This window comes from Artemia franciscana, chromosome 4 (assembly GCF_032884065.1).
Source record: "Artemia franciscana chromosome 4, ASM3288406v1, whole genome shotgun sequence".
Classification (NCBI taxonomy): domain Eukaryota; kingdom Metazoa; phylum Arthropoda; class Branchiopoda; order Anostraca; family Artemiidae; genus Artemia; species Artemia franciscana.
In genome coordinates this window covers 58,013,643-58,079,602 of record NC_088866.1, presented here as the reverse complement: position 1 = coordinate 58,079,602, position 65,960 = coordinate 58,013,643, and the positions used below count along the sequence as shown (strand labels likewise).

Genomic DNA, 65,960 nt, shown 5'->3' with positions numbered 1-65,960 from the left:
TAACGCATGTCTTAAATACCATTAAAGACGTCACCGTCATAGCAAAAATGACGACAACTAACTTCATGACATCAGCCGACACAGAAACATGACGTCTCCTGATCCACAGACAGACAGACAGACAACTTATTTTTATATATATAGATATATATATGTATATAGGGGCTTCGCCCCCCCCCCCCCCCCCGAGTAAGTAAATCGTTACGCGCTATTGTAGTTGTGTCCCTGTGTCTCACAGATTTTCCTTTTTCAGTTTTTTCCTTTTCAGTTTTTTTTTTTAGTTTTTACCTTTTTTAGTTTTTTTTTCTTTTTTAGTTCTTTACCTCTTTTTAGTTTCTTAGCTTTTTTAGGTTTTTTAGTATTTTCTTTTTAGTTTTTTTTTGTAGTTTTTGCCTTTTTTAGTTTTTTTTTCTTCTTTTGTATTAATGCTAAAGCCAAGGTTCGAGCCTGGAACCTCTCGGACCTGGAACCTGGAACATAACGATTTACCAACTCAGCTACTTAAAAAGTCAGCTACTCAGCTACTAAAATCCACCTGGACAGCGAGAGTCAAAACATATCAAAACTGAAAATTATAGCGATGATGATTGGGTTTGGGATTTTGACTTGGATAAGGTCATCAATGCCTACCAGATTTAAGTTAAAAAAACAAAGGTTTGGTGATATGTACTTCATAGTGACGCTGGAAAATAAAGAAGAAAAAGAAAACTGAAAAAAGAAAAAAGGTAAAAACTAAAAAGAAAAAACACTCAAAAGAGAAATTACAGACCGGGCCACAAATGACAACCGACACAGTGGGTGTCGGTTATATATATATATATATATATATATATATATATATATATATATATATATATATATATATATATATATATATATATATATATATATATATATATATATATATATATATATATATATATATATATATATATATATATATATATATATATATATATATATATATATATATATATATATATATATATATATATATATATATATATATATATATATATATATATATATATATATATATATATATATATATATATATATATATATATATATATATATATATATATAATATATATATATATATATATATATATATATATATATATATATATATATATATATATATATATATATATATATATATATATATATATATATATATATATATATATATATATATATATATATATATATATATATATATATATATATATATATATATATATATATATATATATATATATATATATATATATATATATATATATATATATATATATATATATATATATATTATATATATATATATATATATATATATATATATATATATATATATATATATATATATATATATATATATATATATATATATATATATATATATATATATATATATATATATATATATATATATATATATATATATATATATATATATATATATATATATATATATATATATATATATATATATATATATATATATATATATATATATATATATATATATATATATATATATATATATATATATATATATATATATATATATATATATATATATATATATATATATATATATATATATATATATATATATATATATATATATATATATATATATATATATATATATATATATATATATATATATATATATATATATATATATATATATATATATATATATATATATATATATATATATATATATATATATATATATATATATATATATATATATATATATATATATATATATATATATATATATATATATATATATATATATATATATATATATATATATATATATATATATATATATATATATATATATATATATATATATATATATATATATATATATATATATATATATATATATATATATATATATATATATATATATATATATATATATATATATATATATATATATATATATATATATATATATATATATATATATATATATATATATATATATATATATATATATATATATATATATATATATATATATATATATATATATATATATATATATATATATATATATATATATATGGTTGGCTACTTGTCTGTTATACTTCTATGTTATTCTTCATCTAAGTAAAATCTGTTTCTCGTACTAATTCTAATGAAATGTCACAAAATATACTGAAAATATAATACTTAAGACACAAATTTGGGCTACAGATTTTTTTAAGTTTTTTTTAAAGTACCTTCAAAAGAGCTATTTATTCTAATTAAACGGTCTTTGTGGCTCAGGGGTCATTCTGAAAGAATTAAAACATAATTCGAACTCTAGCGTAAAGAGTAAGGTATTGACGAGGGGGTGACCCCTCTCATTTACATAATATTTTCTGTTTGTTTTAAATTTTAATGTTTCTCCTTACCTTCAGTTTAATTTTTTTTTTAATTTAATATCAAAACTATATGATGACTAATTTCATCCCTAAAATCTTATTCATCCTATTTTAGTCCATCAGATGTAGTCAAACAGTTCGTGGTAATAAACTGTAGTAGGGAGCGACCCAGCTCATTAGTAAACGAAAGACTGAAAAACGGAATTATGATACTACTACATATATCAAAAGAATTCGATTTTTATCCTGATTTTAAATATAAAAGTTTCATCCAATTTATTCTTACCCATCAAAAGATGCGATCCTGAGAAAATTTGCCCTATTTTGGAAAGTAGAGAAAAACACCCCATCATAGAATCTTCACGAAAATCACACCATCGGATTCAGCGTATCAGAGAACCCCACAGTAGAAGTTTCAATCTCCTATCTACAAAAAAGGGAAAATCGCATTTTTGCCCGAAGACCGATCACGGGTGCGTGTTTATTTGTTGTTTTTATGGCACTTGGTATTAACCAAGTGACATATAGCAATCGCAAATTCTGTCGGTCTGTCTGTCGGTCCCGGTTTTGTTACTTTAGGCACTTCCTGGTAAGCTAGGACGATGAAATTTGGCAGGCATGTCAAGAACCGGGCCAGATTAAATTAGAAATAGTCGTTTTTCCGATTTGACCATCTGGGGGGGGCAATTAATTCGGAAAAAGTAGGAAAAATGAAGTATTTTTAACTTACGAACGCTTGATCAGATCTGAATGAAATTTTATGTTTGGAAAGATATCGTGTCTCAGAGCTCTTATTTTAAATCCTGACGGGATCTGGTGACATTGGAAGGGGAGTTGGTAGGGGGAAACCTAAAATCTTGGAAAACACTTAGAGGGATCAGGATGAAACTTGGTGGGAAAAATAAGCTTAAGTCCTAGATACATGATTGACATAACCGGAACGGATCTGCTCTCTTTGGGGTAGTTGGGAGGGGGGTTAATTCTGAAAAATTAGAAAAAAATGAGGTATTTTAACTTACGAACGGGTGATCGGATCTCAATGAAATTTGATATTTAGAAGGATATTGTGTCTCAACGCTCTTATTTTAAATCCCGACCAGATCTGGTGACATTGGGGGGGGTCTAAAATCATGAAAAACGCTTAGAGAGGAGGGATCGGGATGAAACTTGGTGGGGAAAATAAGCAGAAGTCTTAAGTATGTGATTGGTATAATTAGAACGGATCCGCTCCATTGGGGGAGGGGGGGGGGGTTCATTCTGAAAAGTTAGAAAAAATGACGTATTTTTAACTTACGAAGGAGTGATCGGATCTTCATGAAACTTCAGTTTTAGAAGGACCTCGTAACTCTGATCTCTTATTTTAAATCTCAACCGGATCCAGCGTCATTGAGGGGGGGGGGACCAGAAATCTTAGAAAATATTTAAAGCGGAGAGATCAGGATGAAACTGGATGGGAAGAATAAAAACAAGTCTAAGATACGTGACTGACATAACCAGACCGGATCCGCTCTCTTTGGTGGAGTTGGGGGGGGGGGTGACCAGATCTTAATGAAATTTGATATTTAGAAGGATCCTGTGCTTTAAAGCTCTTATTTAAAATTCCGACCAGATCCTGTGACTTTGGGGGGAGTTAGAGGGGGAAACCGGAATTCTTGGAAAACGTGAAAATTGGGGTATTTTATCTTACGAATAGGTGATCAGATCTTAATGAAACGCGATATATAGAAGGATCTTATGTCTAAGATGCTCCATTTTCGACTCGAATTGGATCTGGGGACATAGGGGGTTGGAGGAGGGAAACAGAAATCTTGGAAAATGCTTAGAGTGGAGAGATCGGGATGAAACTTGATGGGAGGAATAAGCACAAGTTCTATATACGTGATTGACATAATTGGAACGATCCGTTCTCTCTGGAGGAGCTGGGGGTCTTAATTTGGAAAAATGAGAAAAATCGAGGTATTCTTAACTTAAGAACGGGTGACCGGATCTTAATGAAGTTTGATATTTAGAAGGAATTCATGTCCCAGATCTCTTATTTCAAATCCCGACCAGATCTGTTGACATTGGGGGAGTTCGAGGGGGAAATCGAAAATCTCGGAAAACGCTTAGAGTGGTGGAATCGGGACGAAGCTTGGTGGATAGAATAAGCAAATGTCCTAGATACGGGACGTATCTTAAGTTACGTATATTTTTTACTAATAAAATCGTTCGTTAAAAATTAAAAGTTCTAGTTGTCTCTTTAAGTAACCAAAGAATTAGAGGGCAACTATGCCTCCTTCCCCACCACCCCTTATTTCTCAAAATCGTCTGATCAAAACTAAGAGAAAGCCATTTAGCCAAAAAAAGAATTAATATGCAAAAATATATTCTTATATTTTTATTATGTATATGAGGGGGTGTATCCCCTCGTTAATACCTCGCTCTTTACTCTAAATCCTAAATTTTGTCCCAATTCTTTAAGAATGACCCCTGAATCAGAAAGGCCGTAGAATAAATAGTTGAAATTACTAAAAATGCTTTAGCATAAAGAGCGAGGTATTTATCTCCTCCTAAATATCTCGCTCTTTATGCTAAAGTATTTTTAGAACCCCTCATATGCTTAATAATCACTGTTCGTTTTAAGTTTTAATGCTACTTCTTATTTTCAATTGAAGAAACCTTTTCATGTTTATTTTTTCATTGTTTTTCTATAGTATTGCTAGAAAATCCTGCACCCTTTTCATTAAATTTCTCTTCCCCCATGACGTATTCCTCCAAGGAAAGATCCTCCCACATTGCCCCCTCCCCTCAACCCCACCCCAAACCCAAAAATCCCCCTGAAAACGTCTGTACACTTCCCAATAACCATTACTGTATGTAAACACTGGTCAAAGTTTGTAACTTGCAGCTCCTCACCAAGGGACTGTGGGGGAGTAATTCATCCCCACAGACATAGTTATTATGGTTTTCGACTATGCGGAACAAAATGGCTATCTCAAAATTTTGATCCGTTGACTTCGGGAAAAAAATGAGCGTGGGAGGGGGCCTAGGTGCCCTCCAATTTTTTTGGTCACTTAAAAAGGGCACTAGAACTTTTCATTTCCGTTAGAATGAGCCCTCTTGCGACATTCTAGGACCACTCGGTTGATACGATGACCCCTGGAAAAAAAAAACGAAAAAAAAAAAAAACAAACAAATAAACACGCACCCGTGTTTTTTTCTTCTGGCAAAAAATACGAAATTCCACATTTTTGTAGATAAGAACTTGAAATTTTCGCTATATGGTTCTCTGATACTTTGAATGCGATGGTGTGATTTTTGTTAAGATTCTATGACTTTTAGGGGGTTTTTACCCCTATTTTCCAAAATAAGGTAAATTTTCTCAGGCTCGTAAATTTTGATAGGTAAGACTAAACTTGATGAAACTTATATATTTAAAATCAGCATGAAAATCCAATTCTTTTGATGTATCTTGTAGCATCAAAATTCCGATTTTAGAGTTTTGTTTACTATTGAGCCGGGTTGCTCCTTACTATAGTTCCTTACCACGAACTATTTGGTTTGCTGACTCATTTGTTACTATCTTCAAATTCAGGAAGTATGAATTTCCACTTAATATCTTAATATATTTTACTAGGAAATGAGCCGATAGACAATTTTCGACTCAAAATTAATTATCGCTTTTGTGTTTCTTTTATCTGAGTGATTGATAAATAGCATTCGAAATTACTGGTTTTATATACGTTGTAATTTTAATTTTGTCTAATTACAGATTTGTTGGAAACAAGACATGGCAGACACATATTTCCAATCTAATCGCTAGAAACACAGCGCATGCTTAGATTTTCCAGAAACTCAATCATAGCAAAGAAATTTAGTTTGCTGAATGAGGGTCATATTGTTTTTGGTTTTGAGGATTAATCGTTTTGTCTGGTGGAGACATCAATGCAAAGTGACCTGAGGAATTAGTTTGAAGTTTTTTAATATGATAAACTGAAATCACCCAGTTTCGACAAGGTCTGCAGTTGTTTCGAACGAGTGAAAATGTGCTGTGCTGATCGCTAGTCTTAAAAAATGTGAAGTTACACTCTATTGCAACACAGACAATACATCAAGAATTGTCAAATAATCATTTTCTTCAGTGCAGCATTATCACCAAACAACAAAGAATGTGCCAACAGAAAATTCTGATTTGTAATCAACAAAGCATAAGTGATTCACTCTCTAGCTTTTATTCTCCTAAAGGGTTGTCCTCGACCAGTGTTGGGAAAAATGATGCTCAGGATTGTCATCGATGCTGGCCGTAACATATAGTAACATCCAGACATACCCAAGTAATACTTCATCTTGGCATTCCGTCCTACTTGCTATAAATACTAGCAAATAACACCAAACCTCAGTTAACAACATAGTGATATCTCCCAGCAAGTACTTGCTTGTAGTATCTGTACTCAGAATGTTATACCCAACCAAGGACAACAACAGCCTATACAGTCTATAACTTCTCAACCTGCGTAGTTAGTACAAACTCAACTAGAGCCTCAGAGGATTGTAATGCAATAACCACGATAACCTTGGTTATCTCAGATCATTTCTTTGGGCTAATGGTAAGCTTTGCTACATTCTTTTTATTGATTTGAGGAGGAAGTAAACATGAATTTATTGATTGTCGCGGTCCTAAGGAAATTCCGAAACATTTTATAAATGACTTCAAAATATCAATATCGGTAAATGTTTACTTTCGTTCCAAGTGCTCTAAAGTGCGTATTACTGCATATATCAAGAATCTGATGATCGCATATTGTTTCTTTGTCATTATTAGAGTAGTGCGTCCATTTCTGGTTGACCCTCCTCTAAAAAAAAAAAAAAAAAAAAAAAAAAAAAAAAAAAAAAAAAAAAAAAACACCTCAAACGATGTTTATTAAATAAATATAGAAAAGAAGCGGACCCAGTATCGAACCCTGGGGTAGTCCGCAAGTTTCCGTACTAGTCACAGAAGTAAACACCTATTCACCACAATTTGCTTTCGGTCACTTAAATAAGATTCAAATCAAGACAACCTCTTCCCGGTCACACCGATTTTTTCCGACCCAAGTAATAACTGTTTATGGTCAATCGTGTCAAAAACCTTCCTCAAATCCAGGAATAAAGCAGCTGGAATCAGACCCGCTTCAAACGACGTATTTACCCAGTCAATAAGTTTAATAGTTGCCATTTCTGTGGAATTATTTTTTTCTGAAACCAAATTGAGTATTTATAAGAATTTTATTATTTTCAATGTAATCAGTTAGCCTTTATCCAATCACCTTTCATATATTTTTGAAAAGAAAGGGAGGATAGAAATGGGTCTTTTGTTTGAAGGTTCGTCTCTCTTACCTCCTTTATGCAATGCTATTATTTTAGCAACCTTCAAACCTTCTGGGAAATTCCTTTTTCCATAGATTTATTAATCAAATTACATAAAACTGGTGTTATAACTGATTTAACTTATTTAGCAATCTTAAAAGAAATCCCGTCTACACCACTTGAATTTGATTGCATTTCACTCACTTCATTTATAGTACAAGCATTAAAAACCAACTGATTTTCTACTGGAACTTCCGACTGAACTATTTTGGGAGGCCGCTTAATTCTTTTTCGAGCATCATCGCAAAGTTTTGCTCCCTCACTAGAAAAATATTCACATAAATAATTCGCAGCATCCTTTGGGGTAGTCAATGTCCCCCCCCTCTAATTGTAATTTATTAATAACTTCTGTTTGACCCAGAAGTGAATTTACCGTTTTCCATGTTTCTTTTCACATCACATTTATGGTTCATAAATCCATATTGTAAATACATTTTTTCAACTTTACGTTTCAACCCGTTTAAAAGATTCCGGTAATTTTTAAATTGCTGAAAATTAATGACCGATGGTTCATCTAGGTATATTTTATACAATTAAATTTTTGAACTTAAAGAAATTAGAATACCCTGTGTAATCAATGGTTTCTTTGGGAATTTCATTCTACCCCGTTTAAGTCTTCTAAGAGGACACGTATCATTCAATATCTTTGTAAATATTTTAACAAAAATATCATACGCAACCGACGGGTTATCTTCTTCAAAACTGGAGTAAAATCTGCATCGCCCATTTCTTTCTCAATTTTTTTTAGTTAATTTTTCTTAATTCACAAAAAACGTTTTATTTATTTAACCAATCTTATTTATAATCCTATAAGATTTTTTTTTTATTTTACTAAGAAGAAAAGATGGTTGGATCAATCCGTAAGTAAAAGATTAGCATATGAGCTTTCAAGTACCCTTCCATCCACAAATATATTATTGATCACCGTCGCAGACTTATCAGTTACTCGTTTAGGAATAGTTAACAAGGGGTACTGAATGATGAAATCATCGAATTTAGAAAATCTAGACGGCTTGTACTTTCAAGAAGGTCAATATTGAAATCACCCACTACTACTTAATATTTATGATCATTATTAAATTCCTCCATTAAATTCTCTATCTCCTCAATAAAACATCCTCATTAAATGATAAAACAAGTTTTACCAAAAGCATGACCTACCTAGAACGTTTTTTCGTACCCAAAAATGGCAGTATGCCGTAATGGCCCCTAGAGATAATATGCACAATCAGAGTTCATTAATTTGACAGTTTCGTTACCGGTAAATCAAATACAGGTAGGATTAAGAGCGAAAATAGTATTTGCTGTAGTAATAACTCTCGGTAATCAAAATCAGTGTTACAGGTTTGCCCCCAGGCACATTACTGTATTTCATTCAGAAAGAATTTGTCTTGTCAGCAATTCTGACAAAAAAAGATTAAAATATAGTTCATTCATTGAATGTTTACTGACTGAAAAAATCTCAAGCACGTTTCAAAAGGCTAGAAGCTGTTAAAATATATAAAAAAACAACAATATTTTGCATGCAGACCAATTAAGTTCGATGTATCTACAGGTGTCGACATCCTGACACTCTCAATATAGCCAGTAATATATATGTCACCATAGTTTTAACTTTGCCTTGTACCCAAAAAAATCGCGTAGTTAGGCCTTAGGACCTAACTAGATGATCTTGGTTTTACTACGAGATGGTTAGCATTTCATATCAAATCACTTAATTAGACTAATTCTTTATATACTAAAGATCTATACATAAGTTCCATGACAATATAGTTAACCTTAGCAATCTAAGTTAATTTTCAAAACAACTTATTGAGTAAAATAATCAAATTTTATTAGGACATAATTTTCTGCAGCAGCAATGAAGGAGGTAAGTATTAACGGTAAAAATTTAATAATGTAAGAATCCAGAGTGAACCTTTCCTCATTTGAGATACCCTGTAAATGGTACGTTTTGCATTTGTAATTGAAGTTCTAACAAATCTGTTCCATGTCCCCCCAAACGGATGTCAAAGCACTGATTTAAGTAAAATATGACTGTAAAAATTGTTTAGTGATTTATTTACGTATTTGTTTAGAAGCAAAGTGAAACTCACAAACAAGGGAAAAACTAAAGAGATTACGGAAATAACTACTAAACAAAAATAATGTGTTTAATAAAAGAGAGGAAAACTATATGGACCTTCTACAGTTATGAGAAAAAGGTGATTAGAAAACAATACATCTTTGTATTTTTTTCATTAACTAATATGATTAAACCACAAACATCTGCATCAAAGATATCTCTGCTAAATTTTAATCTAGAAACTTTCTGTTTGTGAAACTTGAATTTAAGAAGATCAACACCTATTCTGCTGCACAAAAAAAATCTTGTATCACAAAACAAGACATAAATAAAGGAAATTACCCTTTTACACCAATTGAATGTAAGATAGACATGGTCGAAGCTTCAATTATGGATCTGTGTTCATTATACAGACAAGAGGATTAAGCCTCCAAGCCTTGACAAGTTCAATCTTACTTTTGGAACAGGGATCCAAGATAGGTCAAAAACTTGTAAATGAACATCAATCATGAATAAGTCATTTCAAAATGTATATCAATCAAAAAATTATCAGTTCTCAGAGGTATATAAATTTTACTCCCATTGCTTTTCTTAATTTTGCATTATTATTTTCACTGTACATTAACAAAACAAGCATTCCAAAAAGCAACAAATTTTGGTATTGTATGAATAGACACCTGCTTGAGTGACCGATTTGGCAGCCTGGTCCATGGAAATGAACACACTTGAAGTTGACACAACTTATTCTTACCAGACTGTTCTCTACTTAGTAGGCGTACAGCAACGAACATATTTAAGCTAGAATAATAATCAGAAATAGAGCTTAGTCTGTTTCAAATAAAAGTTAATACCTTCTCTACCTCAGAAGAGTTAGTGGATTCCTTATTAATCAATGAGTCCTATTCTCTGCAAATGTACCCCATGCTTCCTGCCAAAATACATAAATTATATGCCAAGTAATTTCAAGTTTCCTACCCAAGGGATATGAGATTCTGAAATTCCTAATAGGTCCAGTTTGAAACCTCTGTATTCATTACTTAAGATGTTAACACAATATTATTTTTTAATGTTGCAAAATTCCGAGTTAAAATTTTTATATTCTTTTAGTCATTGAAAATATAATGGTGTAAGGAAAAGCAATGAAAATCCCATGATCAGATTCAGTGTACTATAGATCCCTACTCCAAGCTCCAATCTTCTATGTGCAAAAATTTTACATTTTTTCAGAAAAAAGATCATGGTTTGATGTTTATTTGTTGTTGTTTTTTCCCCATGGGTGATGGTATCAAACCAATTTCCTTAGAACATCAGAAGAGAGCTCATTTGAATGGAAATTGTAAGTTTTATTACCCTTTTTAAATTACCAACATATTACATGGCAACTATCCTTCCTCCCCTCAAAATTGTCCCATCAAAACTTTAAGATAACCATTTTGCTCAGAAGGTTGAAAGCCCCAAACCTATGCATTTGGAGATAAAATGACCCCCCCCCCTTCAAGTTTCTGGGGATAAGTCTAAGTTTAAAAAATTGCACATTTCGATGTAATTTTTATTGGAAAGCTTAATATTTTTTTGTGTGTGAGAGGGGATTTTGTGCTTGAGCTGTTTTCTTGGGGACAGTTTTTGTGCATAGGTGAACATTTCAGTGATAATTCTAGACTGGGGGGGGGGATTTGATAGAACTCCTGATCGAAATTATTTTTATTTGTCTTATTTCTGATTACCTACTTAGTTTTGCATATGTTCCTGGGAATTGTCCAGGGAAATGTTTTGCGTGTTTGGATTTCTGGGAAATAATATCCATGGAAGGAAGGATTTCCGGAGTGATTGAAAAACGATTAGAGCTTAGTCTGTTTCAAATATAAGTATGCTTAAGAGAATTTTTTCTGGCTGAATCTTCTGCAAGAAATTTTACAGGGGGGAGGGGTTTTTTCGCAAGAGTGGAAATGTCCAGAAGGAATACAATGGGGAAGAGATCTACATTACATGAGAAAAAAACTTTCCCATCATTTGAGCGTTTTTTCTTAGAGGGTGAGCCAGACTTACCAGTATTATTTGAAAAACAATTAAAATTTAACAAAAAAGAAGTTTTTTCAGCAGAGAGTTAGGAGAAGCATTAAAGCTCAAAACGTTTTTGAAGGGGTTGTAACCCTCCTTAATACCTTGCTCTTTACATGAACGTTTGATGGATTGTCCCATTTTTTTAAGAACGACTCTTCAAATGCAGGGGTCATTTAATTAGAATATGAAGCTTTTTTTAGAAGTAGAAAAACTTATGCAGAATAATTTTCGGTTTGTTTTGGGTTTTAGTTTTACTCCTTACTTTCAGTTGAAAAACTTATTTAATGCATTAATCAGAAACCAGTGTAAATGCTTTGTTATTTACTTGGCTAAAAATTTATGTAGTATTTTCAACTTGTCTATGTTACTTTTGAAGAATTATATATATTCTTCTCTATATTCTATATATATTTTCTAAGTTGGAGCCAATTTTCCCAAATCCAGTGAAAATGACAGTGAAAACTGAAGAATGAGTCATAAATTACTACAAAGGTAAAGATACACTAAAGAAAACTCACATGTTTCTCTAAATACTAAAATTATGGAGGTTTATCTTAATTTTGATAAGATTTTTTTTTTTGCAGAAACTAAATTTCAGTTGGGGGGAGTGTGTGCCACAATAAGGGCAAACTTGGGTCTGGAGAGTGCAGTTAACCCCATGTCACATAGCAAATTACATCCCTGTAAACTACGCCAAAAGAAATACCCAACAATTTGATCTTTAATGATTGCTCCTGGTAGATATACATTGGCTACTAACATCACATTTTAATTTTCACTCAGTCATGAGGCAATATATAGACTAGCTAAAAAATTTTTTAAAACATTTCTCATCAACAAGTAGCCTACTCGAAACTGAGGCCCAAAATACAAAACTGGAAATAACAATATTCAATATTCAAAACTGTTAAGTCTTTAGCCTAGTTGTCTAACTTTCTATCCAGCATGGTAATTACTAGAAAACCAAATTTTTTCAGCAAAAAATTGATTCAAGTAAAACTTGTGGTCCCATATCCAAATATATAGCTAAAAATTAATTAAAGCAAATTCTTGCATGTCTAAAGTACCTTAAAAACCAATTTAAATATTTTTTATTCATATTTATAGATTAAAACACCAACAATTTTTTTTATCTCGATAAGGCTAATTGTGGCTTACTGAGTTTGAAGCACAATAAGTAAATAATTGCAGTAGCTTTTAATATGTGCTATTGATCATAATACCAATACTTACAATAAGCCGAATTTGATGCAGGGCATGCCAAGATTGCTGCCTTATATAGCAGAAGTATATCCCTAATAGGTCCCAAAAGAGTGCCTATTATACCTTCAAGTTATATAAGACAAGACAATGGTCTGATGAAGCTTACCTTAGATTCTTTTCAGAAACAAACTACGGAGACCCATATAACTATTTTGAATAACAGTTAGCCAGCAGTAAATTTTTTATGTGGAGAGAGAAAGAGAAACAGTTAAATTATAGCAGAGTTTTTTGCAACCCTGGAAAGGTGTAGAATTAGGCAAATAAAACTTACAGAATTGAATACAAAGCCAAAATGTACCATAGGAAGCAGGTCCATTGGAAGGGGGGCAGCTTCCTTGGTGCTTTGGCTGGGGGAGGGGGGGGAAACACCACGACTTGAAAGTTACTCACCTAGATCAATTTTTTTCACTTTGATTTGTTTTTTTGCTTATATTTGAGTTGAAAGGGGGGGGGGGCTGTTATTAATTTTACTCTGGGTACTTCAAATCCTAAGAATAGCTTTCATGGGAATATGCCTCCAAGCTACCCCTTTCTTGGTCTTTGGGCTTAGAAGATTACATATATGAGAGTTATAAGATAACCTATCTCAGTAGAGTTTTAAGCATTATCAAAAAGCTTTATCTGAAAACTAGATGTAGAGGTACAGATCCAAAGAGTTTTATTCACATAACTCAACTATAGTACTTTCCAAGATGGCAGCAAGCCCACAACTAGAATTTTACCAAAGATCTGGCTTTTTAGATCTAGTAAAATTAAAAACAATAAAATCATTATGCCTAGGCTACATATCAAGATTGGATGATTTTGAGGGTCTTTTATTCAAATTAGTTTTTTTTTTAGTATTAAAATGATTGTTGGGATAACCTCCAGAAGTAAAAACAAACCTGTTCTATCAGTCAACTTTAGTATATAGGGTAGCATAGAACTAAATGTTTTGGGAGAAATAAATATGTTTTTCTTACTTTTTTGTTAAATTTTTCTTTGTTCATATTGTTGACTTACAAATAAAGTGAACATAACAATTGATGCCTTTTTTTAAGCTCTTTACAAATATAATAATTGCTTTTATTGCAAATTTTGTTTGTTTTAATGGTTAGGTTCTTTGTTTTAAGGATGAAACCAATGTTTAAAGCCTTTTTTATACTCAATAACTAAAAAATAATTTGGTCATTTTCAAGAGCTTAAAAAGGACTTAAATTTGAATTTGTGATAGAAGCAATTATCATATTCATAAAGAGCTTAATAAAAGGTATCAAGGGGCCCATTATTCTAAGTCAATAATATGAATAATGAAAAATTTTAACACTTTTTTTTTTTTACTTTGAACAGTTGGGTAGGCTAGCCTAGTTTTTCTACTTAATAGTGCAGAAGCCTAGTTTTTTTTAAGGCTATTGCATAGTTACCAGCTGCACTAAATGGATCACATGTAGATTAGGTTTGCTGGTTTTGAGGGAAAACCCTTATTCTTTGCTTATTTTCAACCCACAATTGACTCATGATCCTAAAGAAAGGTAAACCTATGAATAAATTAAAGTATTAGCTATTAAAGGGAAGGGAACAAGGTGTAATTGCTATTGGATCAACCACTAAGCCTACTAGCCTAGTCTATTCCCCATTATGAACCAATTGAAGATAAAACTGAATGTGCTGTTCTTCTAATTAGGCAATAGTGTTTAAGGCCCATACATAAGCCTTACAAAACTCAAGCCTACCAATGATTTTTCTATTTATTGTCCTAGGCTATCTCAGATGTCAAAAATATGTCTTTGCTATCATCAGCAAAATGACTGCTATCATCTGCAAAATGACTTGAATAATCTCTCCTTATGGGCTTCCACCTGGATGATGGAGTTCAACCCATCAAAATGCAAAGTCCTTTATATGGGTCCCTACAAAAATCAGATTTCATATTTTATACTGGATAAATCTGGCACAAGTTGAGGCTGTTGAGAGTGAACAAGACTTAGGGGTGATTGTTGAGAGGAAGTTTAAGTTCCATGAGCACACTATGCAACAAGTTGCTAAGGCCAACAGAGCCCTGGGACTAATTAAACAAATCATATCAGCACATCATCCTCTGATAATAAGAAAGTTATATACTGCTCTTGTGAGACCACATTTGAAGTTTGGCTGCTCCATTACAAATCCTCAATAGGCTATAAGGGAGATGTGGCAGCCCTAGAGAGCATATAGAGAAGAGCAACTAAGCTTTGTGCCCCACACCAACAGCTTCCCTACCATGAGCATCTGTGTTGCCTAAAGATATTCACATTGGTTTACCGGCAGCACAGAGGAGATGTCATTTTTGTCAAGAAAATGTACTAAAACAACGTGGCTAATTCCATTTTTACTCTCTCCCTTGCCACTATGACAAGAGGCCACTCAATGAAGCTACAACAGGAGCATTCCAGGTGCAGAAAGAGGACAAACTTTTTCTCAGTAAGTGCTGTCTCAACTTGGAACAGTCTTTCCAATGAGACTGTCACTGGTGAATCAATTAATTCTTTCAAAAATGCAGTTGATTTGGAGTGGAGTAATGCAGAACGGAAGTAGCCTACCAGTGGGAGGCCAACCTCATCACACCCACTAATTGTGTCACATCATCAATTCAACAGCAAGATGTTCTACAGGAGGATGCAGTCCACCTTATCTTGCTGTAAATGCAATTTAAGGTATCAGCCCAGTGCTGAAGCAGTCTCAACAGTTACTGAAACACTCAGAACCATGCCTTTGTCCTGGAAACCTAGCTTTGCAAGAATTACCAAGCATATATTTCAGATCTATAACAGAAGATAATTCTTTAAAACTTTTGAACTCCACAGAATTTTAAACATCAAATAGTAGTACTAGCCTAGGACCAGTTTTAATGCACAAAATAATCTAATGTTGCATAATATAATCATTACACCATGATTGAACGTCATAGCCTGTCTCTGTTACCTTCTCAGCTTTGTAAATAAGGTAGATTTAATGATTTGTTTGAACACTAAGAACCAATGTCATTCTGCTAAAATTTAAATAATTTTGCTTTCCGACAATCTTTCATAATTTAATGCACTGCTGTTAGCTTTTTTCAACATATAGAAATTTATTTTTATTTATAGTTAAATAATCAAAATTGTTTTCAATGTTCCAATTTATTATTTGATTTAATTGAAAAAAATCAATTGTGTATTTCATTTTTTTGCATTTTAAGAAGAAGGTCTGAGAATTCGTTTTATATTTATAGTGACGTGGTCCGTATGTTTCAAAAATTAGTTTAAATTGTGTTTTGAGTTTTAGTTAATTTTAGTGTAAGAGCATAAAATTGTGATATCTCGCGCTTTATTTTCTGGGAAATTATGCATAAAATTCCAGTTTAGTGACTTCTTGCTATCTCGGAAAGGGGTTAGGTTAGAAAAATGAAACTTTCAGGGATGGGTCTACAGGCTAAAGTGTATCCCGGGGAGGTATTTTGAAGTTCCCACCTCCACTCCTTCTCCCTCTATAGGGCCCTGAAATTCGCCTGCATGACATGTCTATTACCTGTTGAAGTTTTGACAAAACATTTTACCTTAATTTTGAATTTACAGTTGCTTTTTCTCTGCCTTTAGTTATTAAAATGCAATTCCTGTTAGGCTATTTGAGTTGAGTTTTTTTTTCAAAATTTAGGAAATGTATTTGTATATCTTTAAAACCTTATAAATTGGGACTGAGCAAAGTTGTGAAGCTGAAAACAATTTTGTTGTATTTCATCCATGCAGAAGATCTATTTTACTAGGTTTCACTTTTATAACACATTTGGTAAACAATTGTAGTTAATTGACTTCTTGCTATCTCAGAAAGGGTTTAGGTTAGGAAAACTGAAACTTTCAGGGATGGGTCTACAGGCTACAGTATGTCCTGGGAATGTATTTTGAAGTACCTACCTCTACTCCTTCTCCCTCTAGAGGGCTCTGACCTTTGATGACCTTTAATAATAGGCAAAATAGATCTTCTACTTAAATAAAGTAGAATACAACAAAATCATTTTCAGCTGCACAACTTTGCTCAATCCCAATTTATATGGTTTTAAAGATATGCAAACATATTTCCTAAATTTTGAAGAAAAAACCCATTGAAATGGCTCAGAATTCTGCAAAAATAACAGGAATTGCAATTTCAGAACTAAAGGCAGAGGAAAAGCAACTAGTAACTGAAAATTAAGGTAAAATGTTTTTTTTTCTCAAAATTTCAACAGGTATAGACCTGTCACATAGACCTAGCCTATACCAATTCAGGGTATATATTTGCACGTTAGTGAGTATATGTGTATGTATGTGTGTGTGTATATGTGTATGTATGTATATGTATGTGTATATGTATATGTATATATATGTATATATGTAAGCCCTATAGATAGGTAGAGTAGCTCCATAGGAGGCTTAGGCCAAGTAGGACCTTGTCCCAGTGGGGCCCATAATAGAAACTGGGAAACCCTCCCCTGGGGGTCATAATTTCAGGTGGAGGAGGAAGAAGGCCCCTCAAATGTACACTCAGCAGGGCCAACTGCCGTGTTCACGCGTCAGATGAGTTACAAACCTTCTCCCAGTAATGGGTTAAATTGCATGGTGAAGCAGAACACCATCGTGGGAGGATCCTCTATAGGAGGACAACTGCGGCAGGGCGTAAGATCCAGATTTATGGACAACGGCCTCTGTAAAGGGCTGCCTCGACCCTTTCGGGGTACCTGCAAGACTGGGAAACTTGCGGTCAATTTTTCCCACTTGAGGAGTGGCGCCCCTCGAGGAAATTATAGCCTAGTAAACAACACAGCACTCGTACGGGATTCTGATTATTGGATAATTTTCTGGGCTTGGTTTGTTTTGATGGGCGTTTTCGGCTGAAAAACCTCTTCCTAGCTAGTTTATCTACTATGGGCTGCCTCCCCGTAGTAGCATAATATTTGTAGGCATGAATATATAATGAGTCGGAGGTAATAGGCTTGGGACTGTCTGTGCAGGATTTCGACTCTTGTTGATAGAAGAGCATCGCCAAGTGCTGAAAACCATGTTGTGACCAAGATGGGCCCAGGATTGCACAAAGCCTCCAACTTACTGGAGGTCCCAGGGACTTCTTGCTGTCCGGTTCTAAGCCGGCTTAAGCGCTTCGGTGTAGACTTGAGAAGATATGTTGGTCCCCATCCTGCACTGGTATCCGGGATCACTGCTTTTCTTGAGGCCAAAATAATTTCAAAGATTTAAAGAACATGAAAATTGGAACTTGGAATGTTACGACGTTAAAAAATGACTATCGCATCGACATTTTGACTGACGAATTCAGACGGTTTGAACTGGATTTATTAGGAGTTTCAGAAACTCATATCCCAGGGGTAGGAAGCATGAAATTAGGTGACATAGAATTTGTTTACTCAGGAAGGAAGGATGGGGTACATAGACAGGGAGTAGGGCTCATGATGAATAAGGAAGCTGCTAAGTCTTGTTTAGGCTGGGAAGGTATTAATAATAGAATACTAATTGCTCATTTTATGACTAAAAAGTTTAGGGTATCAGTTATAGTAGTATATGCCCCCATTGAACCAACTGATGGAGATACTAGTGACTCAGATGAATTTTACTTACAGTTACAGGAGCAAATAGACAGGGTACCAGGTAGAAATATGGTGTTTTTGCTAGGAGATTTTAATGCCCAGGTTGGTAGAAATAGGGATAGATGGTATCCTAGCCTAGGTAATTTTGGTGTAGGAAAAGAAAACAGTAATGGCTATAGGCTTTTGCAATTTTGTAGGTATAACAACCTAGTTATAACCAATACGGTGTTTGGTCACAAAATGGCCCATAAGTTGACATGGTATTCACGTGATGGTAAGACAGCAAACCTTATTGATTATGTTATTGTAAACAGAAGACTAGCAGGATCAATACAAGATACTAGGGTGTATAGGAGTGCCGTTATTGATGTTAAAAGTAAAGATCACCATCTAGTAGTGTCTAAGGTTAATTTAAAGCTGAAATTTCGGAAGAGTAACTCCCTCCCGGAAAGTTATGATGTTGGTAGACTTCAGGATGAAAATTTGAGAAAAAAATTCCAGGAACAGTTGAGTACTAAACTTGAGGGTTTAAAATTTGACAATGTGGAAGATGGATGGAATAATTTCAGAAAAACAATTTGTGAAGTTGCTGATGGTGTCCTAGGGAAGAGTGCTAAGACAGCAACTAGGAATATTAGTGAAAAAGCTTTAGGTTTAATAGAGAGTAGAAGGGGTTTGTATAAGAATTATCTGAGCGATAGGTCGTATGAAAACAAAAGGAATGTAAAGAAAGTGGAGAAAGCATTAAAATATGAACTAAGGAGATGTGAAATGGAGGCGATGGATAAAATTGCTGAGGATCTGGAAGATGCGGCTAGACGGCATAATAGTAAAATATTATACTGGCATGTTAATAAATTGAAAGGGAGTAGCCGATCTGGACTAGTCCCAGTTAAAGATAGAAATGGGGTCACAATTAGTGATAAGGAAAAAGTTAAAGAAAGATGGGTGGAACATTTTGAGAATGTGCTAAACCGAGATACAGTTGCAGGAAAAGATATAGATGAAAATGAAAAAGTTTGTGATACCTTGGATGTGAAGGAAGATTTGTTTAGTGAGGAAGAATTAGCGACAGTACTAGAAGGATTAAAAAATAATAAGGCCCCAGGTGCTGATAGTATGATTAATGAGTTCCTTAAATATGGTGGCTCTGAGGTTAGGAATAAGCTACTGAAGATTATGAACATGATTTTTGAAAAAGGGGAAGTACCCAATGATTTTAGGAAAACCTTAATTAAACCACTGTATAAGAAAGGTGACAAGAGTGAATGTCGGAATTATCGAGGCATTAGTCTGGTCTCTGTAGGTAGCAAATTACTGAGTAATATGATACTTTTTAGACTGAGACATGCTGTAGACAAAGTTTTAAGGGAAGAACAATGCGGTTTTAGAAAAGGTAGAGGATGTGTCGACCATGTTTTCACTCTCAGGTTAATAATTGAGAAGTCCCTTCGTTGTCAAACACCTTTGGTCCATAGTTTTATCGATTATGAGCAAGCTTTCGATTCTGTTGATAGAACAGCGTTAACAAAGGTCTTATCGTTATATGGTATACCAGAAAAATACATTAAAGTGATTTGCGCTATGTACGAGAATAATACTGCTGCGGTTAAGGTAGGAAATGAGGTTAGCAACTGGTTTTGTATTAAATCAGGAGTTAAGCAGGGTTGTGTTCTATCCCCCTTTATATGGATCATTTTGATGGACTTCGTCTTAAGGAGCACAGGAAAGGCAGTAGGAGACCATGGAATCAAATGGGGAGGAAGAACGCTCCTGGACTTAGATTATGCTGATGATTTAAGCATATTAGATGAAAGTGTGAGCAAAATGAATGAATTTTTAGAGGTTTTACGAGTTCAGGATGCTAAAATAGGCTTGAAAATTAATGTTAAGAAGACTAAGTCACTAAGGTTAGGAATAAGTGAAGATGAACAGGTGACCTTAGGTAACGAAAAGATTGATCAGGTTGGGAGCTTCAGTTACCTTGGTAGTTTTATTAGTAAAGATGGTGGGAGCAGTGAAGATGTTAAAAGTAGAATAGCTAAAGCTCAGGGTGTTTTTTCACAGTTAAAAAAAGTTTGGAAGAATAGAAAGATAAGCCTACAAACCAAGATTAGAATATTGGAAGCTACAGTGATGACAGTGGTCAAATATGGCTCTGAAGCATGGACACTCCGAAAAGCAGATGAAAATTTACTAGATGTTTTCCAGAGAAATTGCCTACGGATTGTTCTGGGTACCCGGCTGACTGACCGTATTTCAAACAGTAGGTTGTACGAAAAGTGTGGTTCAATCCCGCTTTCTGGGGCTATAATGAAAGAAAGGTTGAGATGGCTAGGCCACGTTCTACGGATGAAGGATGACAGATTACCGAAGATTGTCCTTTTTGGCCAACCGTCTGGGGCTACACGGAAAGCAGGTCGTCCTTGTCTGGGTTGGGAGGATGTCATAAATAAGGATTTAAAGGAAATGGGAACTTCTTGGGAGGGTGTAAAGAGGGAGGCTTTAAATAGATTAGGTTGGAGGAGGAGCGTGCGTAGCTGTGTTGGCCTCAGGCGGCTTGGTGCTGCAGTGAGTTATTAGTAGTAGTAGTAGTAGTAAGAAGTCACTTAATTAGAATTTTACCCAAAATCGTTTTCAGCTTCACAACTTTACTCAATCCCAATTTATAATGTTTAATCTAGATGTAAATACATTTCTTAAGTTTTGAAAAAAAAAACATTGATATGGCTCAAAATTCTACTAAAATAACAGGAATTGCATTTTCAGAACTATAGGCAGAGAAAGAGCAACTAGTAACTGAAAATTAAGGTAAAATGCTGTTTTGACAAAATTTCAATAGGTTCTATTTTCCTAACCTAAGCCCTTTCCAAGATAGCAAGAAGTAAATTAACTAGATTTTTACCCCTATTTGGGCTTGAGATGAAATTCTGATTCTAAGTATGTGATTTTTTGATAAAATTCTAGTTAATTGACTTCTTGCTATATCAGAAAGGGGTTAGGTTAGGAAAATGAAACTTCCAGGGATGAGTCTACAAACTAAAGTATGTCCCGGGAAGGTGTTTTGAAGCAACTACCTCCACTGCTTCTCCCTCTAGAGGGCCCTGACCTTTGATGACCTTTAAAAATATGTTTCTTTATACAGGGAAAAACTCTTGATGGGGACTATTAGATGGGACTTGATGAGGCCTATTAAGGGACTTTTTGATAGATTGGTTACAAAACTTTATCCAGCAGCTAGGCAATAGTGTTTTGGCTGTTCTGACTTAACTGATATGTTCATCAATTCGTTTGCTGCCCTGAGGATCTTTTAAACCCACAAATAATCCCTAAGACTTTCAAATCTCATTTCCGAGCTTGTGTTTTTGAGTGTCCTGCCTTATAATTATAATGTTATAATGTTAGCTAACAAGTGGATAGTAGAAGATAGCCTATCTATATATTCCTTCAGTTTTATATATGGTTACGTTTTGTTTGTTAGTGCTTGTTTGCTTTTAAATTAACATAAGGTATACTTTAGCCTTTAACAATTTTGACTTATAAAAATTTGACCATTAAAATGAGAAGAAAGAAAATGTCCAGTTAATTGTAGTAGAGTCCTAGATGAGGGAAATTTGCTACCTTGGAAAGCTGTCTAATTGTATGTGTTAAACACAAGAACATTTAAAGAAACACACACACAAAAAACACACTCCAGAATGATGACTTGAGTTGTATACTAAGTTCATTAGTGACAAGGTGCTGTTCCATTTTTGGCTGCATCCCAATTGAGTTTACACTCTCTTGAGGACCACTCAGTATCTAGCCTTTGTTTAAAAACATTTATGGATTCAGCTTTAACTGTTTCATTAGATAGTTTGTTCCAACTGTTGACAATGCATGTTGAAAAGAATTGAGTGCATACTCTTGATATTGTAGACTGCTGGACTGGTTTCAGGTGATGACCTCTAGTTCTTGAGTTGGTACCAACAGTAGGGAATAGTGCTGGGAGAGTATTAGCTCTCAATAACTTGTAGGCTAAAATAAAATCCACTCTATTTCTAATGTAAACAAGCTTACTGTTGTAACGACAAGCTTACTGTTGTAACTTGCACCTAAAGGACAAGATATTTACATCATTGGATTCATTAGTTTAGGTTTTATCCATTCGCCAAGCTTGAATTTTAATATTGTTTAAAGCACGTTTCCATTGTGCGAATGCGCAATGCTATGCTTAATGCTGTTTACCGGTTCCATATTGGTAGTTTGCAGAAGATATGAGACGGTATTACGGGAAAACCGATTACCAAGATCATTTTATCGACATAGTCGGTGAAGTAACTTTTATCCCTTCCATTTACTATCAAGGTGACTAAGAGCTATTAAGTTTCGTATTTGCACTTTATGCCAAAGATTAAAAACATCTAAAAGATTTGAGATGACATAAGGCAAAGTTTGTTTTTGGATTTAAGTGATAAATTGAATTACCTTTGGATTTTCAATCAGTGACTAAGAGATATTGACTTTTATATTTGCACTTTACATGAAAGATTATAAATATTTTCAAATATATGAGATGACATCCTGGAAAAGCCCTGTATGAAGATTATTTTATGAAAATAGTTGATATCATTATTTTTTCGGTTAGCATTGGTATTTCCTATCAAGAACCATTGTTGTTTTAATCCAATTTTCATGATTTTAAGAATAACATTTCATATAGTGATTAAATATAATTGATTAACTGTTTTTGTACTGTGTCATTTTTAGCTAAACATATAATTTAAATTATTGCTTTCGTCAAAAAGAAAAATTTGAAGCCTTGACATATCCAAAAAATGGTACGGTTATTGTGCTGAAGGTTTTTTTCAGTTGCTTCTTGGATATAGTTTTTAAAATATGTAATGTTTAATATTACTGTAACATTGATGGCTTAATTACTGGTACTACTACTAAAGAATCACTGTACCATCAAGCGTCCTGAGGCACAGTTACAGTCGCTCCTCCATCCGAATCTATTCAAAGCCTCCCTTTTTACACCTTCGCAGGAAATTCATATTTCCCTAAAGTATTTTCTTACTACAGCCTCCCACCCCATTCGGGGACGACCCATGTTTTGTTTGGCCCTAGACGGTTGGCCGACAAGGAAAAACTCTGGCAAGCTGTCATTCTTCATCCGCAAAACGTGTCCTAACCATCACAACCCTATTCTCATTATAGCCCTAGAAAGCAGTATTGAACCACATTTTTTGTACAACTTACTATTTCAGATACGGTCAATCAGCCGGGTACCTAAAACAATCTGTGAGCTATTTTTCTTGAAAATATCAAACAACTCCTTTTTTGTGTTTTGGAGCGCCCGTGCTTCAGAAACATACTTGACCATTGTCGCCACTGTTGCTTCAAATATTTTAATCGTGGTTCGCAGATTTGTCTTCTATTATTCCAAACTTTTTTCAACTGTGAAAAAAACAGTGAGTCTTTTTTATTCTACTTTTTACATCTTCTCTGCACCCACCGTCTTTACTGATAACACTACCTAGGTAAATCAATCATCGATCAATTTATTTATTAAAAAAAAACAAACTCAGTTACTTAGCTTCGACTCAAAAGCATAGCTTCTGCGAGTCGAACAACAAAACAAAGAGGAGAAAAAAAAATTAAAAAGAAAACAAACAAGCAGACAGAGCAAGTAAATACCTAAAAAGGTGAAAATAAAGACGGTAATGTAAAAAATGAAAGTGAACGAACACAATTAATAAATCATAGAGACACTAAATCAAAATAAATTTGAAAATTAATATGGGAGGGGAAGTTCAATGTGTTGTAAGGATTTATATTTTAAGGGATGAGAAGCTCTCGGGAAACTGTATTAAATTTAATTCCATTCAATATTTCATTCAAAAAAATAGAAATGAAGATGATAGTGTAAAAACTAAACAAGACAAACCCAGTGAATAAATCATAGAGACGCTAAATCAAAATAATTTTGAAAATTAAAATGGGAGGACAATTTCAAAATGTTTTCAGTTTTCATTTTAAGGGACGAGAAGCTCTCGAGATTTTTTTAAGTTTCGGGAAGGGAATTCCAAAGCATGATAAAAGTGAAATTGGGGATTAGCGAGCAAAGCTTGTGTTCCAGCAGGGCTGGAGAAATATGTTTGAGTGTGAGTGGAGGGGACATCCAGGATTCACAGAGGAGCAAGGAGTTTAAAAGTGCGAGAGGTTATCAGGTAAAACTCTGTGATTGGCAGTGAGTGTATGTCTTAGGTTAGGAAGCTTATTCAGATTTGCAACTTCAGTCAATCCAGTGGTTGTATATAGATCAGAGGTAGGAGACCTTCGAGGAAGCCCGGAAGTAGCTTTTACGGTTCTATTCTGTGCTATTTTTATGATTCTAGATTAGAGATGCTTTTATTTTCGCAAACATTGCTTCAGTAATATACGGTAGGATACATCATTAGCAGAGGCGAGAGAGAAAAGAAGTGAGAAAACTGACGTGTTGCTTAGTTTTCGCATTAGTTAGTGTTGCATTAGCATCAGGCGAGAGAGGAAAGAAGTGAGAAAACTGACGTGTTGCTTGAACGTGAGGCCAGAGTTCAGTAAACGCCAAGGAGTTTCATCATATCTGTCTTGGGAAGTTTTATATTGTCTTGCGATTATTCTGGAAGAGAACGAACGAACTTTTATGGGCGTTCGGTACCCTGCAATTGACGTTGCACCAGTTTTGCACATTTCTTAGCACCTCGTTTGTTTTAGTTTCCAATGTAGAGGTGGATTCAGTAGCTATAAAAATATTAGTATCGTCAGCGAAGATTGCAAAGTGTATTAGAGGGTTACTATCGTGTACAAGATCATTAATGAAACGCAGGAGCAGAAGAGGACTAAAGAAAGGCCCTTGGGGCGCACCAGATAGGACCGGTGATTGGGTTGAATGTGTATTCTCAGGAACAACGCACTATTTCCTTTACGATAGATAAAACACAAACCAATTATGAGGAAGCCCAAAGATATTGAAATTATATTAGCACAGACGATTGTGGACTAAGTGCTCAAGAACTTATGAAATGATTGGTAGGATAGAGATAGTTCGGTAGCTAATTAGACTCTTTTCTCCTTTTTTATGCAGGGGCATTACCTTAGCAGTTTTAAAGACGGATTGAAATACGTCACTTGACAAGGAGATATCAAGGAGGCACACTCGTGCCTCTTTAAAGAGGCGAACCACGACAATGTTAAGCGATCTTCGGTTCCAGTGGTCGCAGGATGGGATGGGGAGGGATGCATTTCGTAGCCCGAGCTCCAACTAAGAAACCTGCCAAATTTCATCCCCCTCCGACTTTTCCTTCATGGGGAAAATCTGGCCGAAAGTTTCGACCCGTCAACCCCAGCCCCCTTTTAACGTTGTCCGATCGGGCTGAAATTCACAAGTTAAGGTTCCCTAGGGCCCAGGAAATTTCAGCGAAATTTATCCGCGAAATTATCCGCGAAATTTCAGCTCGATCCGATAACTCCTTCCCTGTTTTCCAGAAACCAAGCATAGCCACTTAATGTTCATTTTCTTTTTTTCTCGACGCCTACAGGTCACAGCCGACATCGGATCTGGGTGTACGAAGACTCATTCGACGCGGAATTCTCCGAGTAAGTGCCCATGAAAGTTTCGTCGGAAAATCTTAACCCCCCGATTTTCTAGCTTAGAAAAACCCATTTCCCCATAAGAGCCCATGTTAATTTTTGAAATTCTCAAAAGTTATTTAAAAGTTATATTTATACACAAGCAGGTATTTAGCTCAGTCGGTAGAGGATGGGACTTTAAATCCTAAAGTCAAGGGTTCAAGTCCCTTATCGGGCGGTTTTTTTTCACAAGATCAAAATAAAAGTGTATAATTTTGATAACACCTGGACTGCTTATCATTTGAGAGATAACAGAATATTAGCTTCTTATGAGCAAAAGAAACATTTCGGTCATTCTATCTATTTTTTTTTCTATTTTATACAATGATTTAAAAGCGAGGGGGTTGGGGGGCGGCAGCCATCCAACTTCCTCTCCTAATTCCTGTACGAGGAGTACAGGAATTATTAAATTACATCCACCATGGATTGTAGAAAAACGTACAGAAATAATATGAAAAAACTTCGTTTTCTTAAAGAGTTAAAGAGGCTGCGTCCCAAAGTCGAACCTTAAAACGTACAGGAATTAGGAGAGGCAGTTGGGGGGCTGCCGCCCCCCAAACCCCCCGCTTTTAAAGACTCTTTTGTACAGGTTTTTTGTTGTGGGGGGCTGCCGCCCCCCTAACCCCCCGCTCTTGGCTTCGGAAAGGCCCTCTTTTAATTAACAAAAAATTGAAATGAATGAATAATGGAATAACTTCGAAAAATGTTAAGCACAAGAGGACAGGAGAACCATTGCGCCGAAACTAGTAATTAGTAACAATGAAGTCCCCCCACAACAAAAAACCTGTACAAAAGAGTCTTTAAAAGCGGGGGGTTTGGGGGGCGGCAGCCCCCCAACTGCCTCTCCTAATTCCTGTACGTTTTAAGGTTCGACTTTGGGACGCAGCCTCTTTAACTCTTTAAGAAAACGAAGTTTTTTTCATATTATTTATAGTATAGGTTAGTAGGGGAACAAGTACCAGAGCTGCAGTTATCAGTACATCATTAAAGAGGCCCATAGTATCTTCCGACTTAATTCTTCAGGTTCAAAAATAGAGAAGAAACCTCCTGTTCGGTACAAGGAGCAAGGAAAAAAGAGTTACGATTTTTCATATCGTGTGTGCTTACAAGGGTGAAGCTTACGTGTGTGCTTAAGGATAATTGAAGCTGTCCACTTTATCGATCTTTTCGATACCCAATCTTCACCTGCACATATTCCTAGTCTTAGCAACTTGGTCTTCTTGATATTAATTTTCAAACCTATTCTTGCACCCTGAACTGGCAAAACCCTTAAAAGTTCGTTCATTTTGCTCACATTTTCCATCAAACCATCAGCATAATCTATACCACACATAAACTAGTTTTGGCTTATGACTTTTTCTTCGAGAATGCCATAAACCTTTTTTTTAAAATATGAAGATTATCCTATTTTTGCGTATTTTTCGGCTATTTTCAACTTAACATTTTATGATAAAGATAATTGCAAGCAAATTTCAAAATGTCGATCGGTAAAGCGAAATGGACGAATAAAGCAAAATTGAATAATAGCCAAAAATTGCTGTCTTGATTTTTAATAACTATATTCAAAGGACTGCAGAAATAGAACTTAGCAATAAGAATTTTAAAATTTATTCTAATTTCATTTCACTCGTGATGCTGACTTAAACCGAAGCCGAGACCAAGATAGAAGCAGAGATCGAGGCAAGAGTAAGGACAAAGATCGTAATCGAGACAGGAAAAGACGGTCACGAAGCCGAGATCGACGAAGATCTCGATCCCGCGATAAAGTAAAAACGCGTTAAAGAAGTCGTGACCGAAAAAGGCGTTCTAAAAGTCGCGATAGAAAGAGGCCAAGAAGCCGTGACAGAAAACCAATGCCAGGAGGCCGAGATAGGAGACGATCCCGAAGTCGTGATCGAAAGCTACGATCTAAAAGCCGAGAAAGAAGGTTTTGTCTTTTATATTTTTAACAGATTCATATCTATCGTCAAAATCTTCTATCGCTAAAGTATCAAAAAAGTGACTCACATAAATTCTTGCCAATATGATCGTTTATAAATTTTTGATACTCCTATGATTGAGTCGTCGGGGACATTTAAGACGCCCGCATGTCGAAACGGTTGGCTACGTAGAACAAATTGAACCAAAGCGTCAGAGAATTCTATTTAGATTTTAGTTAGCTGAAATAATAAGTAAATATTAAGTTAGAATGTCTTTGAAAGAGAGCTCCTTAAACAATTCTCTTTGTTCCAATCATGATTGGCTTTCCCTACCCTTTATAAGATAAAATTTTTGCTCTTGAAAAACTCTGATTAGATATTTGAAATAAGGAGTAGCAGTTGGGGTAGTAATAAAATAATAAATTGAAATCATAAAAGCAATTGTTTAAAGGATTTCAATGAGCTATAAATAGAATTTACGAGACATGATTTGTAATAAATTTATGAGAAAAGAAAATTTTAAAACATTTCAATTATATCAAACTCTGTGGTTGCTTTTAATTAGTTGCTTTAATTTCTAGTTGCCTTTTTAATTAATCGAAAATCGGAGGGCAACTAGGCTTCCTCCCCCGCTCTTTTTTTCTCAAAACCATTCGATCAAAATTATGAGAAAGCCATTTAGCCAAAAAAAATAAATAAATATACAAATTTCGTTTTAATTATTCCTCTGCGGAGAGCCAAAATCAAAACATGCAATGATTCAAAAACGTTCGAAAACTAAATAAAAAAAAAAACAAGTTTTTTAAATGAAAGTTTTTACTGTTTTAAAATGTAGAGTTAAGAGAAAGAGCGGGGCGTTGAGAAGGAAAAGCCCCTTTCATATACGGAGTAATTTCTGTTCGTTTTAAGTTTTAATGTCGCTCCTTACTTTCATTTAAAAAACTTGTTTTTTTATTTAATTTAGTGTAAAGAGTGGGAGGTTGAGGAGGGAGCAGACATCCTCGTACACTATACAACTTGTTTGTTTTAAGCATTAATGCTGCTCCTTACTTTTATTTGATACTAACTGTCCTTTTTTATCTAACTATATGGGAGTGCAGCTACATGATTTTAGAGAGATTGCTTTTGAAAGTGTGCAGTGTCTCTATATTGTGTATAGAATATTTGCCCCCCTCTATTTCGCAAAAAAATAAACTTCCTAAAAGTAAAAATATGGAAGTGTTTTTACTCGTTTTAAGTGTAGCGCTGTATAGATGCTTACATGAAGATTTCCGTTGAGAGTCTAGTTTCTGTTGCTAAAAGATTTAACACTCATTAACATATTTCAAGATTTGCTGTAATCTTTTAGTGTACAATTAGATTTTGAAATTTTGGTAATTATGCTGATATTGGAATTGTCACGTCTTTCTAGTGCCCATCATCAACAACAGCAACAGTATGAACAACAGAGGTCGTATGCACAGATGTCTCATAATAATGGAGGTTATACCATACAACAGTTAGGAAACTCAATGGATGTAAATCAGCAACATATGCAATCTGTAGCTCAGCAATATGAACTGGCCAATCGAGGCTCATTGGAAGGATGGACCCAAAAAACGTCTCCACCCCAAGCAGCACTTGCAGCATCACCAAGTGGGGAAAGTGATGATAGTGACGATAGCAGTGCACAAAATCAGGTAAGTAGAATATTCAGTTTACTATGCGCAGGCGCGCTTTTCTCTCTTTTTAGTCTATGTCGGCCTAGTAGAATTACATTTATAATTTAGTGAATGAATAGTACTTTAAGCAAACTCTCATAACACAGAAACTGCCGAACTTGTTGCCATCAGTCAGCTAGTCTGCATTGTATAAAAAAAGCAAAAAAAAAACATAAGTGCAATATTAAAACATTACCTACAGCGATGAACCAAACTGGCCTGTTAATAAAAATGAGTAGAATAAATAAAATGATTAAAAATGAGTACTTAAGTACACAAAAATGTAAAATAAGTAAAAGTAAGTAATATAAACAAAATGAATAAAAATGAGGGTATAAGTAAAAACATACATACATTTTAAAAACATACAATGATGAATCCAACTGGACTGTCAAATAAAAATGAAACAAAAAAAACTAACACATTAACAATATAAATGACACATTAACGTGATGCATTACAATTTTCATTTATTTATGATTTCAACTAACGCTGGTACAAAGCTCTTTCTATAGCGTTCAGTTCTTGAATTAACAGGATTTAAAACTGGGATTTTTGTGTGTTTTTGATAGGAGTAAACGGGGCTTTAGAGGGTAATAAGGGACTGGGAGTATACATTGAAAGTTTGGTTTACGACGCAGATTATTTCCGAAATTGGTATAAAGAGTAACACGTCGGGCTGCCAAGCTAGAGGAAGAATTCCTTGAGGAGGAGAATGTAAAGCACTTTACCCTTACTGTAAATACTTCTCAGGGCTCTCTTCTGGATGATTTCAAGCCTATCTGACTGATCCACCGTAAGACCAAAATACCACACCGGACAAGCATACTCAAGCTGTGGACAGATAAAAGATATATAAAGGTAGATGATATGTGCTTTTGGGCATGAAAATTTTGCAAATAGCTCAAGGAGAAGTAGAGATGCACTAACCTGTTTAACAGAAGAGCAAACGTGGGCCTCCCATTTCAAATCGCTAGTCAGTGTAACCCCTAAAAAATAAGTTTATGCTGTAATTATTTCATTAGGTATTGGGGTTATAAATGATGCCTTTGAATTAAGAAAACTAAAGGTCCATAATATGAGATTTATGGAAATTCATTTTTGACTGCGCTACTTCACTTGCGACGTCTCTGAGAATTTGCATTGCACTGCTCTTAATATTTCTTCTGCACTTTTCAAGCAGCGACATGTCATCCATAAACTTCCATCAGTCGGTTCATTCATTAGCAAGATTGTTAACCATTAACACAAATAGTAAAGAACCTAAAAGCGTACCCTGCGGAACTCCGCAACAAATAGGGAGTGAATCAGAATAAACTTTTTTTTACTTAACAACTAATTTAGTCATACTTCAGTAATGGTATTCACCTGGTTTGAACGACTTGTTGTTTTAATATAGCAGACTCAGCAGACTGGTTTTAAACATTTTTGGATAACCCCTGCTATAGACATTTTCTAAATTTATGATTAAAATAAAAAAGAGGGTGCTCTTCCTCAAGTTTAAGGAATGGGGTTTTCAATTCACTTTTGAAAACATGAGCATTTTTAGACAACTTCAGACTGGAATCCATCTAGTTCCAGAGATTAGGACCTAGGTTAGCGATGAGAAACCAGATCTTGAGGTAGAATGAAAACCAGTTTCAAAATTTTGATTTGAACTAAAAGTGGATAATTGGGTTGATAGAAATAGTAGTATGATAAACTATTAAACAACAGACATATTAGATTCTTGAAATTCTTAAGTTATAAAACATTAGCATTAATTTTATTATTTCAAGAATGCTTTAGAAAAAGGCAAATAATAAAGTTTTTTTATGTTTAATAGTCTTACTCTAGAGTAATTGCGTTTGTCTAGAAAAAATAAACTACCATTCTTAGAAGAAATGAATCCCGGGGAAAATCAAGAATTTATAATGGAAAAAAGCACAAAACATATCACCTCTCAGAGGGATAAATAGATTAATTCGTGCGCTCCAAGTTAGTTGTTGTTCTTGAAGTGTGTAGTAGATCCTTGACTCAAGTACAGTCTTAAAGAAAAATGGAATGGCAGTTGCCCTGAATTTACGTAAATTCTATGATCCATAAAATTGACATTACATATTGCTCACATTACAGAAACTTCTGTTCCTTAAGTTTCACTTAATTGAATAAATGGATCATAGAAGCAATTAAATTAAGGAACAGAGCTTAAAATCATGCAAGATATCCCGAAGTTGTGAAACATGAAGTTGTGAAACGTGATGTTATTTAACTCTTTTCTTTTCTTTGAAAACTCTTTTTGGGAAAAATGTCTTCAATGAACAAAATGAAACTATCACGTCTTGGCTGTTAAGAAATAGAAAATACTCCTGAATTATTGTAATTAGACCTTCTACTTTCAGTCAATTCATTGTTGATAAACTCGATGTCGTTTTTTGCTTGTCATTTTTTCTCTTCAAGTAAATAGAAGAAATCTATTTACATACCATGAATAACTAAAATAAAGGCTCCTCAGTTGTTTATAGTGCAAACTGTAAAGCCAATGTTTTTTTGTTTTTTGTTGATTTCGGTATATGGTCTCATTCTCCATATTTTCTTATTCTCCATATTGTCTCTTTATTTTCTTTGAATTTAGCACAGCCTCGCAAGCTTCGCTTATGTTGTGCTATTGATTAAGAAATGTTTATTTCTAATAAAATTGTTCTACTACTACTACTACTACTAATCAAATGTATTCATTTTTGTTTTAAATTTTCTTTCCGGGGGGGGGGGGGGGTCTAGGTTTTTATTAGTCTTTATTATGCTGGGGATAGACTGTAAACTTTGGTATGAAATATCACCGTTAGTACCTTATCTCTTGCCCTATTGTTCAATTGACTTAGTGTCACAATTAGCCCATTTGGTCTTGAATTTTCTTCGTTTTCGTTTAGTGGCTTCTTTTACAATTACAAAAAAGCTCAGTATCAGTATTCCTCTTTCGGTTCATGGTTTTGTCCTTTCTTATGCAATTGAAAAGGACAACTAAAGAGCCAACTAAAAAAAAAGAAGAAAATTGTTTTCGTTCGACTTCATCCTTTAGAGCAAAGGAATAAGAGTACGGCCTGAAAATCGAAATCGAGCGTCTAAGTAATATCAACTAGTCAATTGTTCAAAATCTTCAGGTTTTGGGATTGAAGTTCAAACAACTGTATGCACCATGGAAAGTTAAATTTTTAAGCTGTTTTCCCAAGTTTAGAATAGAATAGAATATATTTATTCACTACAATAGCCGGAACTAGCATTAGCATGTCATGACAAAAATAATTTATACCTTCAAAAACACTCACAGGAAAATTTAAACAAACATTATATTAATCAAACGTTAAATATTAGTCGCGTCAATATTATTAAAATGACGGGTAAAATATGGAACAAATGATTTGCGGTATCTCTCAGTAATATAGGCTGAGCAAGTAAGTAACTGTGGACAATTCTTTTTTATTTGTCGGAGTCTAGTTACTGGTCCTTCAGTTGGGGGGCTCTCAAGGCTGGGTAGTAGACGACAATGAGTTGGGGAATTCAAACAATTTAGTCCGAATCTATATGTTAAGCCATTTATACGACTATCAAGTGAGTCCCAAATTGAGTTGTTTCAGTGCATCCTCGTAAGTTGAGTAGTTTTGTCCAAGTATAATTTTTACAGCTCTTTTTTGTATCGTCTCAAGTCTGTCTGTTTGATCTTTTGTCAATCCCGGATGCCAAGCAGGGCAAGTTTCTTCATTCAAGGATGTATCCAGGATTTTTCTTCGGGGGAGAGGTTTACAAACAAAACACATCAAAAATTTGTTTATGCGATTTTTTTTTACCTCTTTATGAATCAGGCAAAATTTTCTCCGTGTGAAATGATCCACCTTGTAATGTTGGACCAGCTTATTTATACAATATTAGGAGAATTAGGCCGCCTGATACTTGAATGATTCTTTTGAGTCTTTATGTTACAAGCCGCAAGGTTGTTCGGTGCTGGATCAAACTTATCACGTCTGACTTTGTGTTAATTAATTGGTACAATATTTTTAGTCAAGTCGACAGTCGACAGTTTTAAAATTAATATGAACATGTTACTGTGAATGTCCAAAATCTGGTTAATGTCGACATTCACCGGGTAATGCCCGAAATTCCTTCTTCTTTGCTTGAATTCCATAGCTTTGCGAATCAGCTTTTTCAGTCTTATGTAAGCTTTGATGGTAAAAGTTAAAGTTGGATAGGTTAGGTTAAATCAGATTATAAATCTCAGAAATTGGTTAAAAAAAAAACCTGTCATCATCAAACCATAGAACTGAAATAATTGACGGGCAACGTGGACTAAATCCAAGGAGAAAAGAAGGTATTTCGGACATTCAGTGGTGAGTGTGGACATTCACCAATTTCGGACATTCACGGTAACAAACATATGAAAACCATAGCAAAGGTGGATCTGCAAAACCACATTTTGCAGCATGGTCAACAAAATAGGAAGCTTAATCTTATTTATGAGTATCCTCTTTTCGAGAATTTTGGCTAGGATTTCTTCTCGAAAGCAAGTAAAAATATTCATATACTTTATATTCACGGAGGACAGCAAAAGGTGGAATTATCGATAAGAAACAAACTAAAAATTATTATAAAAATGTTATTAAACCAACCGAGCTCGCTAACACCAGTTAATCAAACATTAGAGAAACACTTCACCTTTTCCATAGCAGCATGTCCAACCCCAGTTCATTGACGGCTCAAAAAAAAAATTTTGCTGCTAGAATGTAAAGGCAGGGTATGAAATTTATTTCATGGAGCTAGAACCTGAACACCATATAGGAAAGTTCTTGGCGAAAATTTTCTAAAAATCAAAATTTCTTTCTGGAGTGTATCCAAAAGTTCTAGTTCTCGTTTGAGAATTCAAGGTTTTGACACTCGAATTTGTACTGTAACATGCATAACTGTAGGCCTATGCATAAATTCGATATTTGGAAGCCTAGGTAATCTCCTCCTTTAAGACTTTTCCCTCTTAAGTACGATAAAACTGAAGGTTATAGACATTGGAATAAGCAATAGGTATCAATTTAGGGGCAGAAGGTGCTTCTTGTAAAAAAATGAGTTCTAATTTTCGTTTGTATGTATTGACATTTAGCTGCCTACCGTGCAACGTTAGTTTCTAAGGTATGTTAGCTCGCTTCCGAAAAAAATAGCTATGTAGGTTGGCATAGCTTTTTCAATTGTTGGTGCGGCTTTAAAATAATCTTTTGTCTCAACATTCTATACTGTCCACCGCCGTCGCATTCGTCAAAGTTTGTTGTCTTATTTCCTAAGAAAAATTCTAATTGAGCTTCCAATAAGACAGCCATAAGAGTTCTGAGTAATCTGAAATAGAATAAGTTATACGATAAGGCTTAACAGTGAAAAAAGTCTTATTGTCAGAACAAACTTTGTCCTATTGGGAAAAATTGGACTTTTGGTAGTACATCTAGGGTGAAACGAATAGCAATACATCCTGGAATGGGATGGGAAGAAGCTACGAGTAAAGATCGAAGGAATGAGAAATGAATTAGGGACACTGAGAGTAGAGAATGAATAGATGAGGGTGGATTACGAGCCTGTACAGCTGCTGTAGTGGCCTCAGGAGATTTATTGATTCGGTGAGTTATTGGTGCTAGTTACAGCAGTTAATATTAGCCCATGGGAAGAATATTGTGAAAGGGGGTTTTCATTCAGTTATATTGATAGCAAAATCCTCCTTCTAATTATGATCAAAATGCTTTAAAATCTTTTGGGAACTCCTCATTTAACTCACAAAAATTAGACCATTAAATAAATCAATCAAAGTTTATCGATATAAATTCTATATCATTATAACATTAAAATGAAAATCCTAAACTTCCAGGAACTGATCTGATTATATTTGGAACAATCAATCTGGCTTCATAAGGCTAGTATACAGTAGACTTACATCTATACTTTCGTCATAAAATTTATCTTTCTTTCATCTATACTTTCCATACTTACTTATTAAATCGCGTATCGATTCGTCATTTCAAAATTCCTCTTCAATAAATATGGACACTGAAATCAAAGTTAATTTATATTATGAAAAAATTTAGAAAAATGGCTGGCTATCAAAGTGGATCAGTTCCGTCTTATGATCCGTTCATTGTAAGAATAACAAGACATAACTGGAATTGAAAATTTTATAGTACATACATGAGCTAAGTTCTAATTTTTGTACCAGCCTAGATGTTTGGACAGTTTCTCAGGTTTTAAAAATGAGTTATTGCGTTTATTATAACTGTAAGCCAAATTTAATCATCTTTGTTCATCGCTATATTCTGGAAATTTTTTAATTACTATGAATTACTCCTACCATAGAAAATTTTTTTCTATAAGAATTATTTGATAATTAATTTAGGTAATTCCAGTAGCTTTAATTGAAAAACATTTTCTAGAAAAGTAAATAGCAACTAACTTTTAAGACAATCAAAAGCTACGCTAAATATGGGGGGGGGGGGTTAAACTCAAAAGTTTGGTCCTTTCCCCTTCTCCAAATTAAACCGAGGCTTATCGCTAAGTTTTATCTACTTTCATAGTGACTTGGGAGACAATAAAAGCTTCACTTTTATTGTTTTCGAAATCAGTAGATAAGCAGAAAACTTGCAATTACCAGCTGACTATTTTTTTAGGAGGGTGCAAGTTAAATAAATTGCACTTGACGATTTTCTATGTAGCTAATTGTTTTTATTTATTGCAGGGAAATGAACACGAACAACAACCTCAACAACAACAGTCTTTCAATAGACCAGGGCCAGGCTATGCTCAGTTCCTGCAATACGGACCTCCAAGCCACAGTCCACCTGGAATGAGTCATGTTCAGCGCCAACAAATGATGGCTCACCAAAAAGCAATGAACCGTCATATTATGACTGGGCAAACAATGAACAATCAAATGGTAAATACTGGACAACCGATGGGCAATCCAGGCGATCAAGGATCACCCATGAGTAATCCTGGACAGCCAATGCATGGTGGCCCACAACATATAGGAATGATGCAGCAGCATATGGGAGGACAACAAGTTGGTCAGGGAATGGTTCCCAGTCCTGGTCAGCAAGGTCAAATGCTGGGTCATAATTCTCCAGTTAAAGTCCCAAATAGATCTCCAAATAGTAGTAAAATGCAGGAACAACAACAGAACCAGCAACAACATAATCAGGTGAAATTTTATTTCTTGCTTCCTGGTATTTATTTCCGATGCTATTATTTCATCTAAAATTTAACGAAGTTGCTTTGTGAAATTTTTTTTTATAAGGGTCTCTTGTTATTCTCTGAAAACACAGGATCGACCCCCTTCCCCTTCAAATTGTGTCCCTTGGAGATTTTAGAGGATTCTTGTATGCCTGGCAGTGTGCTGAGAAGGTAACTTTATTATTTGTAATCTTACTTTTTTTTTAAAAAAATAGATGTCGTAGTTAGATACGCCTTTAGTCTTGACGGTTGTTCCTTAATATGTTTAGTTTCAACGTTCAAAAGTCCAAGCGAGTTGCCTGTTATAGGAGAAATGTCCCCGTCTTGAATAGGGCTCTTTAGCATGCCCTTTAAAGGATCTTACAGGACTTCATGTATTATATTTTTAATGATAAAGAAAAGAAAATAGAAATAAAATTCTTGAAAACGTGTCTCGGGATGATTTAATTACCTGATATTCAAATCGATCCATCACTGAAAAAACATCAGGCTAAAAAGAGACTGCAAAGCTGTATTTTTTCAAGGGTCAAAACCCATCAGTTGCTGACTTGGGAAGTAAGAGCAGCTACGGAGGTATAGGATTAAAAAAAAACTAGGGAGGTATAGGATTAAAAAAAAACTCCCAAAGTGTGCCTTTTGCAAGAATTAGAGCCAGTGGAATCAACCAAAAGCCATAGCTCATAACAGCATAGCAGGGCTCGGAATTAGTCCTTAAGTCCCTAAAGTCCCTTTTTATGAAGAAAGTCCCTTAACTCCCATATAAGTCCCTAAAATTCCCTATTTGAGAGCATGATAAATTTGAAAATTCAAGTATGATATATTTGAAAGATCCTTTTTAGATAGTATAGCTTCTCCACAAATCCAGTACTTGTCTCTGCGTTACACCGCCACAGTTCAGAAAGAAGAAAATGAAACAGTAGTAACTTTGTCTTTGGCCAAAGTGTCAATCAACTGTTGTAAACCTTGGTAGCTAATAACAACACAAAATTGGTCTATATGGTGGGTGGGATAATTGGGGTACATTGCAGTACCGTTCAAGGATAGAGAGTAACATTGACCTATAGGGTGGGTAGAATGGATTGGTCATGTTGTGGTAACATTCAAAGATAAATAATTTCCTGTAGCTTAATAAAATGAGCCATAGCAGTATGGATTTGTTCAAATTGACTTGTATTCCAGTTGTACAAATTACGTATTCTTTTCCTCTAAATGTTATTTTATAAACAATTAGCAGTCTGAGTGAGAAGAGAAGAGTACCATAAGGGGAATATTCAGACGGTAAATATCTTGTGCTCAGGTTTGGGAAAGACAGTGGGTAACTGCAAATTTTGTCGCTCCTGATTAACTAAAAGAGACAAAAGTAGCAGAAAAATAAAGGAATGGTGTTAGATTGGTAAGTTTTTTTTTACTGCAAAATATGCAGGAAAAACCTTAGCTGCTGCAAAGGACAGTACACCTTAAATCTGCATGCTTCGTCAGACGAGCACAAGACACAGGTTGCAATCCATCTCAGTCCACTGCAGTTACATTTATTTGGCTCTACTAGGCAACAGTCCCAATCAGAAGAGCCATTCGCTATCAATGGAGGTAACACTCTTGAGATGTTTTATGACAAAGATGCTCCATTCGAAGCAGAAGTCGTCTGGACACTGAAGCCCTTGCAAGCTTCAATGTCTGCAGCTTTGTATGACCAAAACATTGATGTCTTTGAAGCTATCGCTCGGAATGTTGATGAGGGCAAAGGAAGCTGTGTACTTCATAACTGATGCATTTCACCGAGACTGTAAACAGAATCAGAGGCAACTCTAAAGTGTTGCCTATAGTAAAGGCCATACGTCTCCAATGTTTATTATTCATTTGTTTATTTTTTACAGAGGCACTTGATATGGAAGGGGTCGTCCATAAACTTCAAAGGGAATTCATTCGATTGGAAATCGAGTTCTAGTGCCTTTTTTAAAAGCCAAAGGTGATCGAATGGCAACTAACCCCCCTCCCCCTCTAGGCCCCTTTTCCCCCAAATACGTCCAATAAAAATTCTGAGATAGCTGTTTTTTTTAAAAATAGTTAAAAAATCATATAGCAAAAAAATCCGAGGTCAACAAAAACCTCAGAGCCTGGAGCTATGCGTTGTAATTTGTGCCCTGGGGACATATACGGTTCTTATAGAATGGGTGCTCGCACTTTAGAGAGAACTAATTTGATTGGAGATTAAAACTTCTAGTTCACTTTATCAGAGGCAACTAGGCCCCCCCCCCCCCATGCCTTTTTTTTCCTGAACCCATCTGATAAAAATTTGAGATATCCATTTTGTTAAGAATAGCTCAAATATCAGGTAAAAAAAACTCTGGTGTCGACGCAACCCCCCAGGACCCGGGGGAGGCATTGTAAGTTATGTCCTGGGGGCATGTTTGACTCTTATAGAAGGATGCTTGTATAAGCTTCAGAAGGCTCTTTTAATTGAAAATTGAATATTTTAGTTCACTTTTAAAGAGATTGAAGGGTAATCAGCCTTTTAGATTTTTAAATTTCAGCCTTGGTAAATTTTGAGATAGTCATTATTTGAAAATAGTTCCAACATAAAAGTCTCCGTCATAAAAACTCCGGGGTCAACACAAACCCCCAGAGCCCCGGGACAAGTATTTTAAGCTATGCCGGGGGGGTCATTTAAGGTTTTTATGTAAGAAGAGGTCGTATAAACTTTAGAATTGGCTCATTTGATTGGAAATTGAAAGTTCTAGTTACTTTGTTGTGAGTCAAAAGAAATTGGAGGGCATCTAATACACTCCCTCCCCCTACACCCTCTTTTCGCCAAATGCATCTAATCAAAATTTTGAGATTGCCAGTTGGTTTGAATAGTCCAACGATCAGATAACAGAAACTTCGAGGTCAACATACCCCCTCCCCTCCCGTAGCCCGGAGGAAGGGTTTTAACTTATACCGTAGGGGCATACAAAGTTTAAGAGTCAAAAGTGATCCGATGGCAACTTGCCCCTCCCCCCCCCCCCCACCAACCCTCTTTTCCTCAAATGCGTCCAATCAAATTTTTTTGTGTAGCCATTTTGTTCAAAAGATCTAAGACTATATAACAGAGACTCCAGGAATAAAACAGCTCAGCAGAACCTGGGGGAAAGTGTTGGAAATTATGCTCCGGGACATATAAGGTTTTTATGGAAGGGATGGTAGTGTAAACTTCGGGGCTCATTCGATTGTAAATGAACATTCCCAGTGCCCTTTATAAGAGTCAAAAGTGATCGTAGGGCAACCAGCACTCCCCCCACTAAGGTCCCTTTTTCCCCAAATGCATCTGATCAAAATTGTGAGGTAGTCATTTTGTTCAAAATATTTTAAAGATCAAATAACAAAACTCAGGAATCAATAAAACCCCCCAGAGCCCGGGGGAAGTGTTGTAAGTTATGCCCCTGGGGCAGGTAAGCCTTTATCTAAGGGATGGTCGTATAAACATCAGAGGTGAATCATTTGATTTAAAATTGGAATTTCTGCTTACCTTTTTAAAAGTCATCAAAAGTGATCCCCCCCCCACCCTATTCTACTCTAATGCATCCGATGAATATTTTGAGATTTGTTGTGTTTGAAATAGTCTAACGATCAGATGACAAAACTTTGGGGTCAACATACCCCCCCCCCCCCCTTCTTGAAACCCGGGGGAAGGGTTGTGACTTGATACCCCGAGGGCATTACGGAAAAGATGGTTGTATAAACTTAGGATGGGAATAAAATGATTTAAATTGAAAGCTCTAGTTCTCTTTTTAAGAGTCAAGTGATCCGATGGCAACTAGCCTCTCCCCACCAAACTCAAGGCTCCAATTTTTTTCCCAGAGGCGCTTCATATAGACGGGATGGTCGAATAAATTTCGAAGGAACTCCTTTGATTGGAAATCTTAAATTGTAGTGCTCTTTTTAGGAGTCAAACGTAATCGGAGGGCAAATAGCCCCTTCGTCCTTTTTTCCCAAATGCATCCGATAAAGATTTTAATCTTAGTTCAAGGATTAGATATTAAAGCTCCGGGGTGGACACAAAACCCTAGGGCCCAGGGGCTGGTGTTGTCACTTATGCCGTGGGGGCACATATGGTTTCTATAGAGGGCTTTTCATATAAACTTGAGAAGGGGTTCATTTGAATTGAAATTGAAAGTTTTAGTTCACTTTTTAAGAATCAGAAGAGATCGGAGGTCAACTATACCCCCGCCCTTTTCCCCATAAACCGATACAATAAAAAAATGTGAGATACATGCTATTGAAAATAGTTCAAATATAAGATAACAAAACTCCAGGGTTGACAACGCGCCAGAGCCCAATGGCAAGTGTTTTAAGTTATGCCTCGGGAGCATATAAGGTTTTTGTGTAAGGGGTGGTCCTATAAACTTTATAGGTATCTTATTTGATTGGAAATTGAGTTAAATTTTTAAGAGGCAGAAGTGATCAGAAGGTATTGTCTCCCCCCCCCCCCGACACACACACACCCTCTTTTACTTAAATGTGTCTGGGTGGATTTGAGATAGACTTCTTCTTTGAATTACTCCAACGATCAAAGAACAAAAACTTTGGGGTCAAATTCGGTGGGAGGTCGACCCTCCCCCCAAGCGCGGGGGAACTAAGGGTTGTAATGGTGGTTGTTTGAACTTTGGAGGGGACTCAAATGATTAAACATTCAGTTTCCAGGAAAGTTCTAGTTTCCTTTTTGAGAATCAAAAGTGACTCAATGGCAACTAGTCTCCCTCCTCCCCACCAACCCTCTTTTCCCAAAATACGTCCGATCGAATTATTTATGTAGCCATTTTGTTCAAAATTGACCAAAAATCATATAACAAGAACTCCAGGGATAAAACACTGCCCTTCATAAGTCTGGATAATTATTACAACTTGGTGCACAGCAGGTTACACATTTTTTCTTTCAACACATATGCTCGCTTTTTTTACTGGCGTTCATGAGTCGGTCTCATGTTTTGAGAACTAGTGCATTCAAAAGGTTGGACTTAAAAAAAAAGAATTTAGTTTGAGGATCCCGAGGGCTTAGCATCAAGCAAGGTGTATAATAAAGAGAATATATGGATTTAAAGTTGTCCTCTTCACTAAACAGTTAACGTTCAGAATGTTCCTCCACGAGAATAGAATGAAACAGGTTGCATATTTCGTCAACATATATGCTGGTGATCCTAAATCGATAAACTCCAAAAAATTACTTGGATATATTGTAGTTTCTGAGGACTTACCAAAGCCAGATGAATACACAAAAACTGTACTCTCTTAGTAGTTGCTAAGAGGCATTTAGGTATCAGCTAGAAGGTCACGTAGGGTTGGCTCTTTTTATTAAGTGCATCGCTCAGGCTTACAAGTAAAATATGATGGAAAAAGATATTAGAAACTAAACTTGCAGAAAAAACAAAGCACAAATATTGCAGAGTAAGAATTCAGATTTCTAGGCAGGATCTGAGTCATTTCGTTACTAATTAAACACCGATGCTCCTTGATTGGTTAGGAGTCTAGGTTGTGATAGGGCACTGCAGTGAGTCTCTTAGAAGCCAAATGGGTTCTCCTAATGTCAATTGGGACTCATGATACCGCTGAAAGACAAATGGCATTTATTTTTGAGCAGTTTTTCAGGTTTGTAATTTGTTTGTTTAAAAACAAAAATTGATTAACATCTCTTCTTTAAGCTCAAATTTTTTGGCTAATTTGTCGAAACTGATCAAAGTGCGCAACCTCTAATTAATATCGAACCGTCTTGGAATTTAGCATATTTATCTTTTATGCCGCTGAAACTCTAAGCATAACAAGTAGAACAATAGGGAATTCTTTCCGTAAGACAATGGAATTCCAAACTTTTAATGAATATTTCGACCCATATCCAAGGGCCGTCCTCTGCATAATACAGATGAAAATATAAAAGAAAATTTTACAGTAAAGTAGAACTATTACATTATTTATATTTATAAAACTCAAAGCGTCGAAATGTGCAAAAATTTCACTTTTTTCTTTTTGTCTCACAATATGCTGTACCCTGAGTGTGACCTGAGTGCGTTAAAGGGCGTGTACTAGACAGGATGTTAAAATCAATGGGAGTACTCCAAAATACTGACAGATTATGTGTTCTCAGAACCAAATATAGGCGGTTATGGTTGCCAAAGAACTATGGGCCTGTTTTTGATATCCCAACAAAAGCCTTAGCCGATTATTTTTACAAACGAATGTTTTTTCGTCAACCTATCCAGAATTCTAATGGAATTTCAGCCCAATGTGACGTAATTTTTCAAGTATTTGAAGTGCGAAAATAGAACTTCGATTTTGTTTCATGCTGGTTTGGAACTTTTAAGTGCTGTTCCACGTCTTTTTCGGGATTAGTGTAATATTTTTAATTACCGTGCCAAAGTATATAAATGGAGGCAATGATTTTCTGTAGCTCAAGTCTCGACTCAGTTCTGTGAGTCTGTCTATAATGTTAATGTGAGTCAACGAATCGACAAAAATTGCATCAACGATTGGTATGACGGAAACACGTCTCATATTGCTGCTATATTTGTTCTAATTTATTTTACCTGTTTTAGGCCATGGAAGCAATGCAGCAACAATCCCACCAGCAGCAGCAATATATGCAACATCAGCAGGTAATTAAAAAGTTCGGAAACTAAATTGTCAATAAAAAGTGGAATTCCATTAAGTGTACCCGTAGATACCGATTAAATCTAGATTATATTCCTGGTTGTAATGATCCTGAAACAGAAGAGTCCCAAACTAAGAGAACTAACGAACTTCAGTTGTACGAAAAAAAGAGGCTGTTAAAAGGCTTTTTTGGCTCATATGTTCTTTTATTTGAGACAAATTTTGCTAATCCAATTACTTTTGAAAGAGACATAAAGGTATATTTTCTAACTGCTTTTCTATTTTTATAAAGGGTAAAGTTTTAAATCAAGACAAAATAAGAAAGTTAAATATAAGTAAAAACCACTAATATAAAGGCAAAATCTCTCCTAGCTACGAAAGGAAGAAAAAAAAAAATAACAGCAGGATATCAACAGAAATGGCCTAGTTTAAAATATTTGAAATTAAGAAAGGATTATAGAAGGGGTTTATGCTCTTTACATGTCTCTAACCAAGATCTATACTTTATATAAACCTGTGCTATTCTCCTTCTTAAATACTGTTCAAAGTAAAATTAAGTTGAACCCTTTTTTTCCAAGAAAAATCTTAGTGTAAATCTAGTAGTGTAAACAGTTAGAGTATATATGAAATTTTGTTGCCCTTGGTTCTCATGGGATTAAGTGTCAATTTTAAGGAAAATCAAAGGTTTTCTGTCGGCGGGGGAGGGGTTTCTAACGGATGGTAGAAGTTTGTTTTTATACCCAAATATTGGAAATAAGTACTTCCATGTTACCATAATGCTTTGATTTTATTTGTTTCTTTTTTTTCTTCATTGCCCAATTTTTAGGTTTGCTAGTCTTCATTTTTTTTTTTTATTTGCAAAAATAAACTTGGCAGTCAATACAGAATAAAGACGAACATTCAAAACCTAGATATTCACTTTTTAAGATTCCACATATATTTATTATCGCCATAACACAGAAAGCTTTTGCTTGTCGTGCAATATTCATTGGAAATAACAAGCGTTGTGAAATTAAAATAGCGCTGGCTTTTTTGAAGTATACGTATCTTCGCCGCAGACGCTCAGACACTTAGTCAATTAATCTAAATCATCGCTACTGCAATAGCTACAACCTAGTTAAGAGCAAACCACAACTAAAGAAAATGCAGTAAGGAATTTTTTTTCAAAAGGCGGTGCAGGCAATGATAAATATTATATTTGTTTAACTTAGTAGTAAAAGTTTAATGTGAAAGCAATTTTTTGGGAATTTTCAGAAGGTTATTGAACCCCCTTCCCCCACCTTATAAAAAATGATGACGAATCAAAATGAAAGTGCACCACTGAAATTGCCATTTCGAAAACCATTTACTGAAAACTTGGCAATCAGGAGCGCCTCCTGATTTTTTTTTTCTGGCGGGGGGGGGGGGTTCACTAAGGGAATTTCTTTTTGTGGGAGGGGGTAGAGGATTTTTTTACTTGTATCTTAGACTAATTTATGAGTCGGAGAAATGTTTTTGTTTTTTGGAGAATTAGTCTTTTTACCTGCATTTTTATGACTCGGGGGACTTTTTCGAGGGGGGGGGGGGCACTTAGGAAATCCGCTTTTTGCTTGGGTTGTACTCATGTGTCTCTTTTTTCTTTTCTATTTTCCCTGTGGGTGATCGTTTCGAAGTAGTCGTCGTTGAATATTGGGAGAAGGCTCATTTGAATGGAACTTGCAATAGCTATTGCCCTCTTTAAGTAACAAACGAGATCATGCCAAGGCAGTGACTTTTTTGCCATTTTATGGCATCAAACTTTCTGTTTTCTTTTGCCAGGGCTAGCAGACTACCACGAGATTGTAGAAAGATGTCTAACTTCTCATTTAAAACTTACTGCTCGGATCTAAAAGCTTTTTATAAATTTGTCTTAATAACTTCATTGCAGAGCAAATTCTGGCACCAAAAAACGCTCTTTTTGATGCCATTTCCGGAGTGGAAATGAAGTCATTTCACTGGGATGCTATTGTAATCTCCATGTCGAATACCGTCACCGAAGGTTTGCAATCCCCCCTCTTGTTTACTCCCCTACCAGCCCACTTAGTAAGGGAAAACTAAAAACAAGTTTTGAATAAAAGAACTGCCTTATGAAAAAGACTTTTCTTTTGTTTATTTTATTTTCAAGAAACAGTTGAAATTTTATCTGCAGCATCTCTATGATTTTGGCGATAATATACCTTTCGGTCTCTTAATGAGTGTGACAAGGTTGCACATGTCTTGAGGAAACTTTAAGGGAGGTAGGAAATAAAGCCTGTATTTAATGCCCTATCTTAACAAACACTCGTGATGACTACTTTCCAAATTGACGAAATAAATCCCCTTCGCATAAAAATCATTTGACTGATTTCAGCGTAAATTTCTCCTAGCCGTCTCTACGGATGCATGGAGTGAAGGGCTAAATTGAAATTCCTATTTTTGATTTAGGTTTACCCTTACAGGTAGAAATCTTTGCGTAGGTTTAAGTAGTTTTTCGTATTCAAGCTTGATCACAAAAACAATCCAAATTTTGAATGCTCTTAAGATGACATTTTGCAAGCCGGCTACGAATAAATTCAAGAATTTTCAAATTTAATGGCATGTGAAAATTCATAATGCCTACTTCAAAGCATTCCTAAAATTGTATACAATTTTGCATTTTATGACAGTTCAATGTTGAATTAAGCTGTAAGTGTGGATTTTTTTTTTATTTGGTGAAAGCAAAGGAATGTTAAGCTTCTGTTTTAGAATGCAGACTTCATATGAGCCAAATATTCTTATGATTCTCGCTGTGCCCCCCCCCCCCAGCTCTCTCTTTTTCTTTCTCGTCCACACGGCTAAATCTAAGTTGGTACTATCTAATGATGATAAAAGATTAATGAGATGGTGACTAATAAGTTGCTTCGATTCTGGCTTAAATCTTCTTGAGAAAGAAGGATATTGAAAAAATAACTTTTTGTTCAAAAGAATAAAGATTAATTTGAAAATTGGATTACAGTTAGTTTTTATGTTTTCGATGACGGACTTACTGATAAAGGTGGCTGAATGACAAGAACGATCATCATGCATATGCAATCATTATCTCTCCTATATTTTTTATTGTATTACCTTTGTTGGAGATCTCTAATTTTAATTATTTCTATTTATTCGTCTCGCTTTTTCTAGGCGATAGCCAACCATCAGCAGATGAGTATGCAACAATCAACAGTGAGTTCGAACTCTACTGGACAAAATGGTCATCAGCATGCTCATCCTCATGGACCAGATGGCCACCCAACCCGTTGTATTCGAGCCGGATGCGTTAATCCTGCAGTTTTCAGCCCTGAATGGGATGACGAATACTGTTCCAATGAATGCGTTGTTTCTCATTGCCGGTATGTCTTTTTCATTTAATTAAAAAAAAAGAAAATTAATATGTAGAGTCTCTGTGTATTGGGTTAATCTTCACCTTGTTAGGATGTCTCGCTTGAAAAACATGGGTACAATGCGAATACCTATAGAACGGGGCATTGGCAATTTAAATGTGCTCTTTTTACATTTTGTCGATAACTTACGACTTTTTTGGTTCTTATCTCTTATAGCCACCACACTCAAGAAGTTAAGCTAGGTTAATCTTAATAAAATATACCTAAGTATGATGAAAATAAAATGCTTTAACACCAAAATTGTGGAAACTACAATAGAGAACTATGGAAATCAGGCCCCCCAGAACATATTATATTAAATGGTTTCTAACCTAGCTAAAATATTTAATTAAAATATATCTACATTGTAGTGTATATACACTCATGTGTTACGCTGATTATCACCGAGTCCATACTGAAATACAGAAAGAAACCGATTCTGTCAGACCAAGAACTTGGGTGGAATGGCTGTAAGAGATAAGTGCCACTTTTTGTTTTATAGTTAGCGTTAAAATCCATGCAATTCCTCAATCGATCCGATTTGCTTTCCAGTGTATTCATTAGTTATTAAATTTCATTTTCCCCCTTTTTTCCTTTATGTTTCTTTTGCTGCTAAGTAGTTGTTGCTCATCTTTTTACCCATAAAAAGAAATAAAAAAAATAATATGGGACGCAAATGACAACAAAACGAAAATAAAACATGAAACAAAAAAAATAGCCTCTAACACTATACAACCAAAAAAAAAACTAAGGTTGACCCAGTTTGGATTCATAGTCACAGTGCTTCGTGGATTTAACGAAAAAAATGGAAATCACTACAAAAAAGGTGAAATTTAACCTTTAATCATTGGAAAGTTTTAAAGCTTTTAAAGCTTTCACGTTTCAAAACCTGACAAGCTAGCAAGAAAATCAGTCTTGTATCTCTTGTTACCTGGGGACATATGGCACCGGTTGGTGCTGCTAAATATTCCTTTAAATGTTCCTTTAAGTTAAGAACACCCAAAAGTAAAAGTAATAGAGCTGGAATGGTTACGCAGACATGTAAATAGATGACAAGGGTTCTAAACCTGTACCCTTTCTATTCCTCCCGAAGCATGAATATTTTTAAACGATTTCTCCTGATATTCCTCATATGTTCCCTATTATTGGCCTATTTTCATCTTATTACTAATTACTCTCCTCTTTCCGAAAATGAACTCGGGCTTATGAGTCTATCTGCCCATTAAGTAACTAAGTGAGCGTATATATGTTTGTCCCTAGGGTCCATTTAGTCATTCTAAGTCAAAGATGAGCACATAGTTGATTACAATTGTACACACTCTGAAAGGGTAATCTCCTCCCATGTTGAAGTGTTCTTTTTCCTCGAGATCCTTTAGAAGACATAGGAATAAAGAATCAAAGCTAAAGAAATGTTTGTACGGGTTGAAGCTGCATAATTTCTATTTTGATTCATTCATTTTGAATGTTATTTGACACCTTATCTCCTCGGGGGAGTATTCCCTTAGAAGTTGAAACCTCAAGGTAAACCTTGAATACTTGTCTATAAAATGCTTCTTTAGGCCCTTTCTTATAAGATGTTTAATGGGGAGGTGGGGTGGTTTGCTTTTTTCTTTTTTTACTCAAAGCAAAAACGTGTGAGTACTTAAACAAAATTAAAATATTTTTTTTTCTTTGTTTTGCAGGGATGTGTTTAACGCGTGGGTTGCATCAAATCAAGCCCAAGGAGGCAACAGTTAATCTACTCCTGTGAAATAAATTGATGAAGCCTGTTTCTTCAACAAGTTTATATTATTAACTTGATATTATGCCTTGTAATCAATTTAGCTTAGGATATCGAAGTATTTCCAGGGGCCCCTCCAGGATTCCCGAAAGTCGACTGGCTAGCATCAAGATGGGTGTTGTTATGTCAAGTGTTACAAGTTTTCTTAAATTGCTCTGAGATTCAGTGGTTTAAAGCATATCAACTTTACGGCTTTAGTCCGAAAAAAATATTTTTTGAAGTCGTCGTTTTTGAAGAAGTTTTTATACAAATTTGACTTACATCTTGCCGCGTATGTATTTTGGCTTAATATTTAGGATATATGAAGATAAAATACATTTCAATTTTCAGAATGGGTCTCATCGGCGAAACTGCTAAAGTTCAAAAATGGAACGAAATTAGCCACAAATAGACATGAGGGCCTAAACAGACCAGTAAGTCATTAAACAAAAAGAGAAGAAGCGATGATTACTTCATATAAAAAGTACTACCACAAACTACTCAAACAGGTACAAAGCAAAAGAAGAAAAAAGGGGAAACGGTAATGTTTCCCCTTAATATTTTCCCCGTAATGTTGTGAAAAATATACAAAATTAACCGTATGAGACGTCACAATAAGTTAGGTGGTGTAAAAAAAAAGAAAAGGAAAGGATCTAGCTGACGAGCAGCTTAATGAGAAATGGCTTCTTGGCCTCTTTCTATCGCGACTTTTAGAACGCCTTTTTCGGTCACGACTTCTTGAACGCCTTTTTACTTTATCGCGGGATCGAGATCTTGGTCGATCTCGGCTTCGTGACCATCTTTTCCTGTCTCTAGAGCTTTCACGTCTTCTGTCTCGATCACGATCTTTGTCCTTACTCTTGCCTCGATCTCTGCTTCTATCTTGGTCTCGGCTTCGGTTTAAGTCAGCATCACGACTGAAATGAAATCAGAATAAATTTTAAAATTCTTATTGCTAAGTTCTATTTCTTCAGTCCTTTGAATATGGTTCTTAAAATCAAGACAGCAATTTTTGGCTATTATTCAATTTTGCTTTATTCATCCATTTCGCTTTACCGATCGACATTTTGAAATTTGCTTACAATTATCTTTATCATAAAATGTTCAGTTGAAAATAGCCAAAAAATACGCAAAAATAGGATAATCTTCATCTTTTTAAAAAAAGGTTTATGCCATTCTCGAAGAAAAAGTCATAAGCCAAAACTAGTTTATGTGTGGTATAGATTAAGCTGATGGTTTGATGGAAAATGTGAGCAAAATGAACGAACTTTTAAGGGTTTTGCCAGTTCAGGGTGCAAGAATAGGTTTGAAAATTAATATCAAGAAGACCAAATTGCTAAGTTCTAAATTCCAAAAATTTTGTATATACTTACGCTACACCAAGCTATTGCTACCTAAAATGCTTGTAATAACTAACTGGTTTAACATTTAAGTCTGTTCTGTACTTTTAGTAAAGTCCCATTCACTGTGAGATTTTATTAATACTCAGATTTAGCTAGAGATAATTTGAGCCAATCAAAATCGTTTTTAGAGTTTATTTAACTAATCAAAAATTACATAAAAATTCTGATTGGCTCAAATTAGTGCTGGCAAATCTAGGCATTAGCAAAAATCCCATTTTGAATGGCCCATAATACAAATTACTCATAAGTTTGGGTTATATGTTGCTTTAAGATTATCTATTGTTGTCATCAATAGTGCTTAAGTTTTGGAACAGACCCATAGGTTGCTAAAAATCGATTAAATTCAGTTAAGCTCAGTAATGTCTTACCAAGTTCAAAGTGAGTAGTCTATCAATAATAAATTCCTTCTAAAATAGTTATCTTCTGCATATGGTAAACTCAATCATAGGTTCCATTTCCAAAAACATTGACACAGATATGAAGATTTTTTTAGATCAGAAGAACATTATATCTTCATAAATTTGTTCCATGTTGCTAGGAAAAGAATAAGTTTATTTGTTAAACGTATCTAATTAACTGTTTCTTTCTGAAAATCTCTGAAAGACAACTAGTAAATTTCACTTACTATGGTTTGTAGATAATAGTTGGTTTCATTTTTTACTAATAATTTTAGAGAGGGATAGGCAAATGATTTTAGATGTCTTAATGGCAAGCATCTCATATTGATCTTAAGAAATCCCTTCTGCCTTTTGTGCGTCTATGGAAATATTTGCGTCTATATAGCAAATGTGTAATCTTCCTCCTTCATCCTCTACAATTCCGTAGTTATTTCTCTAGCACCGTATAGTTCTTTTCTTTTTGCTATTTTAATGTTTCCCCTTCCCCTGACGAAAAATGAGCCCTTATGTATGATTCATTCCCTTTCTAAGGCCAAGGCGTTTTGGGGTCTCTCAACATTATTATTAGGGTCATAAAAATATAAGGCCTGAGTCCAGTGTTTAGACCAATTCCATCACCTTTGAAAGGGTCCTGCTACATTTTGAAATACATAAGTTGCTCATTTGAGTCATAAAAAGAGTGAATTTTAATAAAAAGCACTGTCTTCATATTTGAATTTTTAGCAAAGTTGAAAAAGCGAAAAATGGTTTGCTATGAGTTTTGCTCCGGATCTTAGACCCGGGTTTGTGTTTACTCTTGATTTGAGTTCCACTTTTTTAGCTGTGTTGGTCGAAATTCTCTCAATATTTAGTTGCTTTTCTCAGAAACTGAGATTCTAATTCAGTTCATTGATAAAGAGTTTACTCTTCAGTTGGTTTCAATTTTTCAAAACTGGGTTATCAATAATTGGGTTCAGTTTATTGATAACGAGTTTACTATTCAGTTTGTTTCAGTTTTTCTTAATTGGGTTCAGTTTACTGATAAAGAGTTTACTATTCAGTTGGTTTCAATTTTTCATTACTGGGTTATCAGTAAATGGGTTCAGTTTATTGATAAAGAGCTTACTCTTCAGTTGGTTTCAATTTTTCAAAACTGGGTTATCAATAATTGGGTTCAGTTTATTGATAACGAGTTTACTATTCAGTTTGTTTCAATTTTTCTTAATTGGGTTCAGTTTACTGATAAAGAGTTTACTATTCAGTTGGTTTCAATTTTTCATTACTGGGTTATCAGTAAATGGGTTCAGTTTATTGATAAAGAGTTTACTATTCAGTTGGTTTCAATTTTTCATAAGTGGGTTATCAATAATTGGGTTCAGTTTATTGATAGAGTTTACTATTCAGTTGGATCTTCTCGTTTTATGACGCTTTCTCTGCAATCAAAATGCATGATCTTTATGTCCAACTTCAACAAGAGTTCTTGTTCTGTAGTTTATGAATAATGCACTCTAAAACTCGAAATCCTTAAATAAAAGAGAAAGCTCCTCAAAAGGATGATGTGATTGCTTCAAGGACTTGATCAATAAATTCAGCTGGGAAAAAATAGCTGTGGACGGTTTCTTTGAATCAAAACTGTAGTAAGTGTAGGAAATGTGCTAAGAAATAGGAATTTTTCTGTTGAATAAGTAAATACAATACAACTTTAAAAATGTTTGTGACTGTATTATGGTTTTGGCTATTAAAAGTCAAGGCTATTATTAAAATATTAAAAAAAAAAAAAAAATAATTTTTAAAATAAAAATATTAAAAGTATTTGGCTATCAAAACATGTTTGTATTGTTGTATTTACTCTCGTTTTGCTTTTTCTCATCTTTGCTTGGAAGTTTCTTCGTATTTTTATGTGTTTGAATCTACAATATGTTATGTAACAGAAAATAATTTATAATTAAATTTCTTTCTCCAATTTTGTTGTTTATATATAGAAGTCGGTTCTTTAGAAGGAGGAAAATAAGTGACATTCTCAATACTTTTGGGTGGCTTCCCCTGTCACATGCTCAAGAGGGAGGAGTCAAACTCCCCCCTGAAGTCTAAAAATGTCCATTTTTCAAATAATATACTTGTTTATTGTATTTTCAGAAACTAAAGGCCCCCAAAACGCAATCTTGCTCTAGAAATATATCAATGTGTATCTCTCCCCCCCTTCCGATAGAGAGTAGGATAAAAAAGAATAAGTTCAATAAGCTAAAGAATCAATGCCTATTTCTTTCCCAACCCCTTCTTATACCCCGTCATTTTCGGTGGTAACTGGTCAGCTGTACAAGCTGATGCCTTAGATATCCTATTTATTGGTAATCAATAGCGAAAAGCGTTCTATTTGACGCTTAAATAACTCAGTGCTTGTGAAGCAGGTGAATACAAGTTTTTCTAACAGCTAAAAGCCCACTGCAGTTGGTATTGGGAGTAGTCTTAATTGACGGACAACGGTATTAAAAGTCCTTTTTTTTGGCATTTAAATTAATAAGGCGAATATCACTGATAAGGCTTTTCACTAAAAAAAAATCTTTTCGAATTGCCTCGCAAGGGAACGAGAAACAATAGAGAGGAAAATGATAAATAAAGAATAATGAGGAAAAGAGAGACGATAAGAATGCTAAGAAGAGGGAGGTATCATAATGAACTGTTCCAATCATCTCCTACATGAATTAAGACAAGGCGGGATCTGTTCTTTGTAATTTGTACATAAGCTTCTGTAGCTTCTTAAAATATAGATGCTTTATTGCACTATTTATGGCGAAGCTCAACCTAACTTTGTGCATTTGAATTAAAATGAAAAGTTTAAGGCAAATTAGTGAATTACTAAAATTCGCAAAATAAAATGCAGAATTAGTACAAATATAAGCTTGTACCCATTTTAATAACCGCCGGGGGTGTACATGCGTACTAAATTATTCTTGCACTTCGGAGATACAGATGAAGAGAGGAAGTTTGCTGGAACAAAAATGGTATTCTTTGTGTCTATATTCATTCCTGAAAAAAGCATTGAATTTGTAAAATAGAAAATGCATTTCCAATTTTGGTATTCATGATTATACAGTAGGTATATTGTTGCGTTTTATATTATGAAAGGAAATAAGTTTTTTTCAGCTCAAGTAAGGATCAATATTAAAAATCAAACGAATGGAAATTGTTCCGTGTATGAGGGGGTCTGTCCCTTCCTCAGTCTCTCTTTTTTTACGCTGAAGTTTTTTACTATTTTAGGAAAGCTTCTTATTCCGATTAATCGACCTTTGTGTATCAAGAGTCGTTCTTAAATAATTGGGACAAAAAGTAAAACTTGCATGAAGAGTGAGGGATTTAAGAGGGAGCAGCTATCTCATAAATGGAATAATTTTTGGCAGTTTTAAATTTTCTATGTTACTCCTTTTCGGTTGAAAAATACTGCTTTTTATTTAATTTCTGATTCCTTTTTGAATAATGACGGGAAACCTGCCTTCCCCCTCTGCAGAATCCCTCTCACACAAAAAAAATTCTTAGATGAAATATTCGCGACGCATAAATCCTCTCCTCTCCCCAAAAAAACTTCCATTCTCGCTGAAAATTCTAACAGGAAAATTGTCGACGGGCAAAACACCGTGGGAGACTTTCTTTACTTTAATTTGATTTCTGTCTTCAATTTCTAATTGTTTTCAAATCATGCCTGGAACTTCTCACGCCCCGATGAAAAGTTTGCCCACGAATAAAATTCCCCCATAAAGAGTTTCTGCCGTGGAAAATCCCCCTCCCCCAACGGAAAAATCCCCTCTGACTGCTCCAACTCCGCACAAAATTTCCGTGGACAGTTCCTTCAGAACATCTCCGCACGTAAAACTGAGTCACTAAAGAGAGAGTAAGGCCAATAAAACGAATTCCCGTTTATAAATTCTGGTAAAGTCCCCCCATGTAAAATTTCCCTTTTAACAAATCCTCAGGGAACTTCCCCCCCCCCCCTCCAACGGAAAATTCATCGTGGGAAATCTCCCCGCTCCCCAAAAAATGCCTGTAAATTTCTCAATAACAAATAATATACGTAGATAATGGGCAAATTTTATTTGCCCTTTCCCCAAGGACTGTGGGGGCTCACAGCATCACAGAAGCATAGTTGTCCGACTTTTCAACAAGATTGAAGAATATTTCTGTCTCAAAATTTTGATCTGATGTCTTTGTGGGGAAAAAGGAGGTTAGCTGCCCACCCAACAATATTTTTAGTCACTTAAAAAGGGCACTAGAACTTTTAATTTCTATTCGAATGACCATTGGTTTGATACCATAACCCCATGGAAAAAATAAATAAACACGCATCCGCAATCTTTCTTCTGGCAAATCTTAAAAAATTCTATAGTTTTGCAAATAGCAGCCTGAAACCTCTAAAGTAAATTTCTCAAATATGCTGAAAGTATTGGTGTGATTTTCGTTAAGATCGTTTGGTTTTCAAGGTATACCTCTCGTTTTCGAAAATTAGGCAAATATTATCAGGCTCGTGCATTCAATTCACCTATCCCACAACTGTTTTAATAGGTCAAGGCTATATTTGAAAGAGTGTAAGTCTTTTTAATTAAATAATGTCGTATATCTTCAAAAGTAGTGAGAATAAATTGTGAGTTGACAAACCCAGCCCTTTTGATAACATATATGAAATAAATACATACTAACACCATTATTTTCCAATGAAATACGTTCCACACCCCCTGAATGACATTTGAATATTTTCAGTATTGATGGTGCAGCAGGGGGCAAAAAAAAAATTAACATTTACTCCCCTTCATAAAAAATATAGATCCAGTTCTGGGTGTATAATTACTGAAGAGACCATAAATAAAGACCTGATGTATATTAGTCTCATTTCTCAGGCAATTCTTTAACTTGTCGTTCTTTATTCCTATTTTTAAGTTTTAAATAATAAAACTACGGATGAGGAGGAGGAGACAGCTACTTTAAACTGGGATTAAGACAAACATAATCTGCTATCGTCGACTTGAGATTATTCGGGGATACAAATTCAATTAGCTTTGTAGAGAACCCCAGTGCCATCTGTTTTCTGTGAAAATTGTTTTTTTAAAGTATGTATATGTATGTGTGTATATATATGTATTTATGTATATATATGTGTATAAATATATATATGTATGTATGTATATGTATGTGTGTATATATATGTATGTATGTATATATATGTGTATAAATATATATATGTATCCTGATGAGGCCTTGTGTTGGGTTGTTGCCTCTGAATTAATTGTCTTTATTATTTTTTCTATTGTTTGGTAAATGACGACATACTTATTGACGACATGACTGCCTGTCCATGGATTATTCTTTATGGTAGATTGTGTATGGCTATGCTGTTTGACCTATGTGATTGTATGGATGAGTAGGGTTAAGACCTCATTCAAGTGCTGGTCTATATTAATCACTAATTTAGGAAAACAGTCTTCCTTTTCTCCTTTTGTCTCTCTTTCTTTTTTTTGTGTTTGTGCTGTTGCTTTGGTGATTTCTCTTTTCATGATATATGTGTGTATAAATATACATATATAAATATACATATATATATATATATATATATATATATATATATATATATATATATATATATATATATATATATGTATATATATATATATATATATATATATATATATATATATATATATAAATATATATATAAATATATATATATATATATATATATATATATATATATATGTATATATATATATATATATATATATATATATATATATATATATATATATATATATATATATATATATATATATATATATATATGTATATATGTATGTGTATATACATATATGTATGTATATATGAGTATATGCGTATATATATATATATATATATATATATATATATACATGTATGTATGTGTATGTATATGTATATCTATATCAAACAGTTCGTGGTAACGAACTGTAGTAAGGAGCGACCCGGCTCAATAGTAACCAAAACTCTAAAAAATGGAATTTTGATACCAATACCTACATCAAAAGAATCGCATTGTAATGCTGATTTTAAATATATAAGTTTCATCAAGTTTAGTCTTACCCATCAAAAGTTACGAGCCTGAGAAAATTTGCGTTATTTTAGAAAATAGGGGGAAACGCCCCCTAGAAGTCATAGAATCTTAACGAAAATCACACCATCAGATTCAGCGTATCAGAGAACCCTACTGTAGAAGTTTCAAGCTCCTATCTACAAAAATGTGGAATTTTGTATTTTTTGCCAGAAGGCAGATCACGGATGCGTGTTTATTGTTTTTTTGTTTGTTTTTTTTCTTTTTCCCAGGGGTGATCGTATCGACCCAGTTGTCCTAGAATGTTGCAATAGGGCTCATTCTAACGGAAATGAAAAGTTCTAGGCCTAGTTCACCTAGGCCCCCTCCCACGCTAATTATTTTACCAAAGTCAACGGATCAAAATTCTGAGATAGCCATTTTATTCAGCGTAGTCGAAAAACCTTATAACTATGTCTTTGGGGACGACTTACTCCCCCACAGTCCCAATGGGAGGGGCAACAAGTTACAAACTTTGACCAATGCTTACATATAGTAATGGTTATTGGGAAGTGTACAGGCGTTTTCAGGTGGATTTTTTTGGTTGGGGGAGGGGTTGAGAAGAGGAGGATATGCTGGGGGAACTTTCCTTCGATAATTTGTCATGGGGGAAGAAAATCTCCATGAAGGGAGCGCAGGATTTACTAGCATTATTTAAAAACCCAATGAAAAAATAAATATGAAAAAGTTCTTTCAGCTGGAAGTAAGGAACAGCATTAAAACTTAAAACAAACAGAAATTATTACCCATTTGAGGGGCTCACCTCCTCCTAATACCTCGCTCTTTACGTTAAAGTATTATTAGTAATTTCAACTTTTTATTCTACGGCTTTTGTGATTCTGGGGTCATTCTTAATGAATTGGGACAAAATTTAACCATTAGTGTAAAGAGCGAGGATCTGACAAGGGGGCGAACCCCCTCATATATGCAATAAAAATATGAGAATACAAAAGTTCTTTACGTAAGCTAATTTATAAGTTACGTAAATCTTTTACTAATAAAAATATTCGTAAAAAATTAAAAGTTCTAGTTGCCTTTTTAATTGACCAAAAAATCAAAGGGCAACTAGGCTTCCTCCCCCGCTCTTTTTTTCTCAAAATTATGAGAAAGCCATTTAGCCAAAAATGCAAATTTCGTTTTAATTATTCCTCTGCGGAGAGCCAAAATCAAAAAATGTATTGATTCAAAACCGTTCAGAGATTAAATAAAAAAACAAGTTTTTTTAACTGAACGTAAGGAGCGACATTAAAACTTAAAACGAACAGAAATTACTTCGTATATGAAAGAGGCTGCTTCCTCATCAACGCCCCGCTCTTTACGCTAAAGTTTTTTACTTTTTTAAAAAGAAGAATTGAGAAACAGAGTCAAACTTTAGCGTAAAGAGCGGGGCGTTGATGAGGAAGCAGCCTCTTTCATATACGAAGTAATTTCTGTTCGTTTTAAGTTTTAATGTCGCTCCTTACTTTCAGTTAAAAAAACTTGTTTTTTTATTTAATTCATAAATAAAATGAACGAAATTATAATGAGGAGTAAAAGTGGAAGTTCATTAAGTGAAGAAGAGACAGAAGAAAAGTTGAATGAGTGTTTTAATCCAACATTATCGTCCAGAAGCATTTCAGGACCAGCAGCTGACTTAGCTAATAGATATATAACGCCATCTAAGCAAAAGTTTTTAACAGATTCAAAAAATGAAATGCCGGAGATAGTAAAAGCTTTGTTTCAACTATGCGAGAAGTAAGTCTAATTTGGCAAAAGCTCATTTACTACACGTAATACAGCCTGTTTCAGTTGACTATCTGGTACTAGTGTTCTGGCCTGCCTCCTCAGTTGCAAGCACCATAAAATTCTTAGTCAAATTAAAAAAAATATTATTTATATAATTATTAATAATAATTATATAATATAATATATATAATTATTATTTAAATAATTCCTAAAAGTGTTTTACTTTACTTTACTCTAAGCCCCTTAATGGTCAAATATGTAGCCTGAAATATATATTCTCCATGAAGCTCATATGCATTGCTTGTCGATAAATACATTGAATGGCGAACCACCAACTTTGACAAAATCAAACAATAGGAAAATTAATGGAGAATATATAATTTTAGCTATATATTTTACTATTAAGAGGGGATAGTTAAAGTAAAGTGAAACGCATAGGTACTGATTTTCGGCACTGACAGACAGCAAAATCCGTTTTCTTTCGCAAAAAAAAAAATAAATAAAGGATTTTCACTGGCTGCTAGTGGAAAAAAATCAATTTCAGTAAGCTCTACTGAACACAGAGCTATTTCAGCTATGGTTAGGTGGCAATACCTTTTTCCTTGAAAAATGCCATTTAAAAAAAAAAAATTATAAAATGCATAAAAGAGTCTTGTAATAGTGGTTTGAAATTGCCATTCCATAATATAAGTAAATAACACTAAAAAGGTAAAATGGTCTTCTGTTCATCACCAGTCAGAACTAAGTTTGCACTCTACGGTCCTTAAGCAAAGCAGTCAGATATGCCGACTAAGCCAATGTGTTTTCACTTATAAACAAGATCCCCTTAACAAAATAAAAACAATCTCTAGCCCAAAAGATCCTTTCCCTTCTGTATGCTGACATGACGAGAGGATAAGAAGCCAAAGATAAAAGAAATTAGTGAGAAAATTCGTCCATTCTTGTTGCTGTTGAACCTCCCATAATCTTTAGCCAAAACAGGATAAGATAAATACTTGGTGGTAAACGACTTGTGAAGGAACCGTGCTAAAATCGCCGAGAATCTGGAATGTGCACTTAGACGGCATAATAGTAAAATATTGTACTGGCATGTTATTAAATTGAGAGGGAGTAGTCAATCCGGACTTGTCCCAGTTAGAGATAGGAACGGGGCCACAATTATTAGAATCTTGTGATATATCATGGTACTTTTGCTATATATTTTACTATTAAGAGGGGGTAGTTAAAGTAAAGTGAAAAGCATAGGTACTGAATTTCGGCACTGACAGACAGAAAAATCCGTTTTCTTTCGCAAAAAAAAAAAAATGATTTTCACTGGCTGTTAGTGGAAAAAAATCAATTGCAGTAAGCTATACTGAACACAGAGCTATTTCAGCTATGGTTAGGTGGCAATACCTTTTTCCTTGAAAAATGCCATTTAAAAAAAATTGGTAAGGAAAAAAAAATAAGGAAGGAGTTAAAGAGAGATGGACAGAACAATTTGAAAATGTGCTACACCGGAATAGAGTTGCAGGAAAAATATATAGAGGAAAATGGAAAAATATGTGATACCTTGGATGTGAAGGAAGATTCGTTTTGTGAGGAAGAATTAGCAACAGTTCTAAAAGGGTAAAAAAAAATTATGAGTCCCCAGATGCTGATATTGTATTAAATAAGTTTCTTAAATATGGTGGCTCTAATATTAGAAATAACTTAATGAAGATTATGAATATGATTTTGGAAAAACGGGAAGTACCTAGCGACTTTAGGAAAACCCTAATGTTTTCCTAAAAACATTAGATGTTGTAGACAAAGTGATAAGAGAAGAACAGCGTGGTTTTAGAAAGGGTAGAGGATGTGTCGACCATAATTTCACTTTTAGGTCAATAATTGAAAAGTACCCGAGTTATAAAACACCTTTGGTTCTCAGTTTTATAAATTATGAGCAGGGGTTCGATTCTGTTGAATGAAGAGCTTTATAGAAGGTCTTATTCTTGTATGGTATATGGCATACCAAATAAATACTTTAAAGTGATTACTGCTATGTACGAGAATAACACTGCTGCTGTAAAGGTAGGAAATGAGGTAAGCAGCTGGTTTCGCATTAGATCAGGAGTTAAGCAGGTCTGTCTTCTAGCCCACTTTATATGGGTCATTTAGAAGGACTTTATCTTAAGGAGCACAGGAAAGGCAATGGGAGAACACGGAATCAAATGGTGAGGAACAACTTTCCTATAGTTAGATTATGCTGGTGATTTAAGCATCCTAGATGAAAGTGTGAGCAAAATGAATGAACTTTTTGAGGTTTGCCAATTCAGGGTGCTAAAATTAGTGTTAAAAAGACTAAGTCGCTAAGGCTAGGAACAAGTAAAGGAGAAAAGGTTACGTAGGCTAACAAAAAGATGATCAAGTGGACAGCTTCACTTACCTTGGTAGCATTATTAGTAAAGACCTTGGGAGCAGTGGTGGTATTAAATGTAGAACAGCCAAGGCTCAGGGTGTTTTTTTCACAGTTAAAAAAGTTTGAAACAATAGGAAGATAAGTCTGCAAATCAAGATTAGAATATTGGAAGCTAAAGTGAACAAATATGATTCTGAAGCATGCTAGATGTTTTCCAGAGAAATTGCCTACGGATCGGTCTGGGAATCCGGCTGACTGACCGTATTTCAAACAGTAGGCTGTACGAAAAAAGCGGTTCTATCCCGCTTTCTAGGGCTATAATGAAAGAAAGGTTGAGATGGCTTGGCCACGTTCTGCGGATGAAGGATAACAGATTACCGAAGATTGTCGCTTTTGACCAACCGTTAAGGGCTAAACAGGAAACAGGTCGTCCATGGTTGGGGTAGGAGGATGTCATGAAGAAAGATTTAAGGGAAATGGAAACCTTCTGGGAGGGTCTAAAGAGGATGGCTTTGAATAGATTGGAATAGAGGAGGAGCGAGCACTGTCGTGTCGGCCTCAGGCGGATTGGTGCTGCAGTGAGTTGTTCGTAGTAGTAGTGGTAGTAATTAATAAATTTTGTCTTGTATATTTTCGTCTGACAGCAAAACTTTTTCACTCTTACTAAATGCCTCAGATCTTATTAAAAACAAAGAACAAAAAGAATGAATAAAAAATAGAATGAAAGAAAGTATATATATATATATATATATATATATATATATATATATATATATATACTTCGCGCCCCCAAGCCCCCCCGCGTGCGTAAGTCGTTACGCGCCATATTAGTTACGCACCATTGTAGTTGTGTCCCTGTGTCCCACCTGTGAATATAGATATATATATATATATATATATATATATATATATATATATATATATATATATATATATATATATATATATATACATATATATACATATATATATATATATATATATATATATATATATATATATATATATATATATATATATGTTTTTAACTACGTAAAACTTGCGAATATACAACATTCTTTGCTGTCCCATTGTCTGTGCATATAAATAGATTTTCAGGTTTACCGACTCTTGAACATGCAACATATAATGGTCCATGGGAAAACAATCCGTATTCAGATCTATACCTCATGATTCTAATGATTGTCCTTGAGCTTTGTTGATGGTGATTGCTAATTGACCATTCCCTGTGTCGCCGTCGTCATTTATATATCCCCCTGTGCCCCCCGGCGTCCCCTTTGTAGTTGTGTCCCGGTCGTCATTTATATTCCCTATGTCCCGGTCGTCATTTGTGTCCCGGTGTCCCAGTCTGTGATTTCTCTTTGAGTGTCCCGGGCGTCATTTATAATCCTTGTGTTCCGGTCGTCATTTATATCCCCCTGTGCCCCCCGGCGTCCCCATTGTAGTTGTGTCCCTGTGTCCCGGTCGTCATTTGCATCCCGGTGTCCCGGTCTGTATATACATTTGTTTTTTTAGTTTCGTTTTTCTCCTTTATTTTTCATTTTTTCCTTTTCTATTTTTTTTCGTTTTTAGTTTTTTTAGTTTTTTAGTCTTTTTTATTAGTTTTTTTTCTTTTTAGTTTTTTTGTAGTTTTTACCTTTTTTTTTTTTTTTTTTTACTTATGTCCTGGTCGTCATTTATACTCCCTGTGTCCCGGTCGTCATTTGTGTCCCGGTGCTTTGTTGATGGTGATTGCTAATCGAACATTCCTTTTGTCCCGGTCGCTTTCTCTTTGAGTGTCGTCATTTATATTCCTCTGATCTTGTGATTTATTTGGAGGAATAAAGAAGGGCTCTACGACTGGTTAGCTTTTTGAGTGATGTATAAAGGATCTTTTTGAATATTCAGATATTGGTGTTAATCAAGTAGGTTTCAAAATAGGGCATTCCTACCCTATTTTGGACAGGTCAAACACCATCCCCATGCAACATTTGGTGCAGCAATTAATGAGTCAAGGTCTTCTGGCTCCCCACTTTATCCGCTTTTGATTAATATAAAAGAAGCATTGGACAATATTTCCCAGGGATCCACTCTGTCAGCTCTGATTGGTGGTGGAATTCCCCTTTCTGTGGTTAGAGTTCTTAGATCCTGGTATTCGGGGCTTAGAATAAATTTTGCTGTATCTACTTCTGATTCTTTTTCTAATCCAATTTCTGTTGGTTGTGGAATTAGACAAGATGGAGGTTTATCCCTTTATATTTTTAATATTTACTTGGCGTATTGCCTTCGTTCACTATCTACAACCTTTATCTCTAGGATGAGAATGTGTGTTTTAGTGCATATTGTGATGATACTGTTTTGTTGAGTCGTTCTAAAGTTAGTTCCATTGGAAATTTTAATACCCTTTTCCAGTAGGCTGAAAGATGGGTGGATAAAATGGATGGAAGATAAAAATGTCAATATTTTCCCATCCATGGTACTAACCGAGTTGAACTAATTCGGTACAGAAATAATTAATTTCTGGTTTCTGATACTGTTGTTTGTGTGGAGTTACCATATTTTGCTTCAGCTCGATATTCGAAGTCAATGCTAATTTTGAATATTCATGAAAAATAGAAAGGTGTTTGGCTCAATAATGCGGCTTCGTGGTATACATTGTCGTGATATTTTAGGTTCTCCCTTTAACGTAGTAGCCCTCCCGCATGTTGTCTATCCTGTCCTTCTTTTCCAAAATTTTTAAATTTATGATTCTTGTTCGATTCACGTTTGATAATTTAAATATGGTAGATTTTTACTCGGTTTTCCAATTTTTTTTAATGACATTGAATTAGTTTGAGATTTAAAATTAAAGAGCCGTTGTGATTACCTATGATTAGATAGATAAGGTGGAAAAATAGTCTGAAAATGTTCTCTCAATGTATAACCTTTTCCTTTTTTTCCAGAATTTAAATAACGTTTCATATTTTTTACGTATTTTATTCAATTGTATTATTAAGTACTTAAATACTTTTTTTAGGTATTTTCTCTGTAAAACCCTTTTTTTTGCATTTTTGTTGGCCAAAATTGAAAAAAAAAATTGCCCATAGATTTTTAAAAATATATTTTCTCCTCCCCTCATAATTTCATGAATTGCAGCCCAGGATGCACGCGGGTCCTGACCATGGGATTTCTTTTTGCCAATCTTGGAGATTTATCCCTTCCCTTTGTGGACATTGAATGACTTAATCGATATTTCGTTGCCTGATAACGGTTTTGCCGAATCTGGTTTCCCACAAACCTGTGAATAACGAGTTTGAAAATTTTGACATTTGTATCTCAGAATCGGCTATAGCTAGAGCGGTGATTTTCTGATCATGTAACCAATTTTCGTTCAGAAAATTGACAACTTTTGGCAAAACAGACTTTTAACTGCGAGTAAGGAGCGACATTAAAAGTCAAAATGAACAGAAATTATTCCGTGTATGAAAGGGGTTGTCCCCTCCTCAACACCCCGCTCTTTACGCTACAGTTTAACTCTTTGTCAAAACTACATTCTGAAACAATAAAAAAAAACTTTAGCATAAAGAGCGAGGTGTCGAGGAGGGGACAACCCCTTTAATATATGGAATAATTTCTGTTCGTTTTAAGTCTTAATATCGCTCCTTACTTGCAGTTAAAAAAAACTTGTTTTTTTTTAATTTATGAACGTTTTTGAATTAGTACATGTTCTGATTTTGGCTCACCGCACACGAATAATTCAAACGAATTTCGCATATTAATTTTTTTTTTGTTGAAGAAAAGAGGGGTGGGGGAGGAAGCCTAGTTGCCCTCCAATTTCTGGTTAATTAAAAATGCAACTAGTTTTTTTTTACGAAAGTTTTTGTTAATAATAAACGTATGTACTTTACGAATTAACTTACGAGCGAACTTCTATAGTTGTGTATTTTTATTACGTATATGAGAGGGTTCGCCCCCTTGTCAATACCTAGCTCTTTACACTAAAGCTTGAAATTTTGTCCCAAATCTTTAAGAATGACCCCTGAATCACAAAGGTCGTAGAAAAAATAGTTGAAATTACTAAACATACTTCAGCGTAAAGAGAAAGGTATTGTGGAGGAGACGAACCCCCTTATATACTTAATATTTTAAGTTCGTTTTAAGTTTTAATGCTGCTCATTACTTCCAGTTGAAAAAAAATATTTTCTCATTTTTTTATTATGCTAGAAAATCCTGCGCTTCCTTCATGGATATTCTTTTTCCTCGTGATAAATTCCTCCATGGAGAGATCCTCCCGCGTAACCCCCTCCCCGACCCACCCCCACCCCAACGCGAAAAAGTCCCCCCTGAAAATTTCTGAACACTTCATAATAATTGTTACTATGTGTAAACCATGGTCAATGTTGGTAACTTGCAGCCCCTCCCTCGGGGACTGTGGGGGATTATATCGTTCCCAAAGACATAGTTATTAGGTTTTCGACTAATCTGAACAGAATCGCTATCTCAAAATGTTGATCCGGTAACTTTGGGGGAAAGGTGTGCGTTGGAGGGGGCCTAGGCACCCTTCAATTCTTTGGTCACTTAAAAAGGGCACTAGAAGTTTTAATTTCCATTAGAATGAGTCCTCTCGCGACATTCTAGGACCACTGGGTCGATACGATTACCCCTGAAAAAAAAAAAAAAATAAAATAAAAATAACATCCGTCCCAACATCCGTGATCTGACTCTACTCTTGGCAAAAATTGAAAATTCCACATTTTTGTAGATAGGAGCTTGAAACTTCTACTGTAGGGTTCTCTGAAACGCTGAATCTGATGGTGTGACTTTCGTCAAGATTCTATGACTTTTAGGGGATGTTTATCCTATTTGTTAAAATAAAGCAACTTTTCTCAGGCTCGTAACTTTTGATGGGTAGGATTAAACTTGATGAATTTTATATGTCTAAAATCAGTATTAAAATGCGATTCTTTTGATGTAACTATTGGTATCAAAATTCAAAAAGGT

General features: G+C 34.6%; 1 protein-coding gene across 2 annotated transcripts; it reads left to right on the top strand.

Moving 5' to 3' along the window:
* The first annotated feature begins 6,136 nt into the window (after positions 1–6,136).
* Positions 6,137–52,492, top strand: LOC136026659 (uncharacterized). 2 transcript variants are annotated; one of them, XM_065703397.1, is made up of 7 exons: positions 6,137–6,979; positions 11,071–11,179; positions 29,720–29,987; positions 36,742–37,203; positions 43,799–43,858; positions 47,013–47,221; positions 48,934–52,492. In XM_065703397.1, the coding sequence occupies exons 3-7, from the start codon at positions 29,772–29,774 to the stop codon at positions 48,986–48,988; spliced, it is 1,002 nt and encodes a 333-aa protein (XP_065559469.1). In that variant the 5' UTR covers positions 6,137–6,979; positions 11,071–11,179; positions 29,720–29,771; the 3' UTR covers positions 48,989–52,492. The 2 variants fall into 2 exon arrangements, with proteins under 2 accessions (XP_065559469.1, XP_065559470.1); XM_065703398.1 differs by lacking the exon at positions 11,071–11,179 and having other exon boundaries at positions 6,842–6,979; positions 48,934–49,139.
* The last annotated feature ends 13,468 nt before the right edge of the window (positions 52,493–65,960 follow it).

Bases quoted from the DNA above. Each gene is read 5' to 3' on its own strand.
- LOC136026659 (XM_065703397.1), top strand. From the start codon at position 29,772: ATGTCTCATAATAATGGAGGTTATACCATACAACAGTTAGGAAACTCA. The intron at 43,859-47,012 runs GTAATTAAAAAG...CGCTTTTTCTAG, and splicing joins AATATATGCAACATCAGCAG to GCGATAGCCAACCATCAGCA. The intron at 47,222-48,933 runs GTATGTCTTTTT...TTTGTTTTGCAG, and splicing joins TGCGTTGTTTCTCATTGCCG to GGATGTGTTTAACGCGTGGG.